Source organism: Ursus arctos, unplaced genomic scaffold, assembly GCF_023065955.2.
Source record: "Ursus arctos isolate Adak ecotype North America unplaced genomic scaffold, UrsArc2.0 scaffold_5, whole genome shotgun sequence".
NCBI lineage: Eukaryota > Metazoa > Chordata > Mammalia > Carnivora > Ursidae > Ursus > Ursus arctos.
This window is the reverse complement of record NW_026623067.1, coordinates 3,562,452-3,634,540: the sequence shown is the minus strand read 5'-3', so window position 1 is coordinate 3,634,540 and position 72,089 is coordinate 3,562,452. Positions and strand designations below refer to the sequence as shown.

The 72,089-nt window shown below is 37.2% G+C and overlaps 4 protein-coding genes across 4 annotated transcripts; 1 reads left to right on the top strand and 3 right to left on the bottom strand.

Annotated features, from left to right (window-relative positions):
* The first annotated feature begins 16,749 nt into the window (after positions 1-16,749).
* On the top strand, positions 16,750-19,636 carry LOC113247497 (putative olfactory receptor 2B8). The gene is made up of 2 exons (XM_026488591.2): positions 16,750-17,352; positions 19,628-19,636. Exons 1-2 carry the CDS (start codon positions 16,750-16,752, stop codon positions 19,634-19,636), a joined length of 612 nt encoding a protein of 203 aa, XP_026344376.1.
* Positions 19,637-27,710: 8,074 nt separating this feature from the next.
* Positions 27,711-28,655, bottom strand: LOC113247469 (olfactory receptor 2G3). The gene has a single exon (XM_026488566.4). It carries the CDS (start codon positions 28,653-28,655, stop codon positions 27,711-27,713), a length of 945 nt encoding a protein of 314 aa, XP_026344351.3.
* A 19,480-nt stretch (positions 28,656-48,135) lies between these two features.
* LOC113247466 (olfactory receptor 2G2-like) lies at positions 48,136-49,080 on the bottom strand. The gene has a single exon (XM_026488563.3). The coding sequence runs from the start codon at positions 49,078-49,080 to the stop codon at positions 48,136-48,138; it is 945 nt and encodes a 314-aa protein (XP_026344348.3).
* Positions 49,081-62,047: 12,967 nt separating this feature from the next.
* On the bottom strand, positions 62,048-62,977 carry LOC113247496 (olfactory receptor 2G2-like). The gene has a single exon (XM_026488590.1). It carries the CDS (start codon positions 62,975-62,977, stop codon positions 62,048-62,050), a length of 930 nt encoding a protein of 309 aa, XP_026344375.1.
* Between the last annotated feature and the right edge of the window lie 9,112 nt (positions 62,978-72,089).

The window sequence follows — 72,089 nt, the reverse complement described above, 5'->3', positions numbered from 1 at the left end:
GGCAACTAATCTTTGATAAAGCAGGAAAAAACATCCGGTGGGAAAAAGACAGTCTCTTCAATAAATGGTGCTGGGAAAATTGGACAGCTACATGCAAAAGAATGAAACTTGACCACTATCTCACACCATACACAAAAATAAACTCCAAATGGATGAAAGACCTCGATGTGAGACAGGAATCCATCATAATTCTAGAGGAGAACATAGGCAGCAACCACTACGACATCGGCCAAAGCAACCTTTTTCATGATACATCCCCAAAGGCATGAGAAACAAAGATAAAATGAATTTATGGGACTTCATCAAGATTAAAAGTTTCTGCACAGCCAAGAAAACAGTCAGAAAAGCTAAGAGGCAGCCCACGGAATGGGAGAAGATATTTGCAAATAACACTACAGATAAAGGACTGGTATCCAAGATCTACAAAGAACTTCTCAAACTCAATACACGAGAAACAAATAAACAAATCAAAAAATGGGCAGAAGATATGAACAGACACTTTTCCAATGAAGACATACAAATGGCTAACAGACACATGAAAAAATGTTCAAAATCATTAGCCATCAAGGAAATTGAAATCAAAACCACACTGAGATACCACCTTATGCCAGTTAGAATGGCAAAAATAGACAAGGCAAGAAACAACAATTGTTGGAGAGGATGTGGAGAAAGGGGATCCCTCCTACATTGCTGGTGGGAATGCAAGTTGGTACAGCCACTCTGGAAAACAGTGTGGAGGTCCCTTAAAAATTTAAGAATTGAGCTACCCTATGATCCAGCCATTGCACTACTGGGTGTTTACCCCAAAGATACAGACGTAGTGAAGAGAAGGGCCATATGCACCCCAATGTTCATAGCAGCAATGTCCACAATAGCTAAATCGTGGAAGGAGCCGAGATGCCCTTCAACAGATGACTGGATTAAGAAGTTGTGGTCCATATATACAATGGAATATTACTCAGCAATCAGAAAGAACGAGTTCTCAACATTTGCTACAACATGGACGGCACTGGAGGAGATAATGCTAAGTGAAATAAGTCAAGCAGAGAAAGACAACTATCATATGATTTCTCTCATCTATGGAACATAAGAACTAGGATGATCAGTAGGGGAAGAAAGGGATAAAGAACAGGGGGATAATCAGAAGGGGGAATGAAACATGAGAGACTATGGACTATGAGAAACAAACTGAGGGCTACAGAAGGGAGGGGGGTGGGGGAATGGGATAGGCCGGTGATGGGTAGTAAGGAGGGCACATATTGCATGGTGCACTGGGTGTTATACACAACTAATGAATCATCGAGCCTTACATCGAAAACCGGGAATGTACTGTATGGTGACTAACATTATATAATAAAAAATCATTATTAAAAAAAAAGAAATCCAGCAAAATAAAAAATTTGGAAGCAGCACAAACACATGGAGGTTAAGTAGCATGCTACTAAACAAGGAATGGATCAATAAAGAAAATAAAGAGGAAATAAAAAATTACATGAACCAAATGAAAACCCAGTTGTGCAAAATTTTTGGGATACAGCAAAAGTAGTTCTAAGAGGGAAGTTTACACCAATAAAGGCCTAACTCAAGAAACAAGAAAAATCTCAAATAGACAAAATAGCCTTAACCCTAAAAGAGTTAGAAAAAGAACAAACAAAACCCAAATCCAGCAAAAGGAAGGAAATAGTAAAAATAAAAAATAAATAAAAAATAAAAAATAAATTATATAGAAACTAAAACAACAATAACAATAGGACAGACCAATGAAAACAGGAGCTGTTTCTTTGAAAAGATCAGCAAAATTGATAAACACCTTGACAGACTCATCAATCAATCAATCAAGACTCAAATTAACACCACAAATGAGAGTGGAGAAATAACAACCAACATCAGAGAAATACAAACAACTGTAAAAGAATATTACAAAAAATTACAAGCTAACATATTGGACATCCTAGAAGAAATGTTTAAATTCCTAGAAACATATAACCTAACAAAATTGAAGAAGAAAGAAATAGAAAATTTGAACAGACCAATTACTAGCAAGAAAATTGAATCAGTAACCAAAAAACTTCCAACAACAAAAGTCCAGGATTAGATGACTTTACAGGGGAATTCTACCACATGTTCAAAGAAGAGTTAATACCTATTCTTCTCAAACAATCCCCCCAAAAAATAGAAATGGAAAGAAAACTTCCAAACTCATTCTATGAGGCCAGCATTACCCCGATACCAAAAACAGACAAAGACACCACTAAAAATAGAACTACAGACCAATATCCCTGATGAACATGGATGCAAAAATTCTCACCAAAATACCAGAAAACAGAATCCAACAGTACTTAAAAAAAAAAATCATTTAAATGGAATTTATTCCTGGGTTGCAAGCGTGGTTCAATATTCACAAATCAATCAATGTGATGCACCCATCAATAAGAGAATGGATCAAAAACATATGATCATTTCAGTAGATGAGAAAAAAAAGAATTTGACAAATTACAATATGCGTTTATGGTAAAAACATTCAAAACAGTATGCCTAGAGGAAACATAATGAAACATAATAAAGGCCTTATATGAAAACCTATAGCAAACATCAGACTCAATGGGGAAAATCTGAGAGCTTTCGCCCCAGGATTAGGAACAAGAAAAGGATGTCTACTTTCACCACTTTTATTCAACATAGTGTTAGAAGTCCTAGCCACAACAATTAGACCAAAAAAAAAAAAAAAAGGCATCCAAATCAGTAAGGAAGTGGTAAAACTTTCACTATTTGAAGATGACATGATAGTATTTATAGAACACCCAAATGACTCAACACAAAACTACTAGAAATGATAAATGAAATCAGTAAAATCACAGGATACAAAATCAATATATGGAAATCTGTTGCATTTCTATACACCAATAGTGAAACAGCAGAAAGAGAAATTAACAAACCAGTCCTATTTCCAAAGAAATGGAAGACCTATACTCTGAAAAGTATAAAATATTGATGAAACAATAGAAGAAGACACAAAGAAATGGAAAGATATTTCATGCTCATGGATTGGAATAAAAAATTGTTAAATGGCTATACTACCCAAAAAATCTAAACATTTTATGCAATTTTTATCAAAACACCACCAGCATTTTTCACAGAATTAGAACAATCCTAAAATTTGTATATGGAAGAACAAAAGACCCTGAACAGTCAAAGCAATCTTGAAAAAGAGAAACAAAACTGGAGGTATCACAATTATACACCTCAAATTTTACTACAAAGCTGTAGTAATTAGATAATATGGTATTGGCAAAAAATAGACACAGATCAACGAAACAGAATAGAAAACACAGAATTAAACCCACACATATATGGTCAATTAATTTTTGACAAGGAGGAATGGATATGCAATAGGGAAAAAAAAGACAGTCTCTTCAGCAAATAGTGTTGGGAAAATTGGACAACAACATGAAAAAAATGAAACTGAAACACTTTCTTACACCAAACAAAAAAGATAAATTCAAAATGGATTAAAGATCTAAATGTGAGGCCTGAAACCGTAAACATCCCAGAAGAGAGCACAGGAAGTAAGGTTTCTGACATTGGCCATAGCAACATTTTTCTAGATATGTCTCCCAAGGCAAAGGAAATAAAAGCAAAAATAATCTATTGCGACCGCATCGAAATTAAGATTCTGCACAGCAAAGGAAACAATCAATGCAACTAAAAGGCAACCTGTTGGGGGGAGTTAAGATGGCAGAGGAGTAGGGGACCATTTTTCAGCCGGTCCCCTGAGTGAGCTGGATAGGTACCAGACCAGCCTGAACATTCACGGAATCAGCCTGAGACACAGGAAGATACATCTGGATCTCTACAAATGAACATCTCCAGTGCTGAGTATTGAGGTACGAAGCAGGAAGCTGTGAAACCGTGCACAGATATCGGAAGATAAACGGAAGGGGGAGGGAGCCGCCGTATTCGGGCACCAGGGGCGGTAGCCACCTGCACGGGGGAGCTGGCGGACTCCCGGACGACACCCGCGAGACAGCACACTGAGAAGTGAGCCGGGGAGCACGCGCCACCAGACTTCTCACGGAACTCCGGAACTCTGGTGTGCTCACTGGAAACAGACTGACACCGGGAGTTCCGGGAGCACGCGGGGGGCGGCTGTCGGCTGTCGGCTGTCGGCTGGCAGCTGGCGGTGTTAACAAAGGACAGAGACGCGCCGGTCCTGGAAGTGAGGGCTGGGACGCCGGGTATGGGGCGCACATCCTGGGACGCTGCAGGGTTGAGCAGCACCAACAGTAACAGAGTTAAAGTGGCCAGAACATCAGTGGAGAATGGTCTGCAATCCCTCTATTCTGAGACAGAGGCTGAGATTCCGCCGCTGCTGCTCTGACTCTCAGAAGAGGCACAGCACACCACCAGGGAAAGCCGCCAGAGAACAAAAGCCTGGAAATACTGGCTCACAGCGTGCCCACCCCCACCCCCCCACCAGGGGACACGGAGACTCTACCCAAAGAGGGTTGCCTCAATATCGGCGTGGAAGGCCCCTCCCCTAGAAGGCAGGTTGAAAAATCAAGAAGCCCACATCCCAGGGTACCTGGGTGGCACAGTCATTAAGCACCTGTCTTCGGCTCAGGACGTGATCCCAGCGTTCCGGAAAAGAGTCCCTCATCGGGCTCCTGTCCTGGGAGCCTGCTTGTTCCTCTCCCACTACCCTGCTTGTGTTCCCTCTCTTGCTAGTTGGCTCTTTGCCACATATAAATAAATAAAATCTTTAAAGAAGAAGCCCACACCCTTAAGATCCCTATAAAACAAGGGCGCACAGCCTGGGTCCCAGTGAATAATTTGGGCTCTGGACAACCCCGCAACCTCTCCTCCTGAGAATGACGAGAAGAAGTCCCCACCAGCAAAGAAAAGACAATGAGTCTGTGGCCTCTGCCACAGAACTAATGGATATGGATGTAACCAAATTCTCAGAAATGGAATTCAGAGTAACAATGGTCAAGATGATGAGTAGACTTGAAAAAAGTATTAACGAAAACGTTAATGAGAATATAGAATCTCTAAGGGCAGAAATGAGAGCGAATCTGACAGAAATTAAAAATTCTATGAGCCAAATGCAGGCAAAACTAGAGGCTATGACGGCCAGGGTCACCGAGGCAGGGGAACGTATTATAGAATTGGAGGATGGGTTAGTAGAAGAAAAAGCTAAAATAGAATCTGGACTTAAAAAAATCCATGCCCACGAATGTAGGTTACAGGAGATTACTGACTCAATGAAACGATCCAATGTCAAAATAATCGGCATCCCCGAGGGGGTGGAGAAAAACAGAGGTCTAGAAGAGATATTTGAACAAATTGTAGCTGAAAACGTCCCTAATCTAACGAGGGAAACAAACATTCATGTCCAAGAGGCAGAGAGGACCCCTCCCAAGCTCACCCACGACAAACCAACGCCATGTCACGTCATAGTGCATTTCACAAATATTAGATGCAAGGATACAGTATTGAAAGTGGCCAGGGCAAAGAAATTTCTCACGTACCAAGGCAAAGGTATCAGAATTACGTCAGACCTGTCTACACAGACCTGGAATGAAGAAAGGGGTGGTGGGGGGATTTTTAAACCTCTTTCAGAGAAAAACATGCAGCCAAGGATCCTTTATCCAGCAAGGCTGTCATTCAGAATTGATGGAGAAATAAAAACCTTCCAGAATCGCCAGTCATTAACCAATTTCGTAACCATGAAACCAGCCCTACAGGAGATATTAAGGGGGGTTCTATAAAGGTAAAAAGGCCCCAAGAGTGATACAGAACAGAAAATCCCAGCCAATACAAGCAAAGACTTTACTGGCAACATGGCATCATTAAAATCATATCTCTCAGTATTCAGTCTCAATGTGAACGGCTTGAATGCTCCCATAATGCCACAGGGTTGCAGATTGGATAAAAAGAATGACCCATCCATTTGCTGTCTACAAGAGACTCATTTTGAACCCAAACATACATTCAGACTGACAGTAAAGGGATGGAGTACCATCTTTCATGCAAATGGACCTCAAAAGAAAGCTGGGGTAGCAATTCTCATATAAGATAGATTAGATTTTAAACTAAAGACTATAGTTAGAGACACAGAAGTGCCCTATATTATTCTTAATGGATGTATCCAACAAGTGGATATGACGTTTATAAATATATATGCCCCCAATAAGGGAGCAGCAAGATACACAAGCCAACTCTTAACCAGAATAAAGAGACATATAGATAAAAATACATTAATAGTAGGGGACCTCAACACTCCACTATCAGAAATAAACAGAACACCCTTCCAAAATCTAAGCCAATAATCAAAGGCTTTGAATGCCATACTCGACAAGTTGGACCTCATAGATATATGTAGAACACTACACCCCAGAACCAAAGAATGCTCATTCTATTCTAATGCCCATGGAACATTCTCAAGAATAGACCATGTTCTGGGACACAAAACAGGTCTCAACCGATACCAAAAGATTGAAATTATCCCCTGCATATTCTCAGACCACAATGCTCTGAAACTGGAACTCAACCACAAGGAAAAATTTGGAAGAAACTCAAACACTTGGAGGCTAAGAACCATCCTGCTCAGGAATGACTCAATAAACCAGGAAATCAAAAATCAATTTAAACAATTTATGGAGAAAAAAGAGAATGAAAACACAATGGTCCAAAACCTATGGGATACTGCAAAGGCAGTCCTAAGGGGGAAATACATAGCCATCCAAGCCTCACTCAAAAGAAGAGAAAAATCTAAAATGCAGTTTTTATATTCTCACCTCAAGAAGCTGGAACAGCAACAGAGAGACAGGCCTAATCCACTCACGAGGGAGCACTTGACCAAAATTAGAGCAGAAGTCAATGAATTAGAAACCAGAAGTACAGTAGAGCAGATCAACAGGACTAGAAGCTGGTTCTTGGAGAGAATCAATAAAATTGACAGACCACTGGCAAGACTTATCCAAAAGAAAAGAGAAAGGACCCAAATTAATAAAATTATGAATGAAAAAGGAGAGGTCACGACCAACACCGAGGAAATTGGAAGGAGTATTAGAAACTTTTATCAACAGCTTTATGCCAATAAATTAAGCAATCTGGAAGAGATGGAGGACCTCCTGGAAACCTATAAACTACCAAGACTGAAACAGGAAGAAATTGATTTCTTAAACAGGCCAATTAATTATGAAGAGATTGAGTACTGACTCAAACAACCTTCTAAATAACAAAACTCCAGGCCCAGACAGTTTTCCTGTGGAATTCTACCAAACATTCAAAGAAGAAATAATACCTATTCTCCTGAAGCTATTTCAAACAATAGAAACAGAAGGAAAGCTACCAAACTCATTCTATGAGGCCAATATTACCTTGATCCCCAAACGAGGCAAAGACCCCATCAAAAAGGAGAATTACAGACCGATTTCCCTAATGAATATGGACGCCAAAATCCTCAACAAGATCCTGGCTAATAGAATCCAACTGTACATTAAAAGGATTATCCATCATTACCAAGTGGGATTCATCCCTGGGATGCAAGGGTGGTTCAACATTCACAAATCGATCAGCGTGATACATCATATCAACAAGAAAAGTCTCAGGAACCATATGATCCTCTCAATTGATGCAGAAAAAGCATTTGACAAAATACAGCATCATTTCCTGATTAAAACTCTTCTGAGTGTAGTTATAGAGGGTACATTTCTCAATCTCATAAAAGCCATCTATGAAATGCCTACTGCAAATATTATTCTCAATGGGGAAAAGCTGGAAGCCCTTCCCTTAAGATCAGGAACACGAAAAGGATGCCCACTCTCGCCCCTATTATTCAACATAGTACTAGAAGTCCTTGCAACAGCAATCAGACAACAAAGAGGGATAAGAGGTATCCGAATCGGCAAAGAAGAAGTCAAAATGTCTCTCTTCGCAGACGACATGATACTCTATATGGAAAACCCAAAAGAATCCACTCCCAAACTATTAGAAGTTATATAGCACTTCAGTAATGTGGCGGAATACAAAATCAATGCTCAGAAATCAGTTGCATTTCTATACACGAAAAATGAGACTGAAGAAAGAGAAATTAGGGAATCCATCCCATTTACAATAGCACCAAAAACCATACATTACCTTGGAATTAACTTAACCGAGACGTAAAGGACCTATATTCTAGAAACTATAAATCACTCTTGAAAGACATTGAGGAAAACATAAAAAGATGGAAAAATATTCCATGCTCATGGATCGGAAGAATTAACATAGTTAAAATGTCCATGCTACCCAGAGCAATCTACACTTTCAATGCTATCCTGATCGAAATACCGAGGACATTTTTCAAAGAACTGGAACAAATAGTCCTTAAATTTGTATGGAACCAGAAAAGACCCCGAATCTCCAAGGAACTGTTGAAAAGGAAAAACAAAGCTGGGGCATCACAACGCAGGATTGTGAGCTGTACTACAAAGCTGTGATCACAAAGACAGCATGGTACTGGCACAAAAACAGACACATAGACCAATGGAACAGAATAGAGAACCCAGAAATGGACCCTTGGCTCTTTGGGCAACTAATCTTTGATACAGCAGGAAAAAACATCCGGTGGAAGAAAGATAGTCTCTTCAATAAATGGTGCTGGGAAAAGTGGACAGCTACATGCAAAAGAATGAAACTTGACCACTCTCTCACACCATACCCAAAGATAAACTCCAAGTGAATGAAAGACCTCAACGTGAGACAGGAATCCATCAAAATTCTAGAGGAGAACATAGGCAGCAACCTCTACAACATCGACAAAAGCAACCTTTTTCATGACACATCCCCAAAGGCAAAAGAAACAAAAGATAAAATGAACTTATGGGACTTCATCAAGATAAAAAGCTTCTGCACAGCCAAGGAAACAGTCAATAAAACTAAGAGGCAGCCCACGGAATGGGAGAATATATTTACAAATGACACTACAGATAAAAGACTGGTATCTAAGATCTACAAAGAACTTCTCAAACTCAATACACGAGAAACAAATAAACAAATCAAAAAATGGGCAGAAGATATGAACAGACACTTTTCCAATGAAGACATACAAATGGCTAACAGACACATGAAAAATGTTCAAAATCATTAGCCATCAGGGAAATTCAAATCAAAACCACACTGAGATACCACCTTACGCCAGTTAGAATCACAAAAATTGACAAGTCAAGAAACAACAATTGTTGGAGAGGATGTGGAGAAAGGGGATCCCTCCTACATTGTTGGTGGGAATGCAAGTTGGTATAGCCACTCTGGAAGACAGTGTGGAGGTCCCTTAAAAAGTTAAAAATTGAGCTACCTTATGATGCAGCCATTGCACTACTGGGTGTTTACCCCAAAGATACAGACATAGTGAAGAGAAGGGCCATATGCACCCCAATGTTCATAGCAGCATTGTCCACAATAGCTAAATCGTGGAAGGAACCGAGATGCCCTTCAATAGATGACTGGATTAAGAAGTTGTGGTCCATATATACAATGGAATATTATTCAGCTATCAGAAAGAACGAATTGTCAACATTTGCTGCGATATGGACGGCACTGCTTGAGATAATGCAAAGTGAAATAAGTCAAGCAGAGAAAGACAATTATCGTATGGTTTCTCTCATCTCTGGAACATAAGAACTAGGATGATCGGTAGGGGAAGAAAGGGATAAAGAAAGTGGGGGTAGTCAGAAGGGGGAATGAAACATGAGAGACTATGGACTATGAGAAACAAACTGAGGGCCTCAGAGGGGACGGGGGTCGGGGAATGGGATAGACCGGTGATGGATAGTAAGGAGGGCACGTATTGCATGGTGCACTGGGTGTTATACGCAACTAATGAATCATCGAACTTTATATCGGAAACTGGGGTTGTGGTTTATGGTGACTAACATAATATAATAAAAAATCATTTAAAAAATAAATAATTAATTAAAAAAAAGGCAACCTGTTGAGTCGGAGAAGATATTTGCAAATGACATATCCAATAAAGAGTTAGTATCCAAAATACATAAAGAACTTATACAACTCAACAACCAAGAAACAAATAATCCAATTAAAAATGGGCAGAAGCCATGAACAGACATTTCTTCAAAGAAGACATCCAGATGGCTAACAGGCAGATGAAAAGATGCTCAACATCACTCATCATCAGGGAAATGCAAGTCAAAACTACAGTGTAATATCACTTCACACCTGGCAGAATGGCTAAAATAAAGAACAAAAGAAACAACAGGAGTTGGCGAAATTGTGGAGAAAAGGGAACTTATGTGCGTTGTTTATGAGAAAGCAAACTGGTGCAGCCACTTGAAAAACATAATGGAGCTTCCTCAAAAAGTTAGAAATAGAATTATCTATGATCCATTAATTGCACTACTGGGTATTTATCCAAAGAATATAAAAAATACTAATTTAAAGGGATACATGCACCTCAATGTTTTTAGCAATATAATCTACAATAGCCAAATTATAAAAAGAGCCCAAGTGTCCATCAACAAATGAGCCCAAAGTGGGTAAAGAAGAAATGGTATATATGTAATGGAATATTACTGAGCCACAGAAAAAGCATTAAATCTTTGCCATTTGCTATGATGTGGATGGAATTAGAGAGTATAATGCTAAGTGAAATGGGTCAGAGAAAGATAAATACCACATGATTTCACTCTTATATGGAATTTAAGAAACCAAACAGCAAAGGGAAAAAAAGGGAAAGAGGCAAACCAAGAAACAGACTCTTAACTATAGAGAAAAAACTGAGGGTTGCCAGAGAGGAGGTGGGTGGGTGGGGGATGCTTTAAACGGGTGATGGGGATTAAGGAGGGCACTTGGTGATGAGCACTGGGTATTGTATGGAGTAGCTGAATCACTATATCGTACACCTGAAACTAAAGTAACAGTGCATGTTAACTATGCTGGAATTAAAATAGAAACCTAATAAACTTAGTAATTAATTTTTTAAAAGGAATACCGTTGTGATAATATGAATGGACCTTGAAGGCATTATCCTAAACAAAATAAGTCACACAGAGAAATACAAATATGATATGATTTCACTTACATGTAAACTCTAAACAAAACAAGACAAATGGACAGACCAAAAACAAACCGTCTTAAATACAGGAAACAAACTGATGGTTGTCAGAAGGGCGTTGGGAGGAGAGGTCACAAAATATATGAAAGGGGATTAAGAGGAACCAACTGTAGAGAATTGTTGAATTAGTATGTTGTACATCTGAAACTCATATAACTCTCATGTCAAATACACTTCAATACTTTTAAAAAATACACATTAAGAAGCCACCACCCAATACAATGGCTAAATTTACCCCTTAGTCTGCCAAATGTTAGCAAGAATGTGGAACAACTAGAGCACGTATCCATTGCTTTTGGGAGTGTAAAATGGTGCAGCTACTTTGGAAAAATAATTTGATGGTTTCTCATTATACTTAACATAAAATCAACAGTTCCACTCCAAGGTATTTACCTCAGGGATATAAAAAACACCAATGCATATACTCAAAGGGCCATATCAGTGTTACTCATAGTAACCAAAACCTAAAGGAAATCCTTCAACTGGTGAGTAAATCAACAAATTATGGTATAACTATATAATGAAATTCTATTTAGTAATATAAAGAAAAAAGTATAGGTACAACAGTATGAATGAATTGCAAAAGTACTTTGGTACCTAAAATAAGGCCGTTACACTGGCTTACATACCATATGATTCAACTCACAGTTACATAAAAAATCAGGATTGGTGAGGAGCCAGGAATGGTCACAGCTTGGTGGAATATATTAAGCGATGGAGGGATTGAAAATATCCAAACAATGACAAATGTGGTAAGTTCTGAGGGATGAGCAGGAATTTACTAAGCACACAAGAAGTGGAAACATAGAAAACTGTTACCAGAGGAAATACTATAGGCAAGTGAACTTAGTTTTGATACAATCTGGCGTGTTTAGTTAACTCTTTTCAGCATTTTATGATTGCAAATGGAGAGGAGTCTTGAAGGAAATGATGTCAAAAAGATATTCTTATTTACATTTTTTTAACAAAGCATATTTCTCTGACTCTTGATAATTATTCACAATTTATTCTGTTGACAAATGCACCTTATGATATGATAAACAAACATTAGCTAATAATAATAATAATAATAATAATAATATATGGTATAATTATTTAACATGTTAGCTAATAATTACACATGCCTTTTAAAATATATTAATCCAGTTATATTATTCTCCATAGGATTTAGCAGTATTATTGCCTGAATATGCTAATGTGATTATTTGTCTTCCTCCCTAAGAAGATAAACTCAATGAGACAGAGAAATTGCTTTTCAGATTAAAAAGAGTATTAGTTGGGTATTAACAGTGCCAGAGCTACACACAGAGCATTCATTCATTATATGTGCATGTTAAAAAAAATGTTCAAATTATTGAGAGTGTTTATTATATATGGACTGAACATTTAAATTTTAGGCTTCCTGAAGACAATAATTCTCTTAATTCTATCTAAATATCCACTATACTTACTAGTTATCAGTATCCTAAAAATTTCATGACCTATGTTACATTTATTATAGTTTGGGGGAAAAAGCCACAATAGGATAAAATGTAAGTTTTTCAGGAGGAATCAATTCCTGCTTATTTGCATTTAGGTCTCTGCTCAAATATTACTACCAGAGAATTAGTTTCATGCATATTATTTGAACTGGCAATTTGATGCGTTCTTCTTTGTTCTCTTGCCTTTCTCTATGTTTTTTTATCTCCTTATAGTTTCTGATAATAAATTTGCACGTTTGTTTTTATTGTGTGAAGAGTTTGATAGAATTATGGGAGGAAATGGATCTCTTTTGTCCCTCTACATTAACACTTCAACCCCTAGATTAGTGTCCAGTTATCACAGACAGACAGCAAAATTTAGATAAATGAATAAATTAATTCATTTAGTCTCTGAGCCTTAGTCCACAAAGTAGGGGTATGTACGTGTGTATGTGTGTGTACGTGTGTGTGTCTTTCAGAAAAAAGAAATCAAATATATTTACAAAGTAATCATAAGTTACAAAGGCTAACCAATTATGGTTTTTCATTTAAAGAAAATTCAGAAGAAATTCAAGAAATTGTTTTCTAGTTTAAGGGGAAGATACTAACCAGTTGACTTCCTTTATTTCAATAGATGTATAGAGGTATTAATTAATTAATTAATTAACATAATGAGGTAGTAAATTAATTTTGCTGATTTTCACACCTTTATTTATTTATTTATTTATTTTTTAAGATTTTATTTATTTATTTGACAGAGATAGAGACAGCCAGCGAGAGAGGGAACACAAGCAGGAGGAGTGGGAGAGGAAGAAGCAGGCTCACAGCAGAGGAGCCCGATGTCGGGCTCGATCCTATAACGCCAGGATCATGCCCTGAGCCAAAGGCAGACGCTTAACCGCTGTGCCACCCAGGCGCCCCTTCACACCTTTATTTTTAATTCATCGTTAGACAAAATGAAATCCCTCTATGTATGAGAATCAATAATTCTCTGGTAAATAAGATAGGAATTTCTAAGGGCCAGATGTGAACCACAAGAAATACTCAAATGGAGGAGGCCTTTCTAACTCTGATATATCTGATACACATTCTAGAACTGTCTTTTGGTTCTTGTGAGCAAATACTCACACACACACACACACACACACACACTAATGCACACTACCAGGACCATTGCCTTGGTCTCCCTGACTCTTGTCCCCTGGAAACTCTGCTAAATATATTAATTAATCATTGGAGAGAGATGGTCCCAGTAAGAGTCACTAAATTACTCAGCCCAGGAAGGTGCAATGATGGTGCATGCCCTAATCTCGGTGGTGGGGTGTGTGTTCAGCTCCAATCTATCCTGGTCTCCCAGTACCCATACATGTTCTCCAGAATAACCCAGTGTGTCCTGTGGCATGATGTCAGGGTGTGGCATCCATGAAGACTGAATCACTTTTGATCCTAAATGCCATCTTTATGGCTCCTGTTATTTCAAAAATTTTAACACTGAGCTATATTTAGATAAAATCAATAAGATGAAGTATCAGGTAAGTAAGGGAGAAGACAACCCAAGGTATAATTTCCTCAAAAGTTGACCAGTGTGTAGTTTCAGGTTTCTGTTGCAGGCAAAGAGAAAAGCATGAAATCATATAATTTTGAGTTCAATGTGATACTACGTATTTTGCAGATTTAGAGGTAAGGCTGTCCCAAACTAACCAGAAATCCTGTGATTCGTGCTTATTGTACCTAAGATACATTCCCTTCTAGGAGTGGGCCTTGTAATCTAAACATCTCATAATATTTTGAAGAGTTGACATTGATATCACTTTAAATTTTTAGTCTCCAGGGAGGGAAGTGAGAAACCAATACTGTGTTAGAATTAACTTTCCTGATAATTCGGTTCACTTCAGTATTAGAATTCTTTATAGCAATAAAAGACAAAAAAATAAAAATCTAAGCCAACTCTTTTAATTTCTAGCTAATCAGAAAACTGGAAAATGTAATAAACTTGCTTAAGGTAGTGAATATTAGTGACTGCCAATATTTTACTACATGGATCACTAGGTGCATTTAATCATATAGCATTGCCACGAGAATGTGGTGTTCTATCTATGAAAAAGAAAACTTCATTTTAGAATAAAAAAGCAAGTTGACTAAGAATGTAAAGCAATTATCAAAGGCATGATTATTATTACCCATATATATTTATTTTCCCTAATTTTTTACTAGTATAGCATAGGTAGTGATGTCAAGAAATGGGCATGAAACCAATACATCTTGATATATCCACTATTCATATAATTAATTTATATATTTAGAAGACATAGCCCCTTGAATTCTTATTAGATTCATAATCCCCACCATTAGATCATAGCTTTCCATACTAGATTATCAGTATCTGATCATTGCCCAGTATAATTTCTTTCATGTTTTGTATAAGGCAACACTAGATATGCAATTTTTAAAGAAAACGCAATTTCCTTGCTTTCATGATCAGGTTAAGAGTAGAGGCACAACAACGTCTTCCTTTACTCATTCATTCTTTTTTTTCTTATTTCTCTAGGTTACCTGAGTTCTTCCTAACCACAAGCAGTCCTAATTCCAAGTGAAGAGAAACCAAACATCCTGATAACTCATTTTGGCTTCAGTTTTCAGAACAATTTTTGCAGTAAGTCAAAGTCCATGGTGAATAAGTACCTCACAAAAGACATTTGGATGAAAAGTAAATATTTAATTCTACATGAAAATTAAAACAATTGTAAAAATAAGGATATACTTCAGAAGAAAATGATTGTGTAGTTTTTATTTTGTTCAGTAACATTAAAATAAGAAAAAAGAACCAAACTGATACAGTGGCCAAACGTTCTTCACCAAACTGAACTCAGACTCCTCCCTCACGTGGGAAATCTGTGGCTGCTTTTAAGTGGTTAATGTGACAATGCAGAAAGCTCAGTGGTAAGCTCTCTCTTTCTAATTCTTAATGAGTTTTTCAAGGAACAATGTCACCTTTCTACCACCATCCTCTCAGAATCGTAGTGTGTATAAATTAAGGAAACCATTAGTTTATAAAAAGAGATCCATTTACAAGCAAAAGAGTAGGAAAATGAACACATTTATACCTGTGCACAGCCTGCTGTTGGAAAAATAGAAGTCCATGGTCTCGATGCTTATTCTTTACCTAAAAGAATTATGTGAGCTTGTTAGTTCATGAAACAGAAAATTAGTGTAATCGAAAACTCATAATTCTAGTTTCTCTGTGTGCTTCTTTAAGTATATTTCCCCAATTTCCATCTTCTCTGGCCATATAAAGTGTTTCCATTGCAAATGAAATTTTCTTTTAATGGGACATAAAGTCACTGAACATTTGCATAACCATAGACTCAGTACAGGAACTATATTAGAAAAAAAAGGAAAGAAATTGAAGAGAAGATAAGGCATGCTCAAGGATGTGTGATCTTTGCGCTGTCATTGTTTTACATGCAGATTACATGCAGAATTTTTCCTTTCTAAAATGTTTATATAAAAGAATGTAGAGAAATACTTCACTAAAAAAGCTAAATAATTAGCATGGATTGTTAGAGTCACTTCGATTCCAGATGGAACATTATTTTATTGAAGTTAAAAAATTGAACATTTAGTTAATTAACTAGAACTTAAATAAAAATTTGTAAAAGAAATAGAATGCTTTATTTTACATTACACATTTCAAAGCAATAATAATAGCTACCTTTGAGTAAAGAATATAATGAGTCAGTCTTGGGCTGAGTTTTTAACAACGTTGTTGGATATCACTTTGGAAAAACTTTATGATACGCGTAGGAGTATTTTTACCTTTTGATTTATGAGGAAAAAGGTTTATATTGTCAAATGAACATATTTGTCATTACACACAAAGCATATAATTGTTCTAAAAACTTATCACTTATCTTCTAGGTTATACTTTTATAGTAATTCCCTTAATTCAACAAACACTATGTAATTAAGCAATGAACTTGGTTTTTCCAGCATGAAGGCATAGAAGATAATCTCAATTTTCTTTGAAATACTCATAGTATAAAATACTAGCCTTCAATTGTTAAAATCTTAAGAGACATCAGCACCATTAATTCCAGCTGAAAATGTAGCCTTTCCAGTTGTGTTATATAGACCAAAGCTTTAATTTTCTATTGGTATTTATTTCATGAAGCAATGGAAATAAACAATGCCAGTGCAGAAGGATATTTCATCTTGGTTGGCTTCTCGGACCAGCCCTGGCTAGAGGAAGTACTTTTATTAATCATCTCAGTCTTCTACATCCTGAGCTTGGTGGGCAATGGGGCCATCATTGTGGTGTCTCAACTGGATCCTCCACTCCATACTCCCATGTACTTCTTTCTCACTCATCTCTCCATAATTGACCTCTGCCACATGACAACCATTGTACCTCAGATGTTGTTCAACCTTCAAGGCCAAGACAAGTCCATCAGCTTTGTGGGCTGTGTGGTGCAGTTCTTCATCTCACTAGGACTGGGAGGCACTGAGTGTGTCCTCCTGGCCTTCATGGCCTATGATCGCTATGCTGCCATCTGCCAGCCTCTGCACTATATGAACATAATGCCACCTCACATTTACTGTTCACTGGCAGGAGCCTCTTGGGCAATTGGTTTTGGCAACTCGGTAGCACACACAGCGTATGGTATGTCATTGCCGCGCTGTGGCCACAATATGATCCACCACTTTTACTGTGAATCAGCCCCAACAATCCAGCTGGCTTGTGGGGACATCACTTCTTACAAAAAGGTGATATTTGTTGTGAGTATTATTCTTATAGTTTTGCCACTATTGTTTATAATAGTGTCCTATGGATGCATCACCTGGACAGTTATGGGCATTAAGTCATCTGAAGGAAGAAAAAAGGCATTTGTGACTTGTGGGTCCCACCTGACAGTGGTTTCTTTCTTTTATACCACCCTTATTTATATATATATGAAACCCAAACAGACTTTCTCTAAAGATGTTGACAAATTCGTGGCCCTCTTTTACAACCTAGTTCCCCCAATTATAAACCCTCTAATCTATACCTTGAGAAACAAAGATGCAAAAGGAGCAATAAGAAGGTTATTTCTGGGGAAGAAAGGGAGAAAAACATAATTTCTTGATTGAAGTCTCAGAGATAATGGAAAAATAAATAAAATCTAGTGCAGGAAAAAAAGTGTTTGAAGTTTTTAAAATCAACTGTAATTATTATTGAATAAGCTAAATAATACCCTGTTGGAAGAAAATGTGTAAATCTGGACTGAACACAAAACATTTTCCTATTTGCTTTCTCTAGCTCTGTAAAAACTTCTAGGTAACATGGAGGGAATAGTGACTAAAAGTGTGAACTGATTGCATTTGCCATTGTATTTTTCTTCCATGTCTTAGAGTCAAACATTTATACATGAGACTTGTTTCTTTATTGTTTCATTGACTGTTCCAGATGAACATTATTAAATTTCATAAAATGACAAAAGCTGACATTTGTTTTGAGTGTCTTATGTGGAATTAAACAGGGTCATTAAATCAATTAAGGGAATTTGAAGACACTGGATATTAGCAAGAGCAGTGAAAGGCCATTGTTAACCTTTATGTAACTTGTCGTGGAAATCATTATAAAACTCTGTCACTCAAATTTTTTTAATTAAACTTTTTCAGAAAAGTGTAGATTCACTTTCCATTTTATGAAGTGAAGCAGAGGAGAGTCTGAGAAGTCTTTATGCTCTTTCCCGAATAGTAACGTTTTCAAAATTAATGTATCCAAAAGAGGATATTAAAACTTAACGGAAGAGTTCCATCACTAAAGATCCTTTCCGTTGCCTAAATAGTCACTTAACTCCTACCCCTAACCTCTCCTTAGCTCTTGGGTTCATTAATCCCAACTCCATTTCTATAATTTTGTCCTTTGATAGATGTTACATAAATGGAACCACAGAGTAGGTGAACTTGTGGAATTGCCACTTTTTTTAATGCAGAAAAATTATCTAATACTAACATGTTTTTTGTGTATCAATAGTTCAATCAAATTTAATATTTTTTCACTTGTGGTTAAGTATGCACAACACACAATTTACCATTTTAACTAATTTTAATTGTACAGTTTTGTACCATTGAATCCATTCCCATTGTTGTGCAACTATCACTACCATCCATTCCAGAAGATTTTCCTCTTTTAAAACTGAAACTTTGACACAATTAAAAATAATTACCATCTTCCCTTCCCCACCCCTGGCAACCACATTCTACCCTGTGTCTCAATAAATTTAACTTCTCTAGATATTTCATATACATGGAATCATAGAGTTTTTGTCCTGTTGTGATTGAATGAATAACGATGCTATGAAATGGGCATACAGACATCTCTTTGAGATGCTACTTTCAATACTTTATTTTTTAAAAAGATTTTATTTATTTATTTGACAGAGAGAGAGACACCCAGCGAGAGAGGGAACACAAGCAGGGGGAGTGGGAGAGGAAGAATTAGGTCCCAGCGGAAAAGCCTGATGCGGGGCTTGATCCCAGGACTCTGGGATCATGCCCTGAGCCGAAGGCAGATGCTTAACTACTGTGCCACCCAGGCTCCCCTACTTTCAATACTTTAGAATATTTATTTAGAAGTGGAATTTCCAGGTCATATGTTAATTCTATTTTTAATTTTTTTAAGGAACCACCATATTCTTTTCCATGTGGATGCACGATTTTACATTCCCACCAGAAATACAGAGTTCTGATCCTACACATTTTCACAAATACTTGTTATTTTTTGTTTTATTTTGGCAATAGCCATCCAAATATGTGTGAAGTACTACTATGTGGTTTTGGTTTTCAATTCAATGATTTAATGACCATACGGATCTTTTCATGTGCTTATTGGCCATTTGTAGATCTTCTTTTTGAATAGTGTCTATCCATGGCTCATGACTGAAATATTGTCCCCAAATTCCGTGACGTGCATTTTAAATCTACTAAAAGTGTCTTTTTGTGCACAGGATTTATTTTGATTAAGTGATATTTATCTATGTTTTTTTTCCTTCTGTTCTTTGTGTTTTAGTTGTCATAGCCAAGAAATCATTACAAATTCAATGCCATAAAGTTTCTCTGCTATGCTTTCTTCTAAGAGTTTAGCTTTATGACCCATTTTGAGTTAATTTTTGTATACAGTCAAGGTAAAGATCCAACTTTATTTTTTTTGCAAGATGATATCCAGTTTTCTCAACAATATTTGTTAAAAAAGGCTTTTGTTTGTTTTGTTTCTTAAATCCCACATATGAGTGAGATCATATGGTATTTGTCTTTCTCCAACTTATTTCATTTAGCATAATACTCTCTAGCTCCAGCCATGTGGCAAACAGCAAATTTTCATTCCTTCTTATGGCTGAGTAATATTCCATTATATTTTTATAAAACATGCACACACACACACACACACACACACACACACCACCTTCTTTATCCATTCATTTTCTATAGACATTTGGTTGCTGCTGTATTTGGCTACTATAAATAATGTTACAATAATCATATGGGGTGCATATATCTTTTTGATTTAGTGTTTTTGTTTTCTTTAGATAAATACCCAACAGTGTAATTACTGGATCATATGGTATTTTTTTTTCTTTTCTTTTTTTTTTTTTTGATGAAACTCCATACTGTTGTTTTTTTTTTCATAGTAGCTGCTCCAAATTACATTCCCACCAACAGTGTGTGGAGTTTCCTTTTTCTCCACATCCTTGCCAACCCTTGTTAATTCTTGTCTTTCTAATTCTAACTATTTTGAAGCGGTGTGAGGTGACATCTCATTGTGGTTTTGATCTGTTTTCCTGATGATTAATGATGATTAGCATCTTTTCACCTGTCTGGTAGCCATTTTGGAAAAAATGTCTACCCAGTTTTCTGCCCATTTTTTTAATCAGTATTTATTTATTTATTTATTTATTTATTTGTAATCCACTTATGTAAGTTCTTTGTAGGTTTTTAAAATTAATTGCTTATCAGATATAACATTTATGAAAATCTTCTCCCTTTCAGTAAGTTGTCTTTTAATTTTGTATATAGCTTTGTTTGCTGTACAAAAGCTTTTTATTTTGGTGTAGTCACAACAGTTTCTTTTGCTTTTGTTTACTTTATATAAAGAAACATGTCTAGAAAAATGTCACTAAGACCAATCAAAGAGCTTACTGCCTATGACTTTTGCTAGAAGTTTTATGGTTTCATGTCTCATATTTATGTCCTTTATCATTTTGAGTTTATTTTTCTATATAATGTAAGAAAGGGTCCAATTTCATTCTTTTGCATATTGCTGTCTGGTTTTCTCAGGTCCGTTTGTTGAGATTGTCTTTATAAAGACAGTCTTTTCCTCATTGGATATTTGTGTCTCCTTTGTTATAGTTAACTTACCGTATATGTGTGGGCTTATTTCTGGGCTCTCTTCTGTTCCATTGGTCTATGTATCCACTTTTGACCAGTACCATAGTGTTTTGGCTACTACAGGTTTGTAGTATATATTGAAATCTGCGATTGTGATACCTCCAGCTTTGTTATTCTTTCTCAAGATTGTTCTATGTAAGTTCTTTTGTGGTTCCATACAGGTTTTAGTATTATTTGTTCTAGTTCTGTGAAAAATGTCGTTGGTATCTTGATAGGGATTACATTAAATCTGTAGATTGCTTTGGATAGTACAGACATTTTAACAATATTGGCCCTTCCAATCAATGAGCATGTATTTTCATTTGTGTTACGTTCAATTTTTTTCATCCATGTTTTATAGTTTTCAGATTCCAAGTGTTCAGCCTCCTTTATTCATTTTATTTCTATTTTATTCTTTTTGGTACAACTGTAAATGGAATTTTTAAAAAATTTCTTTCTGCTTTTCATTACTAGTGTATGGAAATGCAACTAGCTTCTGTGTATTAATTTTTTATCTTACAACTTTACTGAATTTTTTTTTTATCCTGGCAGGTTTTGGTGGAGTCTTTAGGGTTTTCTATGTGTAGTATCATGTCATCTGCAAATAGTAAAAGTTTTACATTTTTTCTCATCAATCTGGATGCCTTTCACATTTTTCTCTTCTCTAATTGCTGTGCTTAGGACTCCCAGTACTATCTTGAATAAAAGTAGTAAAAAGGGACATCCTTATCTTGTTCCTGACCTTAGAGGAAAGCTCTGTTTTTCCCCACTGAAGATGATATTAGTTGGGGATTTTTCATATATGCCCTTTATTATGTTGAAGTATGTTCCCTCTAAAACCACTCTTTTGAGAGTTTTTATTAAGAATGGATGTTCAGGGACGCCAGGGTGACTCAGTCAGTTGAGCATCTGACTCTTGATTTCTTGGGCTCCATGATCAGCAGAATCTGCCTGAGAGATTCTCTCTCTCCCTCTCTCTTCCTCTTTGCCCTTCTCTCCACCTGCTATGTTCTCCCTCTTTCAAATAAATAAATAAATAAATAAATAAATAAATAAATAAAGTCTTAAAAAAAGAATGGATGTTCAATTCTGTCAAATGTTTTTCTACATGGATTGAGATAATCATTATTTTTATCCTTCATTTTATTAATACAGTGTATCAGATTTATTGACTTTCATATACTAAACCATCCTTGCATCTCCAAAATAAATCCCACTTTCCATGCTGAATAATCCTTTTAATGTATTTTTAAATATGGTTTGCTAATATTTTATTGAGAAATTTTCATTTATGCTCATCAAGAATATTGTTTGTAGTTTTCTTTTTTTGTAATTAATGTCTTTTTTTTAGAGTAATTCTGGCCTCACAAAATATTTTTGAAAGCTTTTCTTCATCTTCTCTCTTTTTTTTAATAGTTTGAGAATAGGTATTAAATTTTCTTTAAATGCTTGGTAGAATTCAACTGTCAAGTAATCTGGTTCTGGACTTTTGTTTGTTGGGAGTATTTTTATTACAAATTCAGTTTTGTTTCTAGTAATTGGTCTGCTCAGATTGTTTTCTTTTTTCCTTCTGATCCAATTTTGGAAAATTGTTTCTGGGAATTTTTCCATTTATTCTAGTTTTTAAAAATTTTTGTCATATAATATTTAATAATATTCTCATATAATCCTTTGTATTTCTGTGGTGGCACTTTTAACATCTTCTCTTAATTCTGATTTTATTTGGATCCTCTCTTTTCTTGATGAGTCTGTCTAAATGTTTATCAAGTCTCTTTATAGTTTTGAAGAACCAACTCTTGGTTTCATTAGTCTTTCCTATTGTTTTTGTTAATTTCTATTTCATTTATTTTTCCTCTGATCTTTATTATTCTTTTCCTTCTACTTTGGACTTTGTTCTTCTTTTCCAGTTCTTTGTGTGTTAGGTTAGATTGCTTATTTGGGCTTTTTCTTGTTTCTTGAGACAGATCTGTTTTATTATTAGAACTGCTTTTGCTGCTTCCCAAAGATTTGAGCCATTGTTTTTTCATTTGCATTTGTCTCCATGTATTTTCTGATTCCTTTTTTGTTTTTTTCATTGACCTTTTGTTGTTTAGTTGCATACTAGCTTCCTAGTGTTTGTGCTTTTATCAATTTTTATTTTCTTGTGATTGATTTCTATTTTCATACAGTCATGGTTGAAAAGATGCATGATATGGTTTCAATCTTTTTAAATTTTTTGAGACTTGCTTGTGGGCTAACGTGATCTATCCTATAAAATATACTATGTGCACTTGAAAAAGAGTCTGTATTGTGCTGTTTTGCCATGGAATGCTCTGAATATATCTGTTAGGTCCATCTGGTCTAAATGTCATTCAAAGGCATGGTTACCTTGTTGATTTTCTGCTTGGATCATCTGTCCACAATGTAAGTAGATAATTAAAGTCCCCTACTATTATTGTGTTATTGTCTATTTCTTTTATGTCTGTTAGTAATTGCTTTATGTTGTTAGGTGCTCCCATGTTGGTTGCATAAATATTTGCAATTGTTATATTCTCTTGTTAGATTATTCCCTTTACGGTTATGTAATGTTCTTTGTGTCTTTTTATATTCTTTTTTTATCGCTGAACTTGTTACTATTTTTCTGTTGTTGTTTCTCTTAGAAAATCTCATTTTTGACTCTACTCAGACTTAGAGGTAGAAGCTCTCAGAGAGGACAGCCTCATTCTCTTGACATTCTGTTCCTAATGTTTTTCTTTGACCTCCTTCATTCTCTTGGCCAAAAGTTTAGCATATTCTGCAGCCTCTTCTTTATTTTCTTTTAGTTCACCGTTTCTTCAGAGTAATACACCAACGTTTGCGTTGGAGGACATGTGTAGTAACAAGATACTGAATCTTGGATGCTTTGGTTCTAGGTTTCTTACCTTCTTTGTTGAGGGATTTTAGAGAGATTAAAATGTTTGCAGGTTTTGCTCACTCTTTTGGGCCCCAGGTAAAAAGGCACAGTAGTATCACTGAGTCTAGGAATATCCTTCTCCCCTTTTTTATAATGATCAAGTTGAGTACACTGAGATTGGCATCCACAATGCAACCCTGAATAGATTTGCACTTTCTTTCTCCAGTCCTCCTTAGTCTGTAGCAGGCTGAACAGATACTTCTCCTAAACTTGTAGAAACAATCTTGTGTGTGGTCATACCATGTTAAGGCTGTGTGTAGTGTACCTGCATGGCTATGTGTGCTGTGGTGGGGGGTAGGGTAGGGGGTGTCCCCATAGCATTCCTTTCTGAGGATACCCTGGAGGAATAGACAGAGAGCTGAAGTGGACGTGGGATAGGACATTCCCAGGGCTTCCCATGTATAGTGTCCTTGCAGAGCAGTTGAAGCTAAAGTGGATGCATGCTGGGGAGTCTCAGGGCTCTGTACAGAAGGAAGTCTGTCAGGGCAGTTGAAGCTGAAGGGGGTGCAAGCCAGGTTATCCCAGCATGCTCAGTACAAGGGCCACTTTGGCAGCATGGTTGCAGCTGAGGCAGACATGGGCCAGAGTTTCCTAGAAGGTCCCATGCATGGGGCACCCTGGCAAGACAGTTGGAGCTAAAATAGGAATGAACCAGGAAGTCTCAAATGTCAGTGCTCTGCACTAGACGTGCTCTTTTAAGTCATTGAGAGCAAAGTGGTGCAGGCCTTGAACGCTCCATGGTGCTTTCTGCCTGTCACTTTGGCAAGATGACTAGAATAGCAGTGAGTGCTGACCAGGCATATCCAGGTGTGCAACATACAGGGCCACCTTAGTGGGTCAGCCGGGGATGGCCTGGGTTAGGGATCCATAGCTCACTTAGGTGGTTGACCAGTGAGGGCACAAAGACCATGCTCCCATTTACATTATCAAAGTCATGGGAGAATGTAAACCATGGTGCTTGCCAGCCCCTCAAACCCAGAAAGTCTTCCCACAGCTCACCTGTCATTTGGCAGAGTTTTAGGGCTAACTTTTATATTCTAGTTGCTCTTTTATTTGTTTATTTGATTCTGAATAGGTGGTTACATTTTAAATTTATTTCCAATCATTTAGAGCTGAATCAATGGGAAACAAAGGTGCTTTTTAGCTCTGGCACCTGCTGCTCCCCCCAAATGTCAAGGACTGAGCTTTCATGCCCTTATCCCCAGTCAGCTTATAGAGGAGTCACTTCCTTGCTTCCCCAGCCCTCAGACCCACCCAGCAAGGACTTTCAGACCCTGCCCATGATAAACCGCACTGTCCAGGAGGATCCAGGCTTTCTCCCTCTGGCAGAGAAAAATGCAGGCCTCCTGGATAGTCACTGCATCCCCGGGTGCCTGAGAGAGGCCTCTCCTGCCTCAATTCCTCCTTCTTTCCTCTCTTCCCCCAGAATGGCACCCAGTGTTCCCAGGCCAGGTGCATATGTTGGGATGAGGTGGGTGCTCTCACGGTTTGTCTGGTGGTACATGTATCAGTTTGGGGTTATGGGGGGCATCTTCTCTCGTGGAGTTGAAGCAGGCATTGGGGGAGGTGAGGCCTGGTGCCCCTCAGATGAAGCACTCCTTTCTGCTGCTGTCACCTTCTCCCTTCAGGGCTGCATCTGCACTTTAGGCAAACTCTGTGCCCCTGGCCTCATTGGTGTGGTATGTGCCCCTGCGTTGGCACAGGTAGTGTATGTACCATGGGGAGGAAGGGGCAGATCTGGAGGAAAGGTACAGCCATGATCATGGCGATGTCTGCCCCCACAAGGTGATGAATATGCCAGGGCTGTGACACGCTGTTGGGGCTGCTCATCGCTGAGAGGTGTGGGGCACCCGCCGGGCCAGAGGCTGAGAGCACAGCAAAGTGGTGGCGAGGGTCATGCCTGCCTGCTTCTGACCCTCAGCAGCCTATATTCTAGTGCTCTTTTAAACTGTGGCTTTTTTTTTTTCTGTGCCCCAAAGCATCTGGGCTGGTGTGGGTTAGTGGCCCGGGAATTACTGAGGCAGCAGGCTCCCTATAAAACCTGGACCCTGTTCCCTCTGTTATCAGGGTGGAGGGGGAACATAAACCCTGGTGCTTGCCGTCCTCTCTGCCTCAGGGAGACTTTCAGCAGTTTTCCCACTGTAGGCAGAGTTTAAGGGCTGAGTCATTTATGTTCTAATTTCTGTTTTATTTTGTATTTTATTTTATTTTTTTAATTTCTTTTATTTTATTTAGTATGTTCCGTTAACCAGCATATAGCAGATCATTAGTTTTTGGTAGTAGTGTTCAATGACTCATTAGTTACATATAACACCCAGTGCTCATCACATCACGTGACCTCCTTAATACCCATCACCCAGTTACCACATCCTCCCACCCCCTTCCCTTCTGTAACCCTCAGTTTGTTTCCTGGAGTCCAGAGTCTCTCATGCATCTGTTTTAAATCACGACTTTTGTGTGCTGCAGGGCATCCAGGGCTAGTGTGAAATAGGGGTCCAGGGATGCCTGAGGCAGCAGGCAGGGTAGGGTGCCCAGACCCTGCTCTGTCTGCACTATCAGGTGGAGACGGACCATAATCATGGCACTGGCCAGCCTCTGTGATTTGTAGAGATTTTCAGCACTTCCCTCACCATTTGGCAGGGTTGTAGGGCTCCTACCTTTATGTCTAGTTGCTCCTTTAAACCACGGCTTTTACTATGCCCCAGGGCAGATGAATATCCTCACACTCTCTCACTGTGGCTCCCGACTGCAGTTGTCAGCACGGGAGGGGGGTGGGGGCTCCCTTTGCTACTGTACTTCCATCTCTTTTGTCATTCTCTATGAGGCCTATCTGGTTGAATAGAAGCTGTTCAGTCAATTTTCAGTTCTTTTTAGAAGGATTTGCTCTATCAGTTGCTGTAGATTTGGTTTCTATGAAAGATGTGAGTTTAGAATCTTCCTACCTTATCATGTAACACCAGGCATTTTCCCAGTAGGGACTTCTGTTTTGCAGTTACAGTTAAAATAAACATAACTATGTATATTTTAAAATCTGAATATTCACATTTAACTGAGAAAATATCAATAAAACGAGTGAGTGTGAAAATTGCCAATTTTTTTGATGCTCTGTTTACCAACAATGTCAAGAATAATGTAATCTAGTGAGAAGGCACAATTATTTATTTCTAAAATGGAATCTAGCTTGGAACTGGGAGTGAGGGACAGGTAGCATCTTTTTTGGGGTAAAACAAAAAAGGAAAACAATATGCTCAGTATATTTTGTTTCTCATAGTCTTTCTTGGTAGTTACTTTTAAATGAGAATATGGAAAAGAACAGTTAATAAATTGAGAGTATGAGAGTGTATTTTTCTGACTTGGTAGTGGAAGTACATATATGAAGTGCTTATTTCTCATCATGAATCGTTAATGAAGAGACATAAAGTAAATTTAAATTGTTTAAACACTAAATAATTCATCTAAATGAAAACAACAACAAAAAAGTAATTTGTAACCCAGACAACTGGTAAACATGTAATTACTTACTTTTATTGAATCCCTGAGAATAAGTGTCAGAAATAAAATATAGACTTTGTTGTGAGGACTACCATCTATAAAACATACACAGCTCTCTTCCCCATGGCTCAAGCTCTGAATTTAAATAAGCATGTATTTTGTTCAGTTACACTTAAAAGAGGAAAATCTCCCTTATTAGATTAAGTAAACAAGTTTAACTGGTGTGAAATTGGGAAATACGGTAATGCGGTTTGGCTCAATAGGAGCTGCGCGACTGCATGACTTGGAAACACTTCTTTGAACATCATGCTTGTAAGGAACACAATTTTTTTGACAGAAGTGTTTTCAGAGCCACTTTCATATCCTTGTTCCTTAAAGTGTAGATAATAGGGTTTAAGGTTGGGGTCACCATGGTATAGAAGAGGGAGATAAACTTGCCTTGGTCCTGAGTATAACTGTTACGTGGTTGCAGGTACATGTAGATTATGGTGCCGTAGAAAATGATCACGACTGTAAGGTGGGAGGAGCAGGTGCTGCAGGCTTTGTGCCTTGCTTCCACTGACTTTATCTTCAGCACAGCTTGACTGATGAAGCCGTAGGAGATAAGAATGAGTGCTGGGGGGATTAGGAGAAACAGGACACTGACCACAAAGAGCACCAACTCATTGACTGTGGTGTCCACACAAGCCAATTTGAGGAGAGCTGGTACTTCACAAATAAAATGATCGAGTCTGTGGTTGCCACAGAGAGGCAATTGCAAGGTAAAAGTAGCATGGATCAGGGAATTGGCCAAACCACTGAGCCAGGAGACGGATGCCAGTTGTTGACATAGCCTTGGGTTCATGACTGTCACATAGTGGAGGGGCTTGCAGACAGCAATATAGCGATCCAAAGCCATTACAGCCAGGAGGATACACTCAGTGGAGCCCAGGGCTAGAGAAATATAGAGTTGTACCACGCAACCACCATAAGTGATGGTCTTCTCTGGACCTCGCAGGTTAACTAGGGTCTGAGGTGCAAGGCTAGTAGTGAAGCAGACGTCCAGCAGGGAGAGGTTGCTGAGGAAAAAGTACATAGGGGTGTGGAGAAGGGGATCCAAGTATGAGAGAATGATGATGGCAAAGTTCCCCACAAGCGTCAGGAGGTAGAAAAAAAGGACAAATACAAAGACTGCAGCCTCCAGGCGAGGGTGGTCTGAGAAGCCTAGAAGGATGAAACCCATCAGGGAACTGTCATTGGCCCTTTCCATTTCTACAGAGGGAACTGCTTCTGCTAAGAGGGAAGTGAGAACAGGTACATTTGAAACAATTTATCCTGGAATCACAATGTACAAATTGAAGGGGTGAAGGAAACGAATTTGTGCAACTTATTAATTTCTTACCCTCAATAGGTTGCTGACTCAGAATATCAATCAAATCCAATGACTCTCCAAAAGTTTTGAGTGTTTTCAACTTTTGAGTTGTCTGGACACTAATTGGTAAAACCAATCAAGTGTAAATTTGCACATATATCAAAAAACATGAGGTCCCTTCTACTGAAATTAACTATCTCTCAAAATAAAGAAGACTTTAAAACAAAGACTGTAACAAGAAACAAAGGACACTATATAATCATAAAGGGGACAATTCAGTAAGAAGATATACCAATTATAAATATATATGCACCTAATATGAAAACACCCAAATACATAAAATGGTTAATAACAAACATTAAGGAACTAGTTCATAAAAACAATAAAACTAGGGGACTTCAACACACCACTTTAATCAACGGACAAATATCTAAACAGAAAATAAACAAGGAAACATGGCTTTGAATGACACACTGGACCAGATGGATTTATAGATATATTCAAAAAATTCCTCCCTAAAACAGCTAAATACACATATTTTCAAGTGCACACTGAACATTCTCCAGTATAGATCACATAGTAGCCCACAAAACAAGCCTCAAGGAATTCAAGAAAATCAAAGTAATACAATGCATCTTTTCTGACCACAATTCTATGAAACTCGATGTCAAACACAAGAAAAAAATCTGAGAAGAAAATAAATACATGTAGGTTAAATAACATGCTGCTAACAATGAATGGGTTAACCAGGAAGTAAAAGCAGAACCAAAATCTGCATAGAAAAAAATAAAATAAAATAAATACACAATGATCCAAAACCTTTGGGATGCAACAAAACTTGTTCTAAGAGAGAAGTTTATAGGAATTAGGCCCACCTCAAGAAGCAAGAAAAATCTCTGATGGAAAGACAAACATTACACTAAAGAAACTATAAAAAGAACAACCAGAGCGCAAAACCAGAAGAAGAAGAGAAATAAAGATTAGAGCAGAAATAAATGATATAGAAACTAAAAAAGCAATAGAACCCAGACGCTGGTTCTTTGAAAAAAAAATCAATAAAATTGATAAACCTCTAGCCAGACGTATCAAAGAAGAAAGGAGGGAAGGAAGGAAGGAAGGAAGGAAGGAAGGAAGGAAGGAAGGAAGGAAGGAAGGAAAGGAGAAAGGGAGGGAGGGAGGAAGGGAAGAGAAAGAAAGAAAGAAAGAAAGAAAGAAAGAAAGAAAGAAAGAAAGAAAGAAAAAAAAGAAAGAAAGGAAGGAAGGAAGAGAAGTAAAACTAATAGTACTTGCAGATGATATGATACACTATATAGAAAACCTGAAAGTCTCCACCAAAAAAACTGCTAGAACTGATACACTATTTCAGGAAAGTCACAGGATACAAAATCAATGTATGGAAATCTGTTACATTTCTAGTCCACCAATAATGAAGCAGCAGAAAGAGAAATTAAGAAAACAATCCCATTTACAATTGTACCCAAAATAATAAGATACCTAGAAATAAACCCAACTGAAGAGGTAAAACATCTGTACTCTGAAAATTATAAAACACTGATGAAAAAATGGAATATGACATGAAGAAATGGAAAGATTCCATGAACATGGATTAGAAGAACAACTACTGTTAAAATGCCTATATTACCCAAAGCAGTCTTCACATTTAATGCAATCTCTATCAAAATACCACAAGAATTATTCACAGAGCTAGAACAAACAATCCTAAAAATTTGTATGGAACCACAAAACACCTTAAATACCCAAAACAATCTTGAAAAAGAAAAGCAGAGCAGGAGGCATCACAATTCCAGACTTCAAGGTATATTACAAAGCTGTAGTGATCAAGACAGAATGGTACTAGCACAAAAATAGACACACAGATCAATGCAACACAATAGAAAACCCAGAAATGAATCCACAACTATGTGGTCATATAGAGAGAGAGAATGGAATATTATTTTGCCATAAAAAAGAGTGAAATCTTGCCATTTGCAATGATGTGAATGGATCTAGAGAGTATAATGCTAAGCAAACTAAGTCAGAGAAAGACAAATATCACATGATTTCACTCATATGTAGTTTTAAGAAACAAAACAATTGTGCAAAGGAAAAAGAGAGAAGCAAACCAAGAAATAGACTCTATCACAAGGTGACTTTTCAATCCAGATATTAATAAATAAATAACAAGTAGTAAAGATGTTTGAAATAAGGACAAACTGTGTGAGAAATCATAAAATAAGGATTCTCCTTGTGTTTTCCTAAAATAACAAGTACTAAGTTCTGTGTGTGTATGAAGGGAGAAATAATAAAAGATTGTAAAGAACTCTGTGTTAGTTTGTTAAGGACTTTGAAATCCAGGCTCACAGCCTAGAAATATGGACGGTTTGGAATAAAGCTGTTTTAAGATATCCGACTGTGCAGAACTGATTGGGTAAACAATAATGAAGAAAGATATGGCAAATGATAGTTAGATATTTCAGTTGAAAATGCAATAGTGAATATTATCTTTTCACTTTTAATTCCGATTCAAACTAAGCCCCAACCACCAGGTGGAGTGCCAGGCACTACGTGTACAAAGCTCTCAAGCTGTTCCGTGCCCCTCCGGCACCTGTCTCAACCCTTGCACACCTAATTTATCACCCTGTCATCCTGAGCAATTTGCAATATCCTAACTTTTTTTCGCTTGGCTGTTCCTTTTCTCTGCTTCTCCTCTGGCAAAAATATTTTCTCTTCCAGTCCGCACCACCTTGAAAATTATCTACACACTTTTTAAGACTCAGCGCCAGTCACTTAGTGACTAGCTTAGTCCTTCTTGAACTCTGAGGGACATTGATCCTTAACACCCCACATCACTTCCTGCTGCAAGATTTAATGTCCATCCCACACCCTAAACCTCCTTCTTTCATAGAAACTATAAGACACTACTGACCTAATTTTTACATCTGTGTATTTCTACAAAGCTTTAAGCTACTTCTTAAACTGAAGTCATGTTTTACTGATATTTTGTGTAATTTTTATGGTGCCTGATGCATAACAATTGATCAACAACTGCCTTATGAAAGAAAGAATGCATTTTTGAGGTGTCCTATTTCCCTCAGTCAGTCTCTGTCTTGGATGTCTCTGGATAGCAGTAATGGAGGAAACAAAAGTGGTTATGGTCAGATCAGCTGAGCTGGGATGAAGAACTGGACCACCTCTGTTGGAGCAGACAATTAAAGCAACCAGCCAACACAAAAGTTACAATAAAACATTTGCTCACACACTGTAAAGGCATGAGAAAAGTCTAAAACTGTAGAAAGCACCAACGACCCCTGTTCATTTTTTCTCCGTGGAATGGTGTGTTGGGGAAGGTGAAGTAAATTAGAATAGGTGGGAAAATCATATTGCTGTTGCAGATACCTTGAAAAAATGGCTTCTGAAGTTTTATGGGTCCTGGAACCAAGGGGAGGGAGAGAAGTGGACAGCTAAATGTGAGGATGTACCAAGTACTGTGTCAGAGCAGGGAAAGTTGTCTTCAAGATTTTCCTCTCCTTCCCTCTACCTGAGGAAGCACCTGGGGAAGAGAGCTGGGAATAAAGATGGCTAGGATGCAAATACCAAATGTGTAGGAACATGAGCAACCAGTGGTATTGAAATCCTTGACCTCAACACCGTTCACAGACTGCAATGCACTGGCTGTAGAGTGGAGTCCAGTGTGGGGAGGGCAGCTTTCCAGGTAAAGTTTTGTGTAATTCCCAGTGGTCAAGACTGAAGAAACACACACACAGAGACACATAGGTTTTCAAGCAGGAGCTAATTCTTCAGTTATTTGTGCTTTTGTGTCACACAACTCTGTTCATTCCCCCAAACACCTGGCTGTACAAATCTTTGGAACAGGTGGAAACATTATTCTGTCCTCTCTCAGTTTGGAAAAATCCAATGCAAAACAGTTGCTTTCCTGTTCTAGTATATTTTCCATATGCTTTGGTCCTCCGTCACTCTTGTGTCTATTGGTGAAAAAAGAAGACCAATAATTATAGATTTCCCATTATCTGTTCAGTTGTTTTAAGCCTGGATTGGAAGTTGCCCACCTGAGTAGTGAAGTGCCTAATGTGACCTGTAAGCAAGTGTTCTCTACCCATGCAGATTCTGATTCTTCCTGATCCACTAGATTTCAGTAAAATACAATTATGTCCTATAAAAACAATGAGACCACAGTATCAATACAGTCAAGAGTAAAAGGTCCTCTAGAAAACATTTTATTCCTTCTCAATGAAATCTAACCCCAAAATTCAAAACTTTAGTCATTTTGGTTAAATTGTACTTACACTACTCCTCTGTTTGCACTTCAGAGTTCAAGGGCTTGCAATGGTGAACGACTTAATAAAGGTTCATTTATGGTATTTCTCAAGTATTTTTTACAGAGAGTTGAAATCACCTTGAACTGAAGTACTCTGGGTTGAGTTGTGGAATTGTGTCGATGTGGAAATGAGTGTGTGTATATCTATCATCTATCGTCTGTCTATCTATCTATCTATCTATCTATCTATCTATCTATCTATCATCTATCATCTATCTATCTATCATCCATCTATTATCTATCTATCTATCTATCTATCTATCTATCTATCTATCATCTATCTATCATCTATATCTATCATCTATCTATCATCTATCATCTATCTATCATCTATCTATCATCTATCATCTATCTATCATCTATCTATTATCTTCATCATCATCTACTCAATCATCTATGGTTTTCTTATAAAAGAAAATTTAATTCAAAAACTTAGTTTTTCTAAACATTTGCATAACACCAACTTGCACTTATGAAGAATAACAAAATTTCCCTATGCTCTTATTTGATAGGCAGAATCTGAAGTTTGGATAGTTTATCTGTCTCATCAAACACCATTATTTTAATGATAGGACAAGCCCAACTGTGACAGAAACTGTAAAGTTGTTACCTCATTAGTTTTTGTAAACACCTTTAAAGTACAAATGCACTCAATTAACACCAACAGACTGAATCCTTACTTACTATCAGAGCTATTTAAATGTGTCAGAGTTTCTCACATTTTCAAGGAAGCACTTTATATAACATTTTCTTAAATTGTGTTTACAGGTCTAACCAACCCCTGATCCACAAGATGACTGATTTCAAAAATATGTCTATTAAATATTTACATTTCTAACACAAGCAAATCCTGAGGAAACTCTTTCAGCAATAATGAGAATTGTGACATAGGGGGATCTTAGAACAGGGAAGTTGGCAATGTCTTGAAAAGACCATGGCTTGTTTACAGCTACTAAGTCATCTGGGGAAACCGTGTGTCCCCAGCAGGCAATTAGCCAGGGGACTAACTTCTGAAGATCATCCAAGAAGAATGGATGCACATATTTCCCTAGTGTGAAGTATTCCATTCTTCTTTGAATATTGCTTTGGGACCTTCTACTTCATAAAGGGAATAGAAGCCATTAGACCTGCACAACACAAAAATAAGTTATTTCATTAATTTCTTTTATTAATTGATTAAAACAGTCTACTTGTATTGGGTCCTTTCAACATCATTCCAGCTATAAGAGAGAAAATTACTCTTATCTTCTTTAAAGCTAATCCTTCCTTCTGTATTTTGAATTCCCTGTATCATATTACACACTGTAACTTCAAGCACCTTTCCCTGTTAGAACAAAGTAACATTATAATAAAGGGATCTGAAAAAATGTCTGGATTTACTAACTTTTCGCAAACTCAACTTTCTCAAAGCTTTAAATGTTAGATTCCTCAAGCCCAGTCCAGTGTCCTCTTCTCTTATCACATTTAATCTCTCCCTAATTGAACCCACCTGTTAATGACTACATTAACTGTGTATATATACCTCTATGAAGACCAGATATATCTACACAAATTACTTATTTTTTAAGTTTTTATTTAAATTCCAGTTAGTTAACATACAGTGAATATTCATTTCAGGTGTACAATTTAGTGACTTACAAAAACACATGGTGTTCAACAAACAAGTGCCCTCCTTAATTCCCATTCAATTTAACCCATTCCCCCAACCCACATCCCCTCTGGTAGGCTTTGCTTTGTTCTTTGTTAAGAGTCTGTTTCTTGGTTTACCTCTCTCTTCTTCCTACTACGATCCCTTGCTTTGTTACTTAAATTCCACATGTGAGTGAGATCATATGGCATTTGTCTTTCTCTGACTGACTTAACTTTTCTCTTAAGATAATACTCTCTAGCTCCATCCACTACATTGTGAATGGAAAGGTTTCATTCTTTTTGATGGCTGAGCAGTATTCCATTGTATATATAAACCACATCTTCATTTTTGTTTTTGTTTTGTTTTGTTTTAATATCAGGTTTTTATTTGAATTCCAGTTAGTTACATATGTGGAATTTAAGAAACAAAACAGATGAATATGTGGGAGGGGAAAAAAGAGAGAGGGAAACAAACCCTATGGGGGATGGATGGGCTAGATAAGTGATGGGTATTAAGGAGGGCACTTGTTGTGATGAGCACTGGGTTTTGTATGGAAGTGTTGAATCACTGAATTCTAATCCTGAAACTAATATTACACTGTGTGTTGACTAACTAGAATTTAAATAAAATTTTGAAGAAAAAAATTTAATAAAAAATAAATTCCAGTTAGTTAACATATATTGTAATATTAGTTTTAGGAGTAGCGTTTAGTGGTTCATCACTTCCATACAACACCCAGTGCTTATCACAACTACACTACTTAATCCCCAACACTAATTTAACCTATCCCCCTGCCCACTTCCCTTCTGGTAACCATTAGTTTGTTCTCAGTAATTAAGAGTCTCTCTTACGGTTTGCCTCTCTTTCTTCATTTTTCCCCATCCCATATGTTCGTCTGTTTTGTTCTTTAAAGTCCACATATGAGTAAAATCATATGGTATTTGTTCTCTGACTGACTAATTTCACTTAGGATTCTGCTCTCTAGTTCCATCCACATCATAGCAAATGGCAAGATTTCATTCTTTCTCATGGCTGAGTGATATTCCATATATATATACAATCACCTCACACTCGTCAGAATGGCTAAAATTAACACCACAAGAAACAACAGGTGTTGGTGAGGACGTGGAAAAAGGGAAATCCTCTTACACTACTGGTGGGAATGCATATATACATACTGAATTACTGATTCAATATCTTTGCTGGTTATTAGTCTGTTCAAGTTTTCTATTTCTTGTGTTTCAGGCTTGGTAATTTATGTTTCTAGGAATTTATCCATTTCTTCCCGGTTGTCCAATATTTTGGCATACAGTTTTCCATAATATTCTCTTAAAGTGATTTGTATTTCTGTGGTGTTGGTTGTTATTTCTCCTCTCTCATTTGTGATTTCTTTATTGGGGTTCTTTTGCTCCTTTTTGATCAAGTCTGGCTAGGGGTTTGTCAATTTTATTGATTTTTTTTTCAAAGAACCAGTTCCTGGTTTTACTATTTTGTTTTGTTTTGTTTTTTTGTATCTATATCATTTATTTCTTCTCTAATCTTGATTATATCCTTCCTTTTGTTGGCTTTAGGATTTGTTTGTTGTTCCTTTTCTAATTCCTTTAGGTATAAGGTTAGGGTGTTCATTTGAGATTTTTCTTGGTTCTAGAAGCATACTGCTATATACTTCTCTCTTAGAATGGCTTTTGCTCCATCCCAAAGATTTTGGACTATTGTGTTTTCATTTTCGTTTTTTTCCATGTATTTTTTATTTGTTCTTTAATTTCCTGTTTGACACATTCATTGTTTAGTGGCATGTTGTTTAACCTTCATGTATTTGTGGTCTTTTCAGTTTTTTCTTCTGGTTGACTTCGTTTCCTAGTGTTATGGTCTGAAAATATGCATGATATGTTCTCAATCTCTTTGTAATTTTGAGGCCTGATTTGTGAACTAGTATGTGATGTATTCTGGAGAATATCCCATGTGCAGTTGAAAAGAATGTGTTTTCTGCTGCTTTAGGATGAAATGTTCTGAATATATTTGTTAAGTCCATCTGGTCCAGTGTGTCATTCGAAAACATTGTTTCCTTGTTGATTTTCTGCTTAGATGATATGTACATTGCTGTGAGAGTTAAAGTTCTCTATTATTATTGTATTATTATCAATGAGTTCCTTTAAGTTTGCTATTAATTGTTTTATGTATTTGGGTGCTCCCAAGTTGGGTCCCTAAATATTTGTTACCATTAGATCTTCTCTTTGGATTGTCCCATTTGTTATGATATATTGTCTTTCTTCATCTGTTATTACAGTCTTTGTTTTAAAGTTGAGTTTGTCCAATATAAATAGTGCTATGCTGGGTTTCTTTTGACAACAATTTGCATGATAAATATTTCTCCTTCCCCTCACTTCAATCTGCAGATGACTTTTCATCTGAAATGAGTCTCTTATAGGCAGCATAAATGGGTGTTTCCTCTTCTCCTTCTTCCTCTTCTTCTTTTTCTTCCTCCCCCCCTTCTCCCTCTCCCCCTCCTCCTCCTCCTTCTCCTCCTCCTCCTCCTCCTTCTTCTTCTTCTCCTCCTCCTTCTTCTTTCTATCCATTCTGATACCCTATGTCTTCTGTTTGGAGTGTTTAGTCCATTTACATTTAGGGTAATTACACACAGGTATGTATTTAGTGCCATGCTTGTTTTCTCATTGTTTCTGTGGATTTTCTCTGTTCCTTTCTTGTCTTTTCGCCTTGGTCTTTCCTTCCCACTCAGAGAGTCCCCTTTAATATTTCTTGTAGGCCTGGTTTAGTGGTCATGAACTCTTTTAGCTTTTGTTTGTCTGGGAAACTCTTTATCTGTCTTGTTTTGAATGATGGTCTTTTTGGATGGAATATTCTTGGCTGCAGATTTTCCCCCTTTGGCAGTTTGAATATATCATGCCTCTCACTTCTGGCTTGCCAAGTATCTGCAGCTAATTTAATGGGTTTTCCCTTGTAAGGTAAGGACTACTTTTGCATTTCCACTTTTAAGATTTTTTTTCTTTATCATTATTTTACATCCCAGCAGAAAGAACAAGAAAAGGTCACAGAGGGATCTATTCAAAACAGATATAAGTAATATGCTTGACCCAGAATTTAAAGCAGCAATCATATGTATACTATCTTGGCTTAAGAAAAGCATAGAAGACATCAGAGAAACTCTTACTACAGAGATAAACAGTTTATAACCAATCAGGCCAAAATGAAAAATGCAACAATGAAAATTCAAACCCAGCTGGATGTAATGACCACAAGGATGGAAGAAGCAGTGGAATGACTAAGTGATATAGAAGATAGGATTATGGAAAATAATGAAGATGAACAAAAGAGGGAAAGAAAAATCTTGGATCACAAAAGTAGACTTATGGAAATCAGTGACTCCATGAACATTATGACATTCGTATCATAGGAGTTCCAGAAGAAAAGAGTGAAAAAGGGCAGAAGGTTTATTTGATGAAATTATAGATGAAAACTTCCCTTATCTGGAAAAGGAAACAGATATCCTGTTGCAACTTTAATTACAATATGTCTTGTTGTTGGTCTGCTTTTGTTGATTTTGTTGGGAGTTCTCAGTGCATTCCGGATCTGGATTTTTTTTTTCTCCTCAGATTAGGGAAGTTTTCAGCTATTATTTCCTCAAATAATTTTTCTGCCCCCTTTTCTCTCTCTTTTCTTCTGGGACTCCTATAATGTGTATTTATTACATTTAATGGAGTCTCTGAGTTCCCTAAGTCTAGTATCATGTTCCACAATTCTTTCTCGCCTTTTGTTCAGCTTCATTATATTTCATTATTTTGTTTTTTATATCACTTATTTGTTCCTTCACTTCTTCCAGGCTACTGTTCATTGCATCAAGCCTGTTTCCAATCTCAGTTATTGCATTCTTTGTTTCTGAGTGACTCATTTATAATTCTTTTATCTCTGTGGTAATGGTTTCCCTGAAGTCTCCCATTCTTTTTTCAAGAAAGTGTCCTTATAATTGTTGCTTTAAATTCTCCATCAGGCATTTACTTATATTTGTGTCTTTTAAATCTCTGGTCATGTCTTCACCTTGTTTTTTTTATTTGGAATGAATTCTTCCAACTTGCCATTTTGTCTAAGTCTCTGGCTTCTTCTCCATGTTAGAAAAGCCCATTATGTTTCCTGCTACTGAAAGAAATGGCCTTATGAAGAAGTCATATAGTGTCCAGGGCCTGACTTCAGAGCGTGTCTCTGGTGTGTGCTGAGAGCAGTCTGCTGTTGCGTTTTGACTGCTTTATCCTTCAGGCCTGTTGTGTGCAGAGGCTGTCCTTGACTGTGGTGAGCAGTGTTTGATCCTTGGTAAGACTGTGGCAAGTTTCAGCAAGGTGTTCTCTGGTCTGCTTTGTAAATGAGACCTGATGCTTCTTACACTAGAACTGAAGCCTTTCAGAGCTCTCTGTTTGGGAGACATGGTGTGCATAGGGGTTTCTGCTGGTCTTCTGGGGAAGGGGCCTATGGCACTGGGACTGAGGCAAGCTTGACTGAGAAAGGCAGGCCCACCAGAGGACAGTGGTGTGGGACTTGCTATAAGCAAGTTAGGCAGTGAGTGTTGGCACTGCTCTGTATAGTCTTTGTTTTAAAGTCTATTTTGTCTAAAATGCGTTTTAGGGGGCGCCTGGGTGGCACAGCGGTTAAGCATCTGCCTTCGCCTCAGGGCATGATCCCGGTGTTCTGGGATCGAGCCCCACACCGGGCTCTTCTGCTGTGAGCCTGCTTCTTCCTCTCCCACTCCCCCTGCTTGTGTTCCCTCTCTCGCTGGCTGTCTCTGTCTCTGTCAAATAAATAAATAAAATCTTTAAAAAATAAATAAATAAAATGCGTTTTAGTACTCCAGTTTTCTTTTGACATCCATTTTTGTGACAAACATTTCTCCATCCCCACGCTTTCAATCTGCAGATCTAAAATCTTTAGGTCTAAAATGGGTCTCTTGTGGACTGCATGTTGATGGGTCTTGTTTTTTAATACATTCTGTCACCCTATATCTTTTGATTGGAGAATTTAGTTTATTTATGTTCAAAATAATATTGTTAAGTATGTATTTATTGCCAATTTATTATCTGTTTTGTGTTTTTTCTGAAGATTTTCTCTGATTCTTTCTTGTCTTTATCTCTTTCATGATTTGTTGAATTTCTTTAGTAATATATTTGGATTTATTTCATTTTATTCTTTGCATATTGATTAGTGTTTTGGGTTTGTTTGGTTGGTTTTTTTTTTTTTTTTTTTGGATGTATGGATAGCATTAGGTTTGTATATAACCTTTTCTTCATATAGCTATCTGTATTAACTTGATGGTCATTAAGTATGGACCCATTCTTTTCTCCTCTCTCCCAGGTTTTAAGAATATGTTACTATATTTTATATCCTTTTCTTGTGAGTTTCCTTTTTTAAAAAGATTTTTTTTTTAGAGAGTACATGAGCAGGGGGATGGGTAGGAGGAGAGGGAAAAGCAGATTCCCAACTGAGCAGGGAGCCCAATACAGGGCTCAATCCCAGGACCCAAGTATCATGACCTGAGCTGAAGGCAGACACTTAATTGACTGAGCCACCCAGGCACCCCCTTTTCTTGTGAGTTTCTTGACTGATATTTTATAGAAATATTCATTTTTACTGCTTTTGTGTGTCCTGATCTTTCATTTGGAATAAATTTCTCTATCTCTCTATCTCTCCCCCTCTCTGTATCTGTTTCTTTGTGTTAAGAAAGTCACCTGTGTCTTCTGCTATTGAAAGCAGTCACTGTATGAAGAAGAGGTGCTGGAGTGTCCTGCAATGCAATGTCCCCTGTTCACCAGAACCTGGCACTTCAGGAGAGTAAGCTGTGTGTTGCTTATGCCCTGCTGTTGTGTCTGAGTCCCTTTTCCTTTCAGTGCAGTTGTTTGCACTGACTCTTTGCCTCTTGCGGGTCATACTTGCTCTCTGTGCTGTTAATGGGATACAAGCAGACCAGCTCTGAGGTGGCACACCCACCAGGAAACTTGGGAGTGGAGTACAGTATTAGCAAAATATGTGCTGAGACAGTAATCTTATGCCTTATCCCTCAAAATACTGCAGTGACTGGGGGTTTTATGCAGAGTGCAGGGGTTGGGAGGCTATGTGCAGCTGGGCCCTGTGCAATGGTGGCTGGGGGTGCATGTCTGGGCCTGGTGTGTTATGACTGCTAGGGTGCAAGAGTGGGCAAAACATGCAACAGCTCCTGGAAGTGTGTGGCTGTATTATGCATCTTTTCCAACCACAATGCTATAAAACTAGAAATAAATCACAAGGAAAAAGTCTGGAAAAAACACAAATACAAGAGGCTAAATAAATGCTACTAAACAATGAATGGGTCAACCAAGAAATTAAGCAGGAAATCAAAAAGTGCATGGTGCAAATGAAAATAAAGACATAACAGTCCAAAATCGTTGAGATGCAGCAAAACCTGTTCTCAGAGGGAAGGTTAGAGTAATATAGACCTACCTCAAGTAATAAGAAAAATCTCAAATAAACAACCTAAGTTTATATCTAACAGTGGTATGAATAAAAGCCCCAAACTAGTAGAAGGAAGGAAATAAAGTTTAGAGCAGAAATAAATGAAATAGAAACTAAAATCACAATAAGACAGGTCAATGAAATCAGCATCTTATTTTTTTTTCATTTTTTTATTTTAATGTTTTTTTATTATATTATGTTAGTCACCATACAGTACAACCCCCGGTTTCCGATGTAAGGCTTGATGATTCATTAGTTGCGTATAACACCCAGTACACCATGCAATACGTGCCCTCCTTACTACCCGTCAACAGTCTATCCCATTCCCCCACCCCCCTCCCCTCTGAGGCCCTCAGTTTGTTTCTCAGAGTCCATAGTCTCTCATGTTTCATTCCCCCTTCTGATTACCCCCCTTTCTTTATCCCTTTCTTCCCCTACTGATCTTCCTAGTTCTTATGCTCCATAGATGAGAGAAACCATATGATAATTGTCTTTCTCTGCTTGACTTATTTCACTTAGCATTATCTCCTCCAGTGCTGTCCATGTTGCAGCAAATGTTGAGAACTCGTTCTTTCTGATGGCTGAGTAATATTCCATTGTATATATGGACCACAACTTCTTAATCCAGTCATCTGTTGAAGGGCATCTCGGTTCCTTCCACACTTTGGCTATTGTGGACAACAGCATCTTATTTTTTGAAAGCAACAATGAAATTCATAAACATTTTGATAAGCCGAACTCAACAAAAAAAAAAAAATGAGAGAGACAATTCAAGTAAATAAAATCATAAGTGAAGGAGGAAAAATAACACCTAACATCACAGAACACAATGGATTATAAGACACTACTAGGAAAAATTATATGCCAAGAAATTGGACAATCTATAAGAATTGGGTAAACCATTTAACTTAATATAGAACTTTATATAAAACCATATAATTTTCCAAAACTGAATCAAGAAGAAGTAGAAAATTTGAACAGACTGATTACTGGTAATAAAGTTGGATCCGTATCAAAAAGCTCCCAAGAAACAAAAGTCCAGAACCAGATGGCTTCAGATGTGAATTCTAATAAACATTTTAAAAAGAGATAATACCTATCTTCTCAAACTATTTCAAAAAGTAAAAGAAGAAAGAAATTCAAATTCATTCTATTAAGCCAGCATTATCCTAAAACCAAAACCAAATAAAGACTAATGAACATAGATGCAAAATTCCTTAACAAAATATTAGCAAACCAAATCCAACAATACATTACAAAAAATAGTTCACCACACTCAAGTAGGATACAAGCATGGTTCAATATTCACAAATCAATCAATGTTAATTAGCAAGAGACATGATAAAAACCACATGATCATTTCAATAGATGCAGAAAAAAGCATTTGGCAAAGTGCAACATCCTTTCATGATAACAATTCTTCACAAAGCAGGGTTAGACAGAACATAACTCAACATAATAAAGGATGTCTATGAAAAACATACAGCAATTTCATACTCAATGGTGAAAAACTGAGGGCTTTGCCTCTACGATTAAGAATAAAACACAACTACCATATGATTTCACTCATACATGGAATTTAAGAAACAAAACGCGAACATAGGGGAAGGGAGAAAAAGAGAGAGAGAGAGAGAGAGGCAAGCCATAAGAGATTTTTTTTTTAAGATTTTATTTATTTGTCATAGAGAACGAACAAGCGGGGGAGAATGTTAGGCAGGGGAAGAAGCAAGCTCCTTGCTGAGCAAGGAGACCAATGCAGGACTCAATACTAGGACCCTGGGATCATAACCTGAGCCAAAGGCAGACACTGAATCTACTGAGTCACCCAGGTATCCCAAGATTCTTAACTATACAGAACAAACTGAGGGTTGTTGGAGGGAGATGGGTGGGGGGTGGGCTAAATGGGTGATGGGGAATAAGGAGGGCACTTGATGTGATGAGCACTGGGTGTTATATGTAAGTGATAAATCCTATTCTACTTCTGAAACCAATTTTACCATATATGCTAACTCACTAGAATTTAAATAAAAACTTGAAATATCATATGATTTCATTCATATGTGACATTCAAGAAACAAAACAGAAGAACATAAAGGAAGGGAAGGAAAAATAAATTAAGATGAAAATAGAGAGGGAGGCAAACCATAAGAGACTCTTAACTTCAGGAAACAAACTGAGGGTTGCTGGAGGGGATGTGGGGGGGGGGGGAATGGGGTAACTGGGTGATGAGCATCAAGGAGGGCACTTGATGGAATGAGCACTGGGTGTTATTCACAACTGATGAATTAAAAAATTCTACCCCTGAAACTAGTAATACAGTATGTGTGTGTATATATATATATATACATATATATATATATATATATATATATATATGTATATGTATATATATATAAATTAAATTGAATTTAAATAATTTTTTTAAAAATTACTTGAAATAAAAAATAAAACACCAGTGTCCACTCTCACCACTTTTATTTTTTTTATTTATTTTATTATGTTCAGTTTGCCAGCATATAGTACATCATTAGTGTACAAACTGAGGGTTACAGAGGGGAGGGGGGTAGGAGGATGGGGTAAGCAGATGATGGATATCAAGGAGGCACATGTTGTGATGAGCACTGGGTCTTATTACTTTTATCAAACTTAGTAGTGGAAGGACTAGCCACAGCAATCAGGCAAGTAAAAGACAAAAAAATCCACATTCGTAAGGAAGAAGTATAATTTTTACTATTTGCATGTGACATGACACTATGTGTAGGAAACCCTAAAGACCACCAATAAAATTTTAGAAGTAAAGGAATTCAGTAAAGTCACAGGATACAAAATTAATATACAACAATGTGTTGCATATATACACTAATAATGAAGTAGCAGAAAGAGAAATTAATAAAGCAATTCCATTACAATTGGACTAAAAAGAATAAAATACCCAGGAATAAACTTAACCAAACAGATGAAAAACCTGTACTCAGAAAACTATAAAACATTGATGAATTTGAAGATGACACAAACAAATGGAAAGATATTCCATGCTCATGTACAGGAAGAATCAATATTATTAAAAGGTCCATACTACCTAAAGCAACCTATAGATTGAATACAATCCCTATTAAAATACCAAAAACATTGTTTATAGATCTAGAACTAAACTGAAATTTGTATGGAACCACAAAAGACCTCAAATAGCCAAAGCAATCTTGAAAAAGAAGAAGAGGAAGAAGGAGAAGAAGGAGAAGAAGGAGAAGAAGAAGAAGAAGAAGAAGAAGAAGAAGAAGAAGAAGAAGAAGAAGAAGAAGAAGAAGGAGAAGAAGAAGAAGGAGAAGAAGAAGAAGGAGAAGAAGGAGAAGAAGAAGGAGAAGAAGAAGAAGAAGAAGAAGGAGAAGGAGAAGGAGAAGGAGAAGGAGAAGGAGAAGGAGAAGGAGGAGGAGAAGAAGAAGAAGAAGAAGAAGGAGAAGAAGAAGAAGAAGAAAGAAGAAGAAGAAGAGGAAGAGGAGGAGGAGGAGGAGAGGAGAAAATTGAAGGTATTGTCATCCCAGATGTCAAGGTACAGTAATCAAAACAGGATGATACTGGCACAAAAATAGACACACAGGTCAATAGAACAGAAGAGACAGCCCAGAAACAAAGCCACATGTAAGTGGCCAATTAATCTGCAACAAAGGATGCAAGAATATACAATGGGGAAAAGACAGTCTTTTCAACAAATCGTGTTGGGGAAAATGGACAGCTACGTGCAGAAGAATGAAACTGGACCACTTTTTTACATCATACACAAAAATAAATTCAAAATGTATTAGAGACTTAAATATGACACCTGAAACCATAAAACTCCTAGAAGAGAACATTAGGCAGTAATTTCTTTGACATCAGCTGTAGAAACAGTTTTCTAGATATGTCTCCTCAGGCAAGGGAAATAAAACCAAAATTAAACTATATTCATCAAAATAAAAACTTTTGCACAGTGAAGGAAACCATTAATGAAACAAAAAGGCACGGGATGTCTGGGTGGCTCAGTTGGTTCAGTGTCTGCCTTCAGCTCAGGTCATGATCCCAGGGTCCTGGAATCGAGTCCTGCATCAGGCTCCCTAACAGGGAGCCTGCTTCTCCCTTAGCCTGCCTCTCCCCCTGTTTGTGCTCTCTCTCTGATAGATGATAGATGGATGATAGATAGAGAGATGATAGATGATGATAGATGATAGATAGATAGATAATAGATGATAGATAGATGATGATAGGTAGATGATAGATAGATACTAGATAGATGCTAGATAGATAGATATAGATAGATAAAATAAAAATAAAATAAAATCATACTTAATGACAAGGATTAAAAAAAGGCAGCCTACCAAATGGGAGAAGATATTTGCGAATAATATAACCAATAAAGTGTTAGTACCCAAAATATATAAAGAATGTATACAACTCAACATCAGTCATCATCATCATCATCATCATCTGGTTAAGAAATGGGCAGGAAACATGAATGTACATTTTTCAAAGAAGACATACAGATGGCCAAAAGACATGAAAAGATGCCCAACATCAGTAATCATCAAGGAAATGCAAATGAAAACTACAGTGAGGTATCACCTCATACCTGTCAGAATAGCTAAAATCAAAAGGATACAAAAGAACAAGTGTTGGTGAGAATGAGGAGAAAAAGGAACACTCCTGCATTGTTGGTGGGGATGCAAGTTGGTGCAGCCACTGTGGAAGACTGTATAGAGGTTTCTCAAAATATTAAAAATAGAGGGGCACCTCGGTGGCTCAGTCAGTTAAGTGTCTGATTCTTGATTTTGCCTCAGGTCACTATCTCAGGGTCCTGAGATGGAGCCTTGTGTTGGGCTCTGGAGTGAGTCAGGTTTTGGGCTCAGCGGGCTGTCTTCTTAAGATTCTTTCTCTCCCTGTCCTTCTGCCTCTCACCCCACTTGTGCTATCAATCAATCAATCATCCTTCAATCAATAAATCTTTAAAAAAATAGAATTCCCATATGATCCAGTAATGTTTACAATGCTGTTTACAATCCAGCATTGTTTACAATAACCACAATATAGAAGCAGCTTGTGTTTCCTTTGATAGGTGAATGGAGAAAGATGTGGTGTGTATGTATGTGTGTGTTTGTGTGTGTGTGATGGAATATTATACAGTCACAGATAAAATGAGATTTTTCCATTTACAATTATATACATGGACTTAGAGGGTATAATGCTAAGTGAAATAAATCACTCAGAGAAAGATAAACACCATTGATTTTGGACATATGTGGAATTTAAGAAACAAAACAAATGAAGAAACAAAGAAAAAAGAGATAAACAAACAAACAAACCAACCCAGACTCTTAAATATAGTCAACAAACTGGAAATTGCCAGAGGGAAGATGGGTGGGATGGTGGGTGAAATAGATAAAGGAGATTAAGAGTCCACTTGTCTTAATGAGCACTGAATAATCTATAGAATTGCTGAATATTGTACACCCAAAATAACATAACACTCTATGTTAATCATACTTCAAATAAACACACACACACACACACACACACACACACACACGGATAGAATCTAGGCAGAGCATTACCATTCTAATTATGTAGAAGTGATAATTCATTCCCTGACTTCTTAGTCTTTATTTGCAATTATTATCAGATTTGACCTGCAGGATTCTGCCACAAAATTCTTCCTCATCTCACTGAATTCATACATTTATTTTGAAGCATATTTGAATGCACAGCATTTTTGCAAACCAAAAACCATACAACCAATGTTTGCTACAATTCAGTGAAATAGTGTTTACAAAAAACTCAGTGAAATAGAGTGTTTACAAAAAAATTTCCAAACAAGATGCAAAAATTACTCCTTTCCAGAAAAAGTGTTTTTTAATTTTATTTTTTTTAATTTAAATTCAATTAGTCAGCATATAGTACATCATTAGTTTTCGACGTAGTGTTCAGTGATTGATTAGTTGTGTATAACATCCAGAAAAGAAATGTTAAAAGCAAAGGCCATTTAGAGTAAAGTCTTGGAAAAAAAAGTCAGTGCTATAACATAAACAGCAAGATGAGTTTGACTAAACTTTTATTTGAAATATAAATCTCCAAGTTATGAAAATATGTTTTTAAAATAAAAATTATAAAAAAATAAAAATTAAAAAAAATGTAAAATAAAAATAAATAAATAAGAAAATATGTTTTTATATATAGAATTGTAGAGTTACAGTAACAATAGTAAATGTTTTGTTTATATATATAGAATATTCTATAGATGAGCTTTTTCTTATGAATCAGATTTCATTGTTCGTCAGTCAGAATTGGTTTATTGGTTCAACGACAAAGTAAGAGAACCAGGCTCGTTCCTTCTACTTTATCCTCTACCTGAATGTGTGGCTTTTGTCCGCATGTGGATTGTGCCCCTCTACACACTCTATCACATTCAGTGTAGGAGGAAATAAAAATTCTGCCTCGTAACAGTTTGCCTAAATTTCTTCCATCTTAGGCACAACTTTGGAAAAAAGGAAGACACCAGTGCATCTAGAGATACAGGAAATCTGAGAGACTAAATGTATTTTTCACAAATAAAGAAAAAAGAAACGACTAGTTTAAAACATTTCTCAAATATTTTTATGGTTTTTTTTTTCTTAATATGGGAAAGTCTTTAAGAGGAGTTTCATATATGATATATTTGAGGGAAAAAATACTGAAGAATAGATTGACTAAAGTATTGACTTTATGTTGCTACGGGGTAATGGCAAAGGTGGGACTAAACACATGTATTCCATAGTATACTACAGAATGTTGTATGAATAATTAAGAAAAACAAAATGGGAGAAAATGACCCAATAGGCTTTTATTAAAAAGTTTTATGTTTTTTACCACACACAAAAGAGATGTTCATCACAGTAGTGCTTAAAAATTTTTTTTAATAGTCATGTAAAATTTATTCCCAGAATCTTTCCTAGAACTTTCTTTAGTGCCCACTTAACCTCTTTATTTCTCAAAGTATAGATAAGAGGGTTGAGCATGGGGGTCACCACGGTGTAAAAGAGGGAGACAAACTTCCCCTGGTCCTTGGACCTACTCTTGGCTGGCTGCAGATACATGAAGATGATGGTTCCATAGAAGATTATGACAACCATCAGGTGGGAGGAGCAAGTCCCAAATGCTTTCTTTCTTCCAGAAGCTGACTTAATCCCCAAAACTGCTTGGGCTATGTAGCCATAGGAAACCAGGATGATGGAAACAGGTACTATAAGGAAGATGATGCTAGCTACAAAAAGCTCAGCCTCATTGAAAGTGGTGTCCACACAAGCCAACTTGATGAGCACAGGGACCTCACAGATGAAATGATCCACTTGATGATGCCCACAGAAGGGTAGTTGCAGGGTGAGAGTGGACTGTACTAGAGTAGTGACCACCCCACTGAGCCATGCCAAAGACGCCAGGGCCATGCAAAGACGGGGATGCACTAAGACAGTGTAGTGGAGGGGACGGCAGATGGCGATGTAGCGATCATAGGACATCACAGCTAGAAGGACACACTCTGTAGATCCCAGGGCAAGAGAGACATAGAGCTGAACCACACAGCCACCGTAGGTGATGTTCTTCATAGGATCCCACAAGTTTACCAGGAGCTGAGGAATAACACTGCTGGTAAAGCAGATATCCAAAAAGGAGAGATGAGAAAGGAAAAAATACATTGGTGTATGAAGCTTGGACTCCAGACGAGATACCAGAATGATGGTGGTATTCCCAAAAATGGTTAATAAATACAAGATCAAAATGATCACAAAGAAAACCTTCCGTAAATGAGGGTAATCAGAAAAACCCCAGAGGATGAAACCCGTCAGTTTGCTCTCATTGGTACTCCTCATCATCCCCGTGTGCAAAGTGTGTTCCCAAAGGCTGTTATAGCTGAGAAAGATGACATATTACATAGAGTCAAATGAGACGGTATCACCTCCCCCAGAAGTATTCTATGTTAAGTTCTTAGAACCTATGTCCTTACCTCAAGTGACTTAGATCTTTTTTCCTACTATGTGTATTGTAAATAAATACACATCCTCTTAATGTCTTACTTCTCTGATGCTTTCTAAGATAGAGCAGAGCAGACAAATGCAAAAATATCATCATCAAGCTACAATAATTAGAACACATGGTACTGGAGTAAATGTAGTCATATAGATCAGTGGAGTAAAATAAAGGGCCCAGATATAACCCATTTATATACAGCCAATGGATCTTCAACAAAGGTACCAGGAATACATAGTGGGGAAAAGACAGTCTTTTCAATAAATGGTGCTGGGAAAGCTAAATATCCACATGCAGAAGAATGAAGTTGGATGTCAAGCTTACAAAATTTGCACCATTAATCAACTCAAAATGGATTGAAAACTTAAATGTAGGATCTAAAACTAAAACTCCTAGAAGAAACATAAAGGAAAAGCTTTATGACATTGGTCTTGGCAATGATTTTATAGATATGACACCAAAACCACAGGCAACGAAAGGAAAAATCTAGGAAATGGGAGAAAATATGTGCAAAACAAATATCCAATAAGGAGTTAATATTCAAAATATATAGAATCTCAAATGAAACAATAGCAAAATTAAAAAAAAAACTTGATTAAAAAGTAAGCAAAGTCCTCCTTACTACCCATCACAGTAAGGAGGGCACGTATTGCACGGTGCACTGGGTGTTATACGCAACTAATGAATCATGGAACTTTACATCAAAAACCAGGGATGTACTGTATGGTGACTAACATAATATAATAAAAAAATATTTAAAAATAAAGTAAGCAAAGTCTTGAATGGGCATTTCTCCAAACAAGACATACAGATGTTTAACAGGTATAGGAAAAAGTGCTCAGCATCAGTAATCATCAAGATAATGCAAATAAAAAATATAATATCAAATCACACCTGTAAATATCGATGTTATCACAAAACAAAAGATAGGAAATGTTGACAAGGTTGTGGAGAAATTAGAACCCTTATATGATGTTGGTGGGAATGTGAAATGGTACAGACATAATGAAAAACAGAAACAAATTCCTCAAAAAATCAAAAATAAAATGGTCATATGACCCAACAATCCCATTTCTGGTATACATCCAAAAGAATTTAAAACAGGATCTCAAAGAAATATCTTCATCTTTGTGTTCATTGCAGCATTATGTACAATAGCTGACTTAAGTGTCCATCCACAGGTGAATGGAGATGCTGTTTATTACTCATCCTTAATTAATGTAATATTTGATATTAATGTAATGTTATACAGCCTTAAAAAAGAAAGCCTGCAATACACAGCAACATCGATGGACCTTGAGGGCATCATGCTACGTGAAATACGCCAGACACGGAAGGAAAAATACTCCTCCTACGTATATAAAACAGTTAAACTTACAGAAACAAAAAATAAAATGGTGTGGTGGTCAGGGGATGGGAGGTGAGGAAAACAGGAAGTTGTTCAATGGTTATAAAATTACAGTCATACAAATGAATGAATTCTAGAAAACGACAGTCCAACATATTGCCTGAATCTAACAACACTGTATTATGCAATTAAAATTTGTTAAGTGGGTAAATCATGTTAAGTATTCTTATCACACACACACACACACACACACACACAGAAGACACAAGTAAAGCAGGAAGCTTCTGCAGGTAATTTATTACCTTGATTATGGTGATGGTTCATAAATATGTCCAGATTCATCAACTGTATGCTTCAAATATGTAAAGATTTTTGTGCATCACTTATACCTCAATAAAACTGTGTGTGTGTGGTGGGGGGAAGCAATATTATCTGTTGTAGGAAATAAATTAGACAATCATTTCCATCCCATCAAATTTACCTCTTTATATTAGTGTCTTTCTAGTTATGGAAAGACAGAAAACACAATTAATTTCAATAGAAGGAAAAAAAGGTTTTATTTAAGGTTTTATTTAAGCAATTTTCAATCAAGAGGGAATAAAATCTTTTTTTTCATCACCCAAAAATAGTGGAAGTTAGTTATAAGTTTATGTTTTTAAAAATATACCAGATGTGATGGTCATTACAATTTTTTTTAAAGACATTACTTTAAAAATCAAGTCCTGAGAGCTCAGAATGGGTTGACCCACTCAAAGGCACACGCATATTAGTAAGTGTATTAGGGAAACACTCCAGTCTAGTTCTTGCTTCAGCTCGTTCTATGCACGATCTTTCTTCTTCCTTCTCAGTGTGTTTGTCTCTTACTTTTTCTTTCCTACTCCTTTTTTCAGAGGCTCAGGACACTCCAGACTCTGAAATTAATTTTTAGGAAATGAAATGCTATCCATATAGTTTTAGATTTCTTTTTCCTGGAATCATGTATACTTTAGTCATCAGCTCAAAGTGTGAATGCAAAATGTGGCTCTTGTTTCGGAAACAACTAATTAAGGGGATATTTTATTTCCAATGATGGCATTGTATACAACTTATAAAACAATAGTACTTAGCAGGCCAATAATTATGATTCATCATAAAAAGGTCAGCCTTCTTTTACACCACAGCTACCAATGAAACTTTTCTCAGTATCATACTTTAATACTACACTCCAAAACCTTTGTCCTTAGTTGTATGGGAAACTAGCTTATGGATTATTTTTTTTCACTTGACTAGGTAATATACAACAGCTTCTCTATGTATCTGCTCACAACAGCTTCTGAGATTCATGAGGCCTGGGTCATATATAATATAATTTCGTAGCACCCAGTCCTTGGATTGTTCAGCACAAAGTAGCCTCTCAAAAATCAGTCAGCAATTCACCCAAATCACATTCACCATTTTATACCTATTTCATTATCCTTAAAGAGACTAACACATGTCTAGTCAACAGTAGAGGTAATGATGGTTATCATTACCAAATGAACGAATGAGCAGGTCTCCAGACTGGAGCTCCCTCAAACACATGCTATTCTGCCGTCTATTTAAACATGGCTATATCAGAATGGCCAAAATCAGCAACACAGGAAACCACAGGAGTTGTCAAAGATGCAGAGAAAGGGGAACCCTCTTGCACTGTTGGTGGGAATGCAGGCTGGTGCAGCCACTCTGGAAAACAGTATGGCGGTTCCTCAAAACGTTAAAAATAGAGCTACCCTACAACCCAGCAATTGCACTACTATTTTTCCAAAGGATACAAAAATACTGATTTGAAGGGACACATGCACCCTGATATTTATAACAGCATTTTTAACAATAACCAAACTATGGAAAGAGCCCGAATGTCTGTGGACTGATGAATGGATAAAGAAGATGTGGTATATATGTACAGTGGAATATTACTCAGCCATCAAAAAGAATGAAATTTTGCCATTTGCAACGACATGGATGGAGCTAGAGTGTCTTATGCTAAGCAAAACAAGTCAGTCAGAGAAAGGCAAATATCATATGAGTTCACTCTTATGTGAAATTTAAAAAACAAAACAGGAGCACCTGGGTGGCTCAGTCGTTAAGCCTCTGCCTTCGGCTCAGGGCATGATCCCAGAGTCCTGGGATCGAGCCCCGCATCAGGATCCTCCAATGGGAGCCTGCTTCTTCCTCTCCCACTCCCCCTGCCTGTGTTCCCTCTCTCTCTGGCTGTCTCTTTCTCTCTCTGTCAAATAAATAAATAAAATCTTTAAAAAAATAAAAATAAAAAACAAAACAGATGAACATATGGGAGGGGGGGAAAGAAAAGAGAAGGAGGCAAACCATAAAAGAGACTCTTAATGACAGAGAACAAACTGAGGGTTGGTGGATGGGAGGTGGATGGGGGGATGGGCTAAATGGGTGATGGGCATTAAGGAGGCACTTGTTGGGATGAGCACTGGGTGTTGTATGTAAGTGATATATCTCTAAATTCTACTCCTGAAACTCATATTATACTATATGTTAACTAGAATTTAAATAAAACTTATAAAGACATAAAATATAAAATTAAGCTAAACTAAACTAAAATAAACATGTATTAAAAGCATTAATTTGATAAGGGGACTTATAACATGGTAAGTAGCAGTCAGGCCACACAGAGCCCTCTTGGTGTTGATGAATTCCACCTCAATCTTGTAATTACAAAATAGAAACATCCTGTAATATTCTCATCGTTATTTTGTCTTTTTGCCCCATTCTTTCCTAGTAGGAAACTTCATGTATTTTATATCTTATTAAAGAAAATATATGTCAATTACAAAAGCAAATCCTTCCTTTTTCAAATTCATTTTTTTCATGAGTAAATATTATGCAAAATTAATTATTTTTTAGTTCTCTCTTTGTCACTTCAGGCCAGAGCCCTGCAAAATGTCCCCATCCCTTTCACTGGTGAGCCCTGTAATCACCACTTTCAATATACATGGTGAACAAACACTGCCTCAGTTTACCCTCCCTGTCATTCTGAACCTTTAGAGATTTCACTGTACATATCCACAAGTGGACTCACGGAGAACAGCAGCAGTGTCCAGTCACCTTCCAAAGGTGCGTTGCAGAGTTCACAAAAAGTAATTAATTCCACTTCTAAATAACACTGAGCTCAGACGCCTTTAATCATAGCAATTTTTCTGATCAAGTTAAAAATCCTCATTACTCATTAAGAACATCTTACATTACTAAACTTTGAGGGTTTTTAAATTAGTTCTATAAAAGCATTATTAAGATGTAAATATTGGCAGTGAATACAGTATTTCCACAACTTTTCAAAACTATATTTCAATAACTATTTCAATAACTTCAAATCTTATAGCTTCAACACATTAAACAGGGAGTCAAAGGAGAATATTCTAAACAGGAACAGTCCTAAAACTATGGAATGTGTAAGCCTATATAACATATTCCATGTATATGTGCCCAATATATTGAAACTAACAAAATCACATGAACAGAAAGAGTGAGACCCTCTTCTCTAAGTGCCATCCTATACATGACTCACTTGGAAAAACAAGGTGTAAAATGTAGCAGGCCATGAATAATAAAATACCCCACTGAAGATGTGCTCCATAGCTGGGAAGAATAACTAGATTCATATGTGAGACACTGGGCTGAACACCAAGTTGCACTAAACATGGTTCTGGAGCTGAGATAACTTTTATTAGAGGGAACAAGTGATAGAAAAGACCATATCATTGTGAACTTTCCAGGTGTCTTTCGAACTTGCCCACCAAGTGACTGAAGGATAGAACACAAATTTTAAATGACCAAGATTTACTCCTCCAGCTCATGTTCTAAAAATCTAACTAAAATAGCATCCAGGGATATTACTCAACCATCAAAAAGAATGAAATCTTGCCATTTGTAATGATGTGGAAGAAAGAAAACAGGTTTCATCAGGATAAAAAGCTTCTGCACAGCAAAGGAAACAATCAACAAAACTAAAAGGCAGCCTACGGAATGGGAGAAGATATGTGCAAATGACACTACAGATAAAGGACTAATATCCAAGATCTATAAAGAACTTACCAAACTCAACACCCAAAAACCAAATAATCCAGTCAAGAAATGGGCAAAAGACATGAACAGACATTCCTCCAAAGAAGACATAAAAATGGCCAACAGACACAAGAAAAAATGTTCCACATCACTCACTCAGCATCAGGGAAATACATATCAAAACCACAATGAGATACCACCTTACACCAGTTAGAATGGCTAAAATTAAGTCAGGAAACAACTGTTGGAGAGGATGCAGAGAAAAGGGAACCCTCTTACACTGTTGGTGGAATGCAAACTGGTGCAGCCACTCTAGAAAACAGTGTGGAAGTTCCTCAAGAAGTTAAAACAGAACTACTTATGACCCATTAATTGCACTACTAGGTACTTGTCTAAAGGATACAAATGTAGTGACTTGAAGGGGCACCTGTACCCCAATATTTATAGCAGAAATGTCCACAAACTGTGGAAAGAGCCCAGATGTCCTTCAACAGATGAAAGGATAAAGAAGATGTGATATATATATATATATATATATATATATATATATATATATATATATATATATAAAGTGGATATTACTCAACCATCAAAAAGAATGAAATCTTGCCTTTGCAATGACGTGGATGGGACTAGAGGGTATTATGTTAAGTGAAATAAGTCAGTCAGAGAATGACAAATACCATATGATTTTCACTCAATGGTGGAATCTAAGAACAAAACCAATGAACACAGGGGAAGGGAAGGAAAAATAAAATAAGATGAAAACAGAGAGGTGGGCAAACCATAAGCGACTCTTAACTCTAGGAAACAAACTGAGGGTTGCTGGGGGGGGGCATGGGGTAATTGGGTGATGGGCATTAAGGAGGGCACTGGTAATGAGCACTGGGTGTTGTATGTAAGTGATGAATCACTGAATTCTACCTGTGAAACTAATAATACACTATGTGTTCACTAGATTTAATTTAAATAAAAATTAAAATGAAAAATAAGAGAATGACAGTGCATGGCAAAGACCATGAAGGTATACATTGCTAACACAAATGACTTAAACAGAAGCTTCGGTGCTCTCTTTTTCAATCACTCTCTTATCAAGAGCATTTTTTCTCTAAAATGAAAAAGCAGAAATAAAGAATCTGCCTAAATTAGAGGAATTCTGTATAGTCATATGTCCCTACATACGCTGGTACACATCTCAAAATTTTCAAAGTTAGTGAACTTTGACATCAAACACTCGCAGCTTAACACTATGAAAGCTAACATGGAAGCTAAAGTACGAATTCTCGCAGTGACTTTATAACTAATTAACTATAACTTGTTAATCCACAATGAAACATAGCCTATTAAATTCCCAGGCACCAAGTAACATAAAATACAACACACTGGTCATATAATAAGGTTTGTGTCCTTGACCAGGTATTAAGCTTTAATGAAAAACTCAATTATGTGGAGAATAGAAATTTTTCTCGTTATTATATTCTCTAGTTCATTGCTGTAAAACTTAAATAAATAATAAAGATTTAGGTGAAAGAGGATGCCAGAATTTCAATTGGGGTTATTAAATGAATTATTTTTTTAAAAATCTGAATATTAAAATGTAAGCATACTTTTTAATACTTCGTTTAAACAAGATAAAATGAGAAAAAAATTAATATAAATGTTAGAAAAATGCCAGAAAATAAAACCTAGTAAAAACAAAGACAATATTTTATGTAGCGTAATAAACAAAAGTAATCATGAATATTAATATAACATCCTCCAAAAGTATTAAAAATAGTATGTTAAAGATAACACAAAATTAAGATAATTTTTAAAATATTTCGGAAACAGCTTAATAATTTAATAATTTTCATATAAAACAGCAAATTAAGAGGCAATATTGTAAACAATTTGTATGTTTTGTTACATAACTGTAAAACACCTGCATTACAAAGCACTATCATCGTTTTCTTAATTAAAGCAGAAAATATCTGTAAACAAAGACACATTTCCTTGAATATACAATGATAGGATGGAAACAATGAGACTGTCTATTTGGGACTGAATAAATCATGCTAATCGGTGCTTCTTTTACCAATAACGAAGGAGTGTCTTTCAAAGTCCAACCAAACTTCCCTTCCAGTCCCCTCAGACGCTGACCACGCCCCTCATGCTTCTGCTTCTCCTTTCTGTGCAAACTGGTCTTCCTTGCCAGTCAACACACACAATAGCCTGGGCCCTAAACTACCATATGAAGCTGAATTTTGCATTTGGCAACGGAAAAGACCTTTTAACATGAGCACTTCTAGTCCGTTTGTCCAGAACCTATCCACAGTAACAGGTAGCATCCCATGGGACAGAGTTCCCTACACCTTTGCAGATAATGCTTTCTGTGTCCCCACAGTCACCCACCACCTTTAAAGACCGCTGACTATGCCAGCCTCAGAACACAAAATCATCCTAATCAATGCTATTTTGGGTATACCTCCCACCTATCTACCTTAAAGGACAGTAAGCATCTGGGTGTTTCCATATCACACAGTGTCCAGCCTGATTATCATATGAGCGTTGACAAAGCCCTGCCCCTGCTTGTGCTGGACACCCCCACAGCCGCTCACACCCACTTGGAGCTTGTTCCTGGTCTTGTTGAGAACCTGGTCTCCAGATTCCAGCTCTAGAGTCACTTTCCCAGTCTGCTATTCTAGGTTGACCCTATTGGATACACTACATGGATCAACGAACGTTGTGAACTCTGGCGTCGCACCTCCTTCTCTAAGTGAAATTATTTTCACTTTGAGAATAGTGTGCCATCCGTTATTTCACAGTGTGATTGTAGGGCATGAGTTGAAAGTGCCGTCGTATTATTAATCTCCTCTAAATACTTTCCAGTGTACAAATGTTGCCGTGAACGTTTAACCCGCTACTCTATTCTGGTAGTCTCCTTTTTTTTTTCCTTCTAAGATCCAACAACAAAACACAAAAATAGGAACTTACTTTTAAACATACTAAAAAACAACTTTCTCATCCAAATAGAATAACTCTAGGCCAAAGAACACAAATATGTCAGATGCACTTTGTAATAACAACAAAAGTTTCATTCGAAAGCAACTTTTAAAATTGAGCTCAGAGGCACCTGGGTGGCTCCGTTGGTTAAGCAACCAGCTCTTGGTTTGGGCTCAGGTTGTGTGCTTGGGGTCGTGGGATTGACCCGGCATCAGGCTCCCCACTCAGCGGGCAGTCTGCTTCTCTCTTTGCCCCTCCCCCTGCTCTCTCTAAAATAAACAAATACATACATAAATAAAATCTTTTTAAAAATTGAGTTCAAATGCTCTCTCACAAATTAGAAAATTATGAGATGTGCCATGAAAGGAGGGAGCATGCTGATGTAAAATACAAGCATCTTCATTGTCTGCAGAATCAAACGTAGCCCCGGAGAAGATCAGGAGACTGCAAGTAGACAAAGGAGCAAAGAGGGCAAGTGGACGTGTGTGCCATATACTAATCTCCTTTTGGATCCAAATTTTTGAGAATTTATTTGTAGTCATAATTAAGATCAATTGGTTAAGCAAATAATGTATATCCTCACTTAATTCCCTTTTAACTCAATGAGATTGTCTTCACACCCTGGTAAGATGTCTCACAAATCTGTATCACAGGCAAAAATATTTGGGTGGGATGATTTTTTTTCAGTTTGAAGAATATAGAAAGCTCAGGAATGAACAATTTAAACCCAGTTTTTGCTGCCTTTGAGCAGAAGGGATATTGGGTATAAAAAAGAGAAGCGGGGGGCACCTGGGTGGCTCAGTGGTTAAGCGTCTGCCTTCAGCTCAGGGCATGATCCCAGGGGTCCTGGGATTGAGCCCCGCATTGGGCTCCCTGCTCAGCGAGAAGCCAGCTTCTCCCTCTCACACTGCCCCTGCTTGTGTTCCCTCTCTCTCTGCCTCTCTCTGTGTAAACAAAACAAAACAAAACAAAACAAAACAAAACAAAACTTAGAAAAAAAGAGAGAGAGAGAATGAAATAAATAGAGTTTTATGAGATATTTCCTGTTTGGTTTTGAATAGTCCGAGACAACATGCAAAGACTAGTCTGAAATTCACAGGCTTCACAATTCTGAGTTGCTTTAATTTTATAGTTTGATCTACGTGCAATAAAACATACAAGCTGACCATAAACGTAAATGTACCTATTTCAGGCCAAGAACGTTCGTTCTGGCCTCAGGAGTCACTGCAGTTACTCTGCAGTATCTTCAGCTGCCTGTGTCTTGAGAGGAAATAAAAAGGCGTCCCCAGGTTAAAGTCCTAGAAAGGACCAACTAGGAACCTCATGCAAGGTTCTGAGAAAAAGAGGCGTCCGGGTTGTTGTAGACGCCAGTCACTGACTGGCACCGAACCAGAGAGCAGTAGGCCCAGAGAGATACTTAACCTCTCTCCGCTGCCTGGAAAGGTATGCGAGATGTGGAAGCCAGTCATTGAGAGCTGGGAGCACAGGAGGAGCTTGACCCTCAGTTATGCTTATGAAGTAACACAATGGCTAGAAAGCGACCTCTCTGGGCCTGAATCTCTCTGCAACATCTCCAAAAGTTGGTGCTCCTGGTCCATGCAGTTTGTTGTACAACATGGAAATGCTCGTTCCAAATAAGGGAAATTAAATGGTTTCTAGACTATATGTCAGGACTTGCTTGGGAACATGTCAGAAGAAAGTGAGCTAACCTCAGTGACTACACTTCTAAGAAAAAGTACTTGGAAGTTAGAAACCCCAGTGACTTACCTCTGCGATGAAGAAATGGCGTAAGCTGGGAAAGAGGAAAAAAAAATCCTGTTGTTGTGGCCTAACCACATCCCCAGAAGGGTAAGAGAATTACCATCTTCCCTCCATGGAAAATGTGTAGCTCATTAAAATGTCCATAGGAGAGGATGCTGGGACATGGCCATGCACAAGAGCCCTGCGGTCATAATTTCCCCCTATCACGTAAGGATTCACTAAATAAGACATTGGAAGCTTCTGTTGATAGTTTCCAAAACACCACCAGTTAAATTAATCCTGATTATCCCATTGTAATGCAATAGGCGGTAGAAAAATGCTATCTTTCAGTAATCATACAGAATTCAGAGAAATTACAGTAATTCAGAAAAATAACCTCAAGAGTAAATTCCTTGAGTAATTGGCTCACAATATCATGGTGTCTCTGGACTGAGTTCCAATGGGACACCAAATGCCAGACATTATTGCACTCTGCTATTCTCACTATAGTAAACTGCTCTTTTACATTTTTTAGCAGAAAAATTAATACGTCTATCCTTATTTATCTTTCCTACTCTCATAACACTTTAATTGTCCTGTGGAAGTAAAAATGAATTGTTGCTGTATTGTTTTTCAGAATAGGAGAGTTCCCATTTTTCCTGGGTTATCTAAGTCTCTGATCATGCTTATCAACAACTCCCAAACTCTGCCTAAGAGTTCTATTTTCATTTCCCATATGTTTTACTAGACCACTAAGCCCCAGTTTACTTGGAGTCAGAGACGTTTGTGCATTCCTCAGCACAAAGGAAAACATTCTCTTTCCAACCATATCTTGTTATATTCTATATATCCTCTGACTCTTCTAATAATTTTAAAGAAAATGGCCTCTCTGTCATCTAAAATGGATTGTACCATTTGAAGACTACTTGGCTTCTGTTACAAGCTGTCAGCCTCTTTAAAATTCACCCATGGAAACTTTCCTTTCTTATACACATATTAACTTATTTGTAATTAAGCAAATAACAATATAAACTCTTTCCTCCTTCTTCAAGTTGATGCACTACTGTTTAGATAAGGTTATTTTAGTACCAAAAATCCAAGTAAAATAAAAACACATAGCCATTAGGCTTATAACTTGATTGAGATAGATTTGATTTTATATATTTTTTTAATTTTTTTTAAGATTTTATTTATTTATTCGACAGAGATAGAGACAGCCAGCGAGAGAGGGAACACAAGCAGGGGGAGTGGGAGAGGAAGAAGCAGGCTCACAGCAGAGGAGCCTGATGTGGGGCTCGATCCCATAACGCCGGGATCACGCCCTGAGCCGAAGGCAGACGCTTAACCGCTGTGCCACCCAGGCGCCCCCAGATTTGATTTTATAGTCAACTTGCTGAAAGTGACTTTCTCCCCCAAAATTGACTAATTTTGTTAGATAGTAGATACTGTCACATAGTAAAAATCTACCAATTAATTGAATTGGACCACTAACATATAAACTCTATAAAGGCATGGGTACTATTTCCTTCACATCTGTGCCTTCAATGCCTCAATAATTATTGGACAAATAAATGCATTTCTTAAAGCAGATAAGACAAGCATGAGTTCCACGGTGCATTAAGAATTGTGTGTACCTAGTAATGTAAGATAGAGGCTATAATGGAAGAGGTGATTGATTAAATAAATAAATATCTCTCCATCTACTAAGGAAGCCATCTCAGCAGTAGGCACGTAGTAGGAAATTAAAATGGAAAGAAGTGGGTAAACTAGAGAGATAATTAAATGGTGAAATCCACAGAATTGTGTGTAGATTACATACAGTTTGTGAAAGAAAGGGCAGGATTAAGATGATGCATGTTCCACTTCGTGATATTGAGAATAGTGAGAAAGAGCCAAAGGCAGGGAGCTCTCAACTTAGTTATAATGTGCTCATTTTGAAGTTGTTTTAATACACCCAGGTAGAGAAGTAAAATACATATCTGAACATGAGAATATAGATAGAAAATGTCTTTGTTGAAATACAAATCTGGGAGTCACCCGTAAATACATTCTACTTTAAATTGTGATTAAGTCAAAACATAGTTGCCATTCTCAAAAACCTACTAAGGAGAGAAATACAAAAAAAAATCAGAAACTTGTCAAACAGGGAGGAAAGTGCAGCAACAGAGATCAGCTCAGTGTGTGAAGGAAACTTGACCACAACCTCAGGGTCCAGTAATCCATGATGTATTGAAAGAGTAATGCCACTGAAGTTTAGGATTTCCTCTTTCTGTTTTGAGCAAATGGTCAAAATACCTCGATCTCTGCAAAATAAAATTATAACAATACCCATCTAGTCTACATTTGTGGCTATTAAATAAAATAAGCTTTATTAATAAACCTTATTAAAAGTCAAATGTTTAGGAGATTGATCTCATTTTAATTTTGGTTGTTCAATATTATACATTCCAGTTCATAGATGGTATAAAGGTTATACAAATTGTTCAGGTCACACAGCTCTTTTGTAGTGAAATGGGCATTCAAACTTAGGTTTGTCCAACTCAAAAATTCAAGCACTACTGAATTTTTTCTACCAAAACCCACTATAGGTTTATGAACATAACCAAATAATTTTTGAATCATTGTCCATTAAACGAGTCAGTAGTAATAACTGCCTCCTAAAAAATTCTTGATAATCATGTTTAACTAAGTCAAAAAGTACTCCCAAGAATTTTTTTCAGTGATGCCTTCACTTCCTTGTTTCTCAGGGTGTAGATGAGGGGGTTGAGTATGGGGGTCACCACGGTGTAAAAGAGGGAAACAAACTTTCCCTGGTCCTTGGACCTACTCTTGGCTGGCTGCAGATACATGAAGATGATGGTTCCATAGAAGATTATGACAACCATCAGGTGGGAGGAGCAAGTCCCAAATGCTTTGTGCCGACCGATGGCTGACTTGATCTTCAGAACTGCTAGGGCAATGTGCCAATAGGAGATCAGAATGAGTGATAAAGGCACCACCAGGAATAAAACACTAGCCACGAAGAGCTCTGCCTGGTTGAAAGTGGTGTCCACACAAGCCAACTTGATGAGCATAGGGACCTCACAGAAAAAATGATCCACTTGGCGATGCCCACAGAAAGGCAGCTGCAGGGTGAGAGTGGACTGTATGAGGGTGGTGGCCACCCCACTGAGCCATGACACAGATGCCAGGATATGACAGAGTCCAGGGCGCATGGCAAAGGCATAATGTAGAGGACGGCAGACGGCAATGTAGCGATCATAGGACATCACAGCCAGGAGGACACACTCTGTGGATCCCAGGGCAAGAGAGACATAGAGCTGAACCACACAGCCACCATATGTGATGGACTTATCTGAACCACCCAAGTTGACTAGAAGCTGAGGAATAATGCTGCTGGTGAAACAGAGGTCCAGGAAGGAGAGATGGGAGAGAAAAAAGTACATGGGAGTGTGCAGTTTAGAGTCCAGGAGGGATACTAGGATGATAGTGGCATTGCCTAGGAGAGTCATCAGGTAAAAAAACAATATTATCCCAAAGAGAAACAGCTCTAACTGAGGCCGGTCAGAAAAGCCTACCAAAATGAACCCAGGGAGTGTGCTGTCATTAGTCCACCACATTACTCTTTGGTTATTAACTCCAGAGTGATAAAGTCATATTAAACAGAAACTGCAGGGATTTTATGTAAATTCCTTCACAATTAAGATCTAAGTGTTGAAAATAGGACTTTGGATGTAGGTAAAGATAAAGAGAATATTGTGTGCGATGTCATTGATTATCCCACGAAGTGGCATACCTAGTGTGTTGATCATAGGTTTTCCATCTACCTTGAGGACAAAACAAAAGTTAAAATGCATCAAAGATAAGGTTTTCCCCACTGTTTCATCAATATCTTTTTTTTCAATATAAAGTTAATGGAACTGTGTAGGAAATATGGGAATTACAAACACCACATGCATTCTCAGAATCTATCAAATGGATGGATAAATTAGGTAGGAACATGATGAAACATGTCAGAATGTACAAGATATCACTTGGGTAAACAGTGTGTTATGAGAATGCAGAGTAGGGAGAAGAATCTATAGAGGAAAGGTTGAGATTAAGTTCAAGGGTTAGGTTATGTCTTGCTCTTAAAAAATGAGAAGGAGAGCAATCAAAGACCATAGAATTGAACGATGGTAAGAAATGAGTATAGAAATGGAGAGTACTCTATAGAGTGTCATCAAAAAGAAAGGAACTCGATTTGAGGTGTGATTATTGCATATACTGGCTATGCTACATACCAGAATATGATACTGACAAGGTAAATTTGAGTCACCTTTTCAATGACCATAAACATCACTAATTTGGATAGCAGAGGTTCTTGTTAGGAAGGTTGTTGTTTGATTTGAATTGTCCTTTTCAAGATAAATAAGGCTACACAATACAGATTTGTGGGGGGGTGTAGCTAGAGGGGAGGTGGGCAAGGGGATGGGTGAAAGAGGTGATGGGCATTAAGGAGTGCACTTTTCATGATAAGCACCGAGTGTTGTATGAAAGTGTTGAATTACTAAATCCTAAACCTGAAACTAATATCACACTGTATGTTAACTAGCCAGAATTTAAATAAAAACTTGGGAGAAAAAAGAAACAATTTAGAAGATTTTTAAAAAGAAGACACTCTAGTCCAAAACTATGTAGGCAGCCAATATAACAGTGAACTAATTTGGGAGAGAATGAAGGTGATGTAAATAGAATGCAAGAAATGCTGCAGAGAGTTAAGGGACAATCATTAAGATTTAACTACCAATGGGATATCGGATGAATGAATAGGAAGAAGTTAAATTATTGAAGTTTTACATATGAAAAAGGGGGATGGAGTAATTAAGAACAGCCTGCATCCATTCAGTCCCAAGTCACTTGGTGATGCCAGGAAGAATCAGACTGATAATTTCTACAGAATCCAAGAACAGGATTGATGACCATCATTTTGACGTTCTCCTTGGGATAAAGACTTGGACACAGAGTCTCACTTAAGCAACACATGGATAGCAGGTACTCATTAGACAGCCCCCACAATTTAGACTCTATATAAACATGTAAGTCATATATATCTTATACAACTATGATAATTGCATAAAACCATAATTAGGGAAGCTCAATTAATATAAGCACTACCCCCAGTCAAAACTCTGCATGTCTGAAGAACAATATGGTGAATTAATAACTGTGATCTCCAGTCTCTTGAAAAGAAGATACCATTGAAAAGAGTTCATTAAGTTCATTAAGTTCCTAAGTCTTCACTCTGAAGTTATGTTTCAACAATCCTATTGAGCTTTTAAATTTTTGCTGACTATATTTCTTTATACCACCAAGTTTGCCATCTCGGTTCAAGTTCTAAAAATTTTTCTTTTATGGTATGAAAATGGACTTAAAACTAGTGTCCTTCCACCAGAATACAACTGAAGCCACATGTATTGTGTTTAGATACACATGCAATCATTGCCACTCCCCATGTTGATGGAAGTCTATAAAACATGATGAAAACTCAAGGAGTTTGGTGACAGAAAAAGCTTAGGTTTAATTCCTGGTCTTCCATCTCTTGGTTGTGCCCCTTGAGTAAATCAGTAGATATCACTGAGCTTTGGTTTGTCTGTCTGTGATGTGGAGATGGTAAATAGTTCCCATGTACAGTGATAGTGTAAGGACTGTAGGAGATGGCAGCTCAACAGCACCCGTGCTGTAGTTGAGAAAGAAGGTGCATGAATAAACAGTGTATTCAGTGTGTGAATCAGAATACTGAATGTAAGGCCAGAAGTCCTTCAGATGGGTTACAAGCCCCTCAATATTTGCCTAAACCTACCTTGCCAGTTTTTGATGTCTCCTTCCAAGCCATAGAAGGAAGTGCTTCCAGTTCTCCAAACTCAGAGTATGGTCTTCCATTGACAAGTTCTGTCACCTGCTGTGATTTTCATAGTATTCACTCATGGCATCTGCCCAGACATTTTTACACATCCTTTAAGACTTGGTAATGATGTAATGTATGGTGACAAACATATCATAATAAAAAAAAAATAATTAAAAAAAAGACTTGTCTCAAATAACACTTTCTGGAAATCTTTATAGAAAAGTCACCTTTTCCAGTTCATTTCTACATCATTCTGTATGTACTTCTATATACATTGTTAGCATTAAAGGATATTGAATGCAATATCTCACTTATCTTGATGCCCTTAATATATAGCATAGTCTCCAAAAATGATTGTGAAATCAATGTGCGTGTGTAAATGAATGAAAATAAAAATGAAGATTTTATCACTAATATGTCATTACATATACCTTTTATCTTCCAACATTAATACTGATCTTTTATCTTTATCATGGATTTTATTATAAATATAATATAAAATTAATATAATATATAAAACATAATAATAGAATGTATAATGAAGTCCATGATAAAAATAAAAGATCTATAAAATAAATATAAGATATATAGTTACATGCACATTATATTATATTTAAATAAATATTAATGTATAGTCATGTATACATTGTATTAAATTAATGTAATGAGTATATATTTTTGTATAGTAAAATAAATGATAAAAATAACATAATAGATGAAGAGAAATAGAACTTTGGAAATAGGTAAAAAGAACGGGTTAAAATAGAGAATACAAGGGTAAAATGAAAATGACCTGAAAGTGAAGGGACAGCCTAGTCTGTGTCTGAGGGAGTAGTCATCAGCGTATCCCTCTGAAGTCTGAGGTACAGAGAGAACCTGCAGGGCAAACGTCCAGGTGTGACCACAAACCAGGCACTCAGAAAATAAACCCAGCACTGGGTGTTTTATGAAACTAATAAAGCATTGACTACACCAAAAACTAATGATGTACTCTGTGTTGGCTAATTGAATTTAAATTGAAGAGAAGAAGAAGGAGGGAGAGGAGGAGGAGGAGTGGTGGGAGGAGGAGAAGGAGCAGGAGGAGGAGGAAGAAAGAAGAAGAAGAAGAAGGAGGAGGAGGAGGAGGAGGAGGAGGAGGAGGGGGAGGGGGAGGAGGAGGAGGAGAAGGAGGAGGAGGAGGAGGAGGAGGAGGAAGAGGAAGAGGAAGAAAGAAGAAGAAGAAAGAAGAAGGAGAAGGAGAAGGAGAAGGAGAAGAAGAAGAAGAAGAAGAAGAAGAAGAAGAAGAAGAAAGAGGAGGAGGAGGAGGAGGAGGAAGAGGAAGAAAGAAGAAGGAGGAGGAGGAAGAGAAGGAGAAATGCACCCATTGATACATCTCGAATTGTTGAACAGCTTCCTTCAACCTAACAATACACCACCTGGTTTCCATGCTTTGCTACAGAAAATTTCCACCTGCTCCTACCTTTCTTTTGGTATGCAAAAAAAAAAAGGTTCTGTACTGTTAATGCTGTATTTATCCTGAGAGAATGCTGGGACTACAATCTGCTGCTGCTCAGGATTCATGAGATGGATGATGAGATATGAATCCATGCTCAGGCTGATCACTGACTCCCTCACTAACCTTGGGAAATCATTTCATGTCCCTAAAACTAAGTATCTCCATATATAAAGGGAGGATAGTCACATCAGTTTCCGCAAGCACTTAAGACAGGTTGTCATGAAGAATCAAAAATATCTGAGCATCTGCACTGAGAGTCCACAAACCAGCTGTGAGCTCAGGGTGACTGTGATACAAGGCACACTTACAGAGGGCTCACCATACACCTCAGATTCTGCTCCGAGGACCTACCTTCTCTGAACACACTGAATCTCTCCACGGTGAAAGAGAAGGGGACTATTCCCATCAACATGGATGAGGGAACCAAGACCTGAGTGGAGAAGTGACATGCCCAAGTTGACCTCGGTGGCAAAGCCAAACTCTGAACGCGAGGGCTTGCATTCCCAAGCCCCTTGCACGATGCTGGTCCCCTGGATTCCCACAGAGATGGAAGAAATGGACATGCCTATAACTGTTGGGCAAGAACCGGTACCTTCCAAGCCATCTCTCTGTCATGCTATTCATAGTGCTTTGCTTCCTCGTAAGCTATTTGTTTTGGTGAATGTTAGCTCTGCTTTGAATTACAGCTTTGAGCTTCCAAGGTTGTGCTGGCACTTAGAGAGCTCTTAGATATTTCATGTTTAAACACTTGACATTTACTCTGCAAGACTGCAGACAGGGCACAGTGGCTCGTGCTGACATATCAATTCTCATTTCAAATATGCATAACTGAATGTGCTGCTTTGGGTTACAAAGAGTAAGAAAGATTGTAAAAGAATATATAGACAAGGCCAGTGACAGATGGAGTTCTGATAAATACTTGGAACAGTGGAAGGGAATAAAGGGCTTGAGAAATACAATCTTGAGATAAGTGGCAGATATGATAGTTTGCAGCTTCTGGAGCTGAAGATACTTGCCTAATCAGCTGAGTAGACCCTGGCATGAATGAGGCCAATGTTCAGGGTTTAATCTCAAGGTGGTTTAGAAGCATGCATCACAGGACAATGTGTGGAGAGGGGTGGCAGTCCAGAAAATGTTTCTGTTGTTCAACACAATGGACCCTAAGCCACTATGTCTAAGCATATTTTACTCAAATTAATATATATAATGGGGTTATCTGGTTAGATCTTGTGAAACACTTAAATCTTACTTATGGGAGAAAGGGTACTGGAAAAATCTTAGCAAAATAATTCTTGAAACCTGATAATGAAAGACTTTATGTATAATTATTTCTCTGAGCTGCCCAGTGTGAAGGTCATAGATGACACTTGCTATGATAGGGGATTCACATCATTCCTGCAAGAAACATTTGGTCTGATCTCAGTAACTAACTTTCTTTTTTTTATTCTCTTCTTTTTTTAACCAACCCCTCCCCCCATTTCCCTGAAGTAGAATAAAAGAATAGAGAAGAAAATTGAACTGTGAAAGACTGGGTTATAAAAATTTAATTCTTCAAACTGATGGTCACCAGAGGAGAGGTGGGTGGAGAGATGGGTTAAATGGATGATGGGCATTAAGGGAGGCACCTGTTGTGATGAGCACTGGGAGCTGTACATAAGTGTGGAATGACTAAATTCTACACCTGAAACTAAATTGCACTGTATGTTAACTAACTGGAACTTAATAAAAACTAAAAAAAAATAAAGTTTAAAAAATGAAAAAATAAAAATTTGATTCTTATCATAACCCAAATCTAAGCATTGCCCAAGACACAGGGAATCTTTGCTCCTATCTCATCTAAATGGTATGTATTACTATAAAGGAAATACAATTTAAAACACAGTGTTTTAAGCCCACAAAACATAAGAAGAGGACCTTGTGTTTTCATAAATTTACCAAGGGAATGGGACTTTGGAAGCCAGTCAGTAGGCAATCTCTCACAAACCTGCTGGACTTCTCCATTGGAAATGCACTACACAGTTACCTTTTCTCTGCTCCACAGTGACATGAGTCCAAGCAACCTGCCACCAACTCATTGTAGATTCTTAGACGCAGTTTTACCTCTATACACCTCTGCTTTCACCTCTGGAAAAAAGGAAATGAAAATTAAAATAACTTCTGTGTATGCTTTAAAGAAAAACTAAAATCATTTAATCTTTAAAATTGTAAAGTTACTGTAAGTCAATAAACTATGTATTATATATAAATTTATGGCTCATGAATGGAGATTCTGCAAACGCTTTAGAAAGCTGTCTCTGAAGCATGAAGTTAGGATCATTATTTGGTCGTAATTTAATGAACTCCCTCACTTTATCCGACTCTAAAAACATGAGCATTTCCCTTTGGTCAGCATGATAGTCCAACTAGAAGAATTCTAAGAAACATACTTAAAAGTTATCCTTCCAGATGATGTAATACCTAATTTTGAAGAATTTCAAAAAAATGTTATCTTTAGAATAATCCATATTTGGAGCAGTACGACATTTGTAGAAGGTGATGATATTCTTTCTCTGTTGATGTTCAGAGGACAGACACAATTTATTCCAAAGTTGCCAATTTCCCTGAAGTATGGATGCTTGTATGCTCTAGAGAGAGGCCGTGGGTCGGTCTTCTGGGTATCAGGCACCACGAGGAAATACGTATTAAACACAAGATGGCCACAGAGAGCAATGCATTGTAACCCCTAAGATCATTTTTTTTAATCATTTGAACCATTATTTTATAGCCTAGGAAATTTCAGTAGTATTTCTGGAAGTGCTCAGAACAATTTGAACACATGCACTCTTGCGCGAGCCAAGTCAGCCAGCTAGCCAATGAGCCCTCTATCCATCCTGTCATTTTAACATTTCATTTAATGATTTATCATTAGATTCTAAAATATCCCAAGGTGTTTTTTTATTTACTTTATGGTTGTTGTTGTTTCAAGTTTTTATTTAAATTCTAGTTAGCTGCAGTGCCTGGATGGCTCAGTCAGTTAAGCATCTGCCTTGGGCTCAGGTCATGATCTTGGGGTTGGGGATTGATTGACCCCCACGTCAGCCTCAGCAGGCAGTCTCCTTCTTCCTCTCCCTCTGACCTTGCATGCTGTCTCTCACTCTTTCTCTCAAACAAATAAATAAAATATTTAAAAAAAAAATCTTAGTTAACATATAGGGTAATATTTATTTCAGGTGTAGAATTTAATGATTCATCACTTAGGTACAACTCCCATTGCTCATCAGAACAAGTGCCAACCTTAATATCCATCCCTCACGCACTTCCCCTCCAGCAGGCCTGTTTGTTCTCTATTGTTACAAGTCTCTTATGGATTGCCTCCCAAAATTCTGTTTGTTTGTTAATAGCAACTATAATAAACATCCCAATGGGAAACAATGCAAATAACCAAACAAGCCTTTGTATTTCTATACAATAGAAAACCACATAACAAATAAAGAAGAGAGAAGTTATGGATACATCTTAACACAGTACAGGGCCCAGCATGATTTGTCTCAGCTGGCTTCCTCAACTCCATTTACTGGTGTTTTTGTTTTGTTTTACATTTCTCATATTTTAATTTCTTCTTTATTTTGAGGCATTTTTAACTGTCCTTCCTTATCACAAAAATGTTTTTCTCAATCTATTCTTTATACATCATTCCTTGCATATCTTTTCCATACTACCAATCTGAAACAAATCTCTTTTTTTTATCATACCTTTTTTTTTTCAGAGTCTCTAAAAACTGAGACAATTGCACAACCTCTTTTTTAAATACCTGGCTAGGACCCTAGATTCTAAACTTTGTGATGGTGTCTAAACAATTGTTAAAAAATGCACTAGCATTTAATTGCATGTCTGACACATAGCAGTTGTACAAAAAATAATCTTAAATAAGATAATCATTTTTTTAATTTTTTTATTCTTCATGTAGTTTATTTTTTTATAATAATATTTTTTATTATATTATGTTAGTCACCATACAGTACATCCCCGGTTTCTGATGCAAAGTTCGATGATTCATTAGTTGCATATAACACCCAGTGCACCATGCAATACGTGCCCTCCTTACTACCCATCACCAGTCTATCCCATTCCCCCACCCCCCTCCACTCTGAAGCCCTCATTTTGTTTCCCAGAGTCCATAGTCTCTCATGCTTCATTCCCCCATCTGATTACCCCCACTTTCTTTATCCCTTTCTTCCCCTACCGATCTTCCTACTTCTTATGTTCCATAGATAAGAGAAATCATATGATAATTGTCTTTCTCTGCTTGACTTATTTCACTTAGCATTATCTCCTCCAGTGCCATCCATGTTGCAGCAAATGTTGAGAACTCGTTCTTTCTGATAGCTGAGTAATATTCCATTGTATATATGGACCACAGCTTCTTAATCCAGTTATCTGTTGAAGGGCAACACGGTTCCTCCCACGATTTAGCTATTGTGGACAATGCTGCTATGAACATTGGGGTGCATATGGCCCTTCTCTTCACTACGTCTTTATCTTTGGGGTAAATATCTAGTAGTGCAATTGCTGGGTCATACGGTAGCTCAATTTTTAACTTTTTAAGGGATCTCCACACTGTTTTCCAGAGTGATTGTACCAACTGGCATTCCCACCAACAATGTAGGAGGGATCCCCTTTCTCCACATCCTCTCCAGCAATTGTTGTTTCTTGCCTTGTCAAATTTTGCCATTCTAACTGGCATAAGGTGGTATCTTAGTGTGGTTTTGATTTGAATTTCCCTGATGGCTAATGATTTTGAACATTTTTTCATGTGTCTTTTAGCCATTTGTATGTCTTCATTGGAAAAGTTTCTGTTCATATCTTCTGCCCATTTTTTGATTTGTTTATTTGTTTCTCGCGTATTGAGTTTAAGAAGTCCTTTGTAGATCTTGGATACCAGTCTTTTATCTGTAGTGTCATTTGCAAATATATTCTCCCATTTCATGGGCTGCCTCTTAGTTTTTTTGACTGTTTCCTTGGCTGTGCAGAAACTTTTAATCTTGATGAAGTCCCATAAGTTCATTTTATCTTTTGTTTCTCTTGCCTTTGGAGATCTGTCATGAAAAAGGTTGCTGTGGCCGATGTCGTAGAGGTTGCTGCCTATGTTTTCCTCTAGTATTTGGATGGATTCCAGTCTCACATCGAGGTCTTTCATCGATTTGGATTTTATTTTTGTGTATGGTGTGAGAGAGTGGTCAAGTTTCATTCTTTTGCATGTAGCTGTCTAATTTTCCCAGCACAATTTTTGAAGAGACCATCTTTTTTCCACTGGATGTTTTTTCCTGCTTTGTCAAAGATTAGTTGCCCAAGAGCCGAGGGTCCATTTCTG

Excerpts from the sequence above, each read along its gene's own strand:
- LOC113247497 (XM_026488591.2), top strand. The coding sequence starts at position 16,750 with ATGGAAATAAACAATGCCAGTGCAGAAGGATATTTCATCTTGGTTGGC.
- LOC113247466 (XM_026488563.3), bottom strand. The coding sequence starts at position 49,080 with ATGAGGAGTACCAATGAGAGCAAACTGACGGGTTTCATCCTCTGGGGT.
- LOC113247469 (XM_026488566.4), bottom strand. The coding sequence starts at position 28,655 with ATGGAAAGGGCCAATGACAGTTCCCTGATGGGTTTCATCCTTCTAGGC.
- LOC113247496 (XM_026488590.1), bottom strand. The coding sequence starts at position 62,977 with ATGTGGTGGACTAATGACAGCACACTCCCTGGGTTCATTTTGGTAGGC.